At 37.9% G+C, this 72089-nt stretch overlaps 1 long non-coding RNA gene across 1 annotated transcript; it reads left to right on the top strand.

Moving 5' to 3' along the window:
• The first annotated feature begins 33849 nt into the window (after positions 1–33849).
• LOC123652302 lies at positions 33850–55498 on the top strand. Its single transcript, XR_006741567.1, has 3 exons — positions 33850–33958; positions 34728–34813; positions 54962–55498. It is a non-coding gene; the product is annotated as an uncharacterized LOC123652302 (long non-coding RNA).
• Positions 55499–72089: the final 16591 nt, after the last annotated feature.

Here is a 72089-nt window from a genome sequence, read left to right as displayed (position 1 = left end):
TCTGGGAAATATTATAGAACCTCTAAACTAATTTGAGTACAATTTAAAACCCACTCATTTCATTTTATATGTTTTAAAAAAGGAAAATGAAAGAAAATAATGAAATGTTTGAAGGTCATGCAGACAAATAAGTGGTATTTTATTTCTTTTGTCTTCATCTTATATACTTTTTCTAGCTCTGTCAGTTATTATGGAAGAAAAAATGTAGAGATAATATGCTGGTTTTTCACTCTTGACCAATATACCCGCAGGAGAGCAATTTGTCAGAATCTTATGAGCAAAGGCTTCCAACAGCAAAATCAATTCATGGTTCTCCATGTGTTCCCAAGAACTGCACAAAATCCAATGCTGGCTCTGATTTTTCTTTCTTCATTTACAATGTTTTAGTGATATTTCTCAAAATGATAAAAGATTGATTTGGCCTAAGCCATGCCTATTTTCTTTTCTTTTTTTAATCATTTATTTATTTATTTATTTTTACATATTTTATTGATTTTTTTTGGCCCCCTCCCTCCCACACATCCCCTCCCTCCCCAGAGTTTTATGTCCATTGGTTGTACTTATATGCATGTATACAAGTCCTTCTATCTCCCCCAGATCCTCCACCCCTCCCCGCTGTAATTTGACAATCTGCTTGTTGCTTTACTGTCTCTATATCTATCTTTTGGTTCATCAGTTTATGATGATCTTTATTATCCACAAATGAGTGGGGTCATGTGATGTTTCTCTTTCATTGATTGGCTTATTTCACTCAGCATGATGTTCTCCAATTCCATCCAGGTTGCTGCAAATGATGAGAATTCCTTCTTTTTTATGGCAGCATTGTGTAGATGTACCATAGTTTTTGGATCCAATCATCTGCTGACGGGCACCTAGGCTGTTTCCAAAATCTGGCTATTGTAGATTGTGCTGCTATGAACATAGGGGTGCATATATCCTTTCTGATTGGTGTTTCTAGTTTCTTGGGATATATTCCTAGGAGTGGGATTACTGGGTCAAATGGGAGTTCCATTTTCAGTTTTTTGAGGAAACTCCACACTGTTCTCCACAGTGGTTGCACCAGTCTGCATTCCCACCAGCAGTGCATAAGGGTTCCTTTTTCTCCGCAACCTCTCCAACACTTGTCATTTGTTGATTTGTTGATGTTGGCCATTCTGACAGGTGTGAGATGGTACCGCATTGTTGTTTTGATTTGCATCTCTCATATAATTAGTGACTTTGAGCATGTTTTCATGTGCCTTTTGGCCTTCCTTCTGTCTTCTTTTGAAAATATTCTATATAGGTCCATTGCCCATTTCTTAATTGGATCATTCATCTTCCTTTTATTTAGTTGTATAAGCTGTCTGTAGATGTTGGAGATTAAACCTTTATCAGTGGTGTTATTTGCAAATATGTTCTCCCACATTGTGGGTTTTCTTGTTGTTTTGTTGATGGTTTCTTTTGCTGTAAAAAAGCTTTTTATTTTGATGTAGTCCCATTTGTTTATTTTCTCTTTAGCTTCCATCATGCTTCCTATTTTCAAGAATAAGTTGTAGCTTTGGTTTTAAGTCCCTCCTTTATTTCTCCAGAATTATCCCAAATGTTATCCATAGAGTCATCATTGTATAGGATCGCTGGCAATGGCTAGATTTGAGAACATGTGTAAGTCTCCTGCTTCCCATATCATCTTAAATTTACACTTGTAGTCACTTTAAAATGACAAAACTTCTCTAAAAAGATAATCCCCTAACTCACTGGATTAACTCAACAGGCTAGAAATAGAGTGGAGTAGGGCAGTGTGCTGGAGAAGAAGGTAATATGAGAAAAGGAAGACTTACACTATTATGTTTCAGTTCAGTGATCCAGCTCCTGAAACCAGTGTTCAATAAGTGGCAGATCCCCCATTACTAACTACTCAGTGTGGATGAGTGGCAAATATATAAAGGGGTGTGGTACAGAAAGTAAATGGAGCATTAATTCTCTAATAGATCCCTATCTATAGAAAGGTAAAAACCATGTGAATAAGTGTATCACATGCACACACACACCTACAACAAGAGAAAGGATAAGTAGGAAGAGTGGGATTAGGCTATGAGGATTTCAAAACCCACACAGAATTAGATATTTATATTGTTCAATAAAATAGAGACCTATTTATTTATTCATTTATTTATCTATCTATTTATTTATTACTGACAAGAGAATGCTTTTTATGAAGATCAATATAACGAATGAATTGGAATTAGAGCAGGTAGAAGAGTATAGGAATTATTAACACAAGCAGGCAGAAGAGTTTGAAGAGTGTTATTGTTACGTGGTTTGCCATTTATTCCTGCCAGATCATTCTAGCTTCTAAATTGATTTTTTTTAATTAAGAAAAAAAAAAGATGGCAGTGTCCTTAACTATTCTCTTTGAAAGTTTCTTTCATTGGACTAGGATGACACCAAAGGTCAAATATATAATCATGTCATGTTACTTGGCTTGAAGATCTTGCCAATAAAATGAAAGAGTTGCCTTTCTCTTTGGCCTCCATTCTTAAATTCAAGAACTCACAACAGCTTTCTGTACCATATGTCCTGACCACCTCTGAGTTTCTCATTACTCCTCTGGATCTAGTTCAGGACAATATGATTTGGAGATTTTTTTTAAAGAAGAAAGTGGAGACACCTAAACAAAATGCAATATCCAATCATCATCAATTTTATGCTCGAGATTAATTATGGTATCAGGGCTATCATTGATATAATTTCTTTGGTGGGAATATTTTCTATACTAACTAGGTAATGAACCCAATGATATAATCATGTTTGTACATGTAAAATTATTAGGATAATTATGAGAAGCCAAGAAAACAGAACTTTGCTTGGAATGTTATAATTTGGGGTATTTACTTTTATGAGATTTGATGTTGCTGACCTTATTTTGAAAGTGAAGACTAATAAATAACACTTGGAAATGTAATAAAAAGACCTTCAGCCGAAGCCCAATGTTGGAAGCCGCCCATTGTTCTCACTAGCAGAGGTGTGGACAAGGAACCCAGAAGGCTGGTCAACCTTGAAGCTCTGAAAGGTCAGTACTCACCACTCACTGTCTAGTTGAGACAGCGGTAACTAAAGCAACTCCCACATTTTAATCTTATGTAAATCCTTGCTGATTGGCTATTACTGGCTATGGGTGGATCCCAAACCTTAATAAAAGGGATCACAGGGCTAGAGTGGGGTGTATTCCTCCCCCTAGAGTTGGGCTTCCACCTGGCATTCAATATTGCCAAATTAAACTTTTCTAGTCTCTTTCATTTATGTGCAGCCTCCTCCAGAACCCAAACTCTGAACCTGAGCCCTGAACCATGCAGGTTGTGGGGGGATACTTGCAACTGGAGCCCAAATGTGGGTTTCTACAGTCCAATTCATGGTGAAATAAAGACACAAGTAAGGACTGTATAACAGAAGGATTTAGCCATAGACTCTCCTCTACCACTTCTTATCTGGGACAAGTTAGAGATCTACCTACCTGGATATCAGATGGCTCACTTTCTAAGAGAACAATAGTCATCACATCATACCAGTCTAAAACTAGAGGGCTGAACTAGATGTTCTCTGAGGTCCCTTCAATTCAAAAATCTAAGTCTAAATTCTGGTGAAAAGTTAAAAGATGCAGAAGACCCCCCTTCCCCCCCCCAAAAAAATGCAGGTGACTAATAACCCGAGCCTTCAAGACAAGCAGAAGGTAGAAATCTGAAGGCTTTCTCATGCTTCCTCCACACTCCCACTAGGTTGGGTAATTAGATGTAGTAATTATCAATCATCATGTATTGTATTATCCTTGGCTGAATGTTCCAGTTTGGCTGCTCCCAGTAGAATGTTTATATTCTCTCTACCTAATTAAACCCAGAAGTGTCCATGTGATGTACATAAATGTAGGTGGAAGTGGCTATTATTCCTCCATGAAAGTAATGCTCTCCAAAAAGTGATTAATGTAGGACTAACCTGTAAGATGACCAACCATCCATGTTTACCCAGGTTGGAGTGGTTTCTTGGGATGTGGGACTGACTCTTGAGACTAAAACCCAGAAAGTCCCAGGCAAACCAGGATGAGGTGGTCACTTTCTTTTTATTGATAAAGCTCACCTAAGTACAAGGTTTTCCCCTGGTTGCACAGTATCTCCAGTATAATTCCTTTTCTTTATCTGCTCCCATGCAAATGAACATTCCTGAGTCTCACTTCCTCCTGTAAAAGCTTACTAAAAAACAAAGCTAATAAATAATAATCCAGACAATATATTCCTTCTCTGGCCTGATTTTCTATTTAAAAGGAGGCTTCAAGGTCTTATCTCAAAGACATATGTAAGTGAAAAAGATGAAAGTGAAAGATTTTGAAGAATGTAAGAAGATGCTCAGCCAATCTCAGTCCATACCATATACACTGATGTATTATAGTTGACACAGTTCTAGATTTACACAGAGCTGATATAGCTTCAAGTCCTCACTCTTCTACATAGTAGTTCTGTAACCTTGGGGCTGCCACCTAACCCTTTTGACTTTGGGTCCTCATATTTTAGGAATGGAGCAAGACAATATGAAAAACATTCTGCAAACTCTACAAAACTATAAAATAGTATTATTGTTACTATAATATATTCTCATTCATAAATACTGACTACATTGTTAAGTCATATTTTATCCATTTACCAAAGTAATTTTTTACTTAATGATAATTTCCCTTGACCTCAGCTCACACCTATGTAAAGCAAATGAAGGGTGGGCAGGTGGTATCTACCCTAGACCCACAAATATAGATATGATGTCAACTTATACCAGAGAGAAATTTCAACTTGGCCAACTAAGCCTGGTTAGTAATTATTGGAAATGCACACTTGGCAGTCAGTGTAGGTGGTGCATACAGTATTGATGATGGAGAAGAGTTAGTTGGGACAGTAGAAAAAGAAACAACGTGCCATTATCTGAATCTCTGTACTAAAAGGCAGAAAAAAGAAAACACACTAGAACTCCTATTAAGTGCATTGCCACTTTAGAAGGGAGCTGTTAACTCCTGTGTCTTAGTCCATTTGCACTGCTATTACAAAATACCATAGAACGAACAGCTTATAAACAACGAATATTTATTTCTCACAGTTCTGGAGGCTAGGAAGTCCAAGATCAAAATCAAGGTTCTGCTGGGACCGGTTTGGCTCAGTGGATAGAGCGTTGGCCTGTGGACTGAAAGGTCCCGGGTTCGATTCCAGTTGAGGACATGTACCTTGGTTGCAGGCACATCCCCAGTAAGGGGTGTGCAAGAAGCAACTGATCGATGATTCTTTCTCATCGATGTTTCTAACTATCTATCCCTCTCTCTTCCTCTCTGTGAAAAATCAATAAAATATATATTTTTTAAAAAGATCAAGGTTCTATCAGATTCAGTGTTGGTGAGAATCCACATCCTAGTTGATAGTTATTTTTTCATTGTAATGCAACACGATAGAACAGGCAAGGGGAGATCCCAGGGGTCTCTTTTTTAAGGGCACTATGTTCCACCCTCAAGAACTAAACACCTCCCAAAGTCCCCACCTCTGAACACCATCACATTGGTTTCAACATCATTTGGGGAGACACATATATTCAGTCTCTAGCGTATCCTCAAGCCACTCCATTTTCACTCCACTCCATATTTATTTGTAGTAGGATCAATATATTTACCCTTCCAAATTTATATCCCATTTTCTCCTTCTTATTCTGTGCTCTTGCACAAACTATTAGTACATCAATGGGTGTCTTTGACATCTGGCTCCTGATGGAAACAGTGGAAGAGAATGGAGGAATAAAGTGAGCTCAAGGTATTTCCCCCACTGAATGAACCATTTTCTTGAATGGTTGCTAAGGGGTTGACTGTATTTGTCAAGTCAAAGTCACAGCCCCAGTCAGGGTTATCTCACCATATGACTCATTCCAGATTCCCATTACCCACTAGTTTAAGGTGATAACAGCACTTTGATGTCATTTTCCTGGAGACATTATACTATCAACTTGGCTTTCTTGTACTCTGCTCAACCTTTTTCAAATACTCCATTTTGAGGACATAATTTGTGTCCCACCAGCCTCTGACGGATTCAAGTACCTACTCTGTAGCAGGCCAGTCTTAACTGCACTTGTAGATATGTATGTTTTGTTTATTTTTTAATACGTAAAGATCACTTTTCAGTTATTTATAATAACACTTTGTATCAATAATTATTTCACTGAAAGAGAATAGCTTTTTTAACTCTGCCCTTTTTTTATTCCTGATAAGAAATGAATTAAATTTACAAGATCCAGTCACTCTACAGAACAGACCCTGGACTGGCCTTTCTGGACGTTGGTTTTAATGAAGGCTACTGAATTTCAGGCTCAGAAACAGAGTCTCCCGCCCTGCCTGTGCTTTTCTGCAAGATAAGTGAAGCTGAGCCCTGGATAGCTTCCAAAGTGCTGTTTTTAAAGGCCTGGCTTCTCTCTCCTCTTAGACCATTTTCAGCTAACACATGTGAACAATCTGAGTCTTGCCAGTGTATTTCCTGGCAGACACAGCATGTGTCAGTTTTATTGCTCATTCAGACTTGGGAATTGAACTGAAGGCAACAAATGCTTATTGAGGCACAATTTTGTGCAAAAGCACCTTGTTAGGTGCCATTGAGACTACAGAGCTAAATTATTGTTATCAGCAATAAAAAAATCTTGGAGTTTAGGAAACATTTTAAAATTGAAACAGTAATTACTCATTGTTCCATAACTATTATGTTCCAAAATTATACTAGTTGCATTCATTGTTTTGTTCCATTTGAATTTCAGCGGGGAAAATTTTGTAAGGGAACAATTATCTCTATTTTTATGAATGAAAAACAGAGAGGCTTATGGATGTTAAGTATGTCACCCAGGATCACACAGCTAATAAGTAGAAAAAGTATGATTTGGGGTGCCTGGTGCCAAAGTCCATGGTCATTGCCATAAAGGCTCTAACCTTATTCTGGATTTAGAACAGCTCAAGGAAATGATTTTCCAAAATGTCAGCTGCCCACTTTACCTTAATGCAGTGGTTCTCAACCTTCCTAATGCCTCGACCCTTTAATACAGTTCCTCATGTTGTGGTAACCCCCAACAATAAAATTATTTTCATTGCTACTTCATAACTTAATTTTGCTACTGTTATAAATCGTAATGTAAATATCCGTGTTTTCCGATGGTCTTAGGTGACCCTGCTAGGGGTTCTCAACCTGTGGGTTGTGACAAAATTACAGTTATGAAGTAGCAATGAAAATAATTTTGTGATTGGGGGTCACCACAACATGAGGAACTGTATTAAAGGGTCGCAGTATTAGAAAGGTTAAGAACCACTGTCTTTTTTTAAAAATATATTTTATTGATTTTTTACAGAGAGGAAGGGAGAGGGATAGAGAGCTAGAAACATCGATGAGAGGGAAACATCGACCAGCTGCCTCCTGCACACCTCCTATTGAGGATGTGCCTCAACCAATGCACTTGACCAGAATCATACCTGGGACCCTTTAGTCCACAGACCGACACTATCCATTGAGCCAAATTGGTTTTGGTGAGAACCACTGTCTTAATGCCTTCTCTCTTTGAGCTGCTGTCAGAACACAGACAAAATGATACAATGAAATGTGTATTGACTCCAGTAAGGGGAGTGAGGATGAAGAGGAGGGTACAGCAGGTAGGGTAGCCAGTCTCTTCCTTGGTTGAGTCTACACAACAGTCAGAGGATTTTTACTGCCTGGCCTTTCAGACATGGTGAAGCAAAGGGGCCTGGAGAAAATATAGTATGCTTTTATCCAAAAGGAAAAGCATAGCTATCACCCCATTTTTCAGATGCATGCCTTATTAAGTGCATGACTGTCTGTAGAGACTCAGAATATTAGAGTCTCTTTTTAATGCACTAGGAGAGCTTATGAATTAAGGGGAAATGCAGTGATTTCTTCAGTTTGACAAAGAATCCTTTAATATGACTCATCATCTGCTTTGTTATTTGTATTTCAAGTTGTTACAAAGAAATGTTTGTTTTCTATTATCACACATTACTAGGGTGTCTTTTCCTGGTTACATACCATATTGGGATGCATTTATGACCCAGAAATTTCCTAATTAAGAAAAAGGAGTCTAAAATAGAAGAATTAAATAATTGACGGCGTGACAAAGCTCACTCCCTTTCTCTACTCCAAGACAAAAGACTGCTCCTAGGGGAAAAAAAAATAATTGCTAGTCCCTTCCTGTTGCAGGAGTCTGGTTGTGTCTGCACCATAATTCCAGTGATAAGTGATCTAAATTCTTCAGAGAGAAGAAAGTCTCAAAGGACCTTCTCTTCTGCTCTGCTTTTTAAAACAGGAAACAGTTGGCTTTTTAGTCTAAATGACCACATCATTTGCATCTTGGGAAGCAAATGAAGTTTTCCCCCAAAGCTGAATATGACTTCAGAAAGGAGTGCTCCATCATTCACAAGCAGAGCCAGATGTCTTTTCTATAGGCCAATTTTTCCCCCCAAGATGAAATTTGGCTTGGAATGGCAGCAGGTGAATGGATGGTGGAGATGGTCAAACGTGCACGTGGTTCAGGAACAGAAGAGAAGTATACCTTTCACTTCTGTGCTTTTGTTTTCATTCTCTTCTTTTGGAGCCTGGAAGTTGTCCCAGTTTCTTAACAGTCCCAGGCATGGACCAAACACATTGGTTGTAGAAGTACAATGGAGTGTAGAATCCAGTGAGCAGGTAAAGGCTGATGATGATGGTTCCATACCAATCTTACCATCATACACTTTCTAACTTTCCTTCCTAAGTTCTGTCAGCCCTCTTCTTGCTTGATATGGTGTGAAATGGAAGGTTGATTCATGACATGAGACATCTGTGTGACTTTGGGTAAGTCACTTGCCGAGGGCATTTCCCCAAGTCTCTGTTTGAGCTGAGCTTAGAGAAACCTCATTTTTCTCAAGCTCTAATACTCCATACACCAAAGAGGACCAGTTTTTACAGAATTCTTCCTCATGGTAAAGGCATGTCTTCAGAGGATGTTCCTGGGGTTTCAACGTAAACATTGGACTTCCTTAGAATGGGGTACAGTTCCTACCATTATGATAATGTCTGGATTGCTGTTGTTCTGGTGCCTGACCTTGTATTTTGTTCCATGAGCAGCAATGGCCGAAGTTCACTCTTTGGAAGAGCTGAGATATTGACGACCACCCATGGTGAAGTTTGGCCATTGTGTTTGAAACAAAATAAGATGGACCATTGTACTCGGAATAATTTGTCAAAAGGCAGATAACATTGTTTGAAAGGGACTGTAACAGAGTTTGGCTAAGTATAAACAGTCTCCAATATTAGGACTGGCCTGAGAGATATATTCTCCAGACTTCAGATACTACAGTTGTGATGTGTCACTGTTTGACAAGTCGTTAAGTCACAGCCTCATGTTTCCTAAAAACCAGTCATTCCTATGCCACCCACAGTAATTTGCTGAAGCCACGTTTTTATTTAAGTAGATTCACCACTTTAATGCCATTAATTTACTTTAAAAAATGTTTTCACTATCATAGAGAAAACCATACCTAGAAATAAACCCTTCAATAAAAAATAAATAAAATTGCTACTAAAACTTTACATTTTTAAATTACAGTTTACTTTCAATATTATTTAGTATTGTTTTAAGGTGCACAGCATAGCGATTAGACAATCACATACTTTACACCAAGTGCTCCTCCGGATATTTTCATAGCCACCTGACACCACAGTTATCTCCTATTTCCTATGCTGTACTTTACACCTCCATGACTATTTTGTAACTACCAACTTGTACTTCTTAATCTTTTCTTCTCTTTCACCCAACCTCTTAGCCCCCTTCCCTCTGCAACCACCAGTCTGTTCTCTGTATCTATAAATGTTTTGATATTGTTTATTTTTGTTTACTTTGTTTCCACATATAAGTGAAATCATATGGTATTTATCTTTTTCTGACTGACTTATTTCACTTGGTACAATTCATGCTGTCACAAATGGTAAGAATTTTTTGTGGCCAAGTAATATTCCATATATATATATATATATATATATATATATTATATATATATATATATATATATGGCCTTTTTATCCACTCACCCCTTGATAGCCACTTAGCTATGGTAAATAATGCTGCAATGAACATAGGAGTGCACATATCCTTTCAAATTAGTATTTTGGGTTCTTTCAGATAAATACTCAGGAGTGGAATCACTGGGTCATTAGACAGTTTCTTTTTTAATTTCTAAGGCACATCTACACTGTTTTTCATAGATTAATTTTAAAGTGAGCACTAAAGATTTACAGCCTATAAAACCCATGTGGGCACACTCCACTACTCCACCCCACCAGCTTTCCCAACACACTCTTGCTTGTTCCATTCCAGCCACAAGGAACACTTTTTAGTTTTCCGTTATCCTGGCTCTTCTTCATGGGGCATTCATAGGCTGTTCTTCCCACAAGGAAGCTCTTCCAAATCCCTTTCCCACATTTCTGTTCAACACTCAAATTTCACACCTCAGCTCAAGGTCACTTCCTCAGGAAAGTGTAACCCACTACACAAAATCTGATGCCTCCGTCCTTTAACTCTGGGTTTATTTCTTAGGAAGAAACAGTCCATAGACTTGGGGGGAAAGATACAATACATTAATTAAGTTCACAATTCCTGAAATCAGAGAGCAAGTACGTATTTGATTTTCAAATAGGACACACACAAGCTACTTATAATTGGGTTATTATTGTCTCCTCAAAGCTCAGTATCTCATAATTAATAATCACTTCCCTAGCTCTGTGACTAAGACAATGTCTCCTGTACCTGAAATCACTGTATACCATTCCTTTAGAGGCCTCACTCTGTGGTAATTTTGCACTTCTTTGTGGAATGCGTGTCTAGATGAGAAAACCCATAAAAGCATGCCAGGTTGTGTTCATCGCAGCATCTCGTTTAATGGTATAAATTGGATTTCTAATCACAGATCAAGCAACAATAAGTGGGTCATGAGGAAAAGTCTTATATTTTTCTAGAAAGAGAACGGCAGTTTTTCCCCTGCAAGAATATATTTCTTCAGGTAAGGGACACAAAAAAAGAGGGGTGGGGAGGTTGAATTTCAGGGTTCTCCACGTTCCCAAACCTCAATGACCTAGCCATTTCAATTGTTGGGATTTCTTTCTTTCTCAATTCTTATTTTTATTTATAAATACACTGGTAACTATTTGAATTTAACATATTCAAATAAATATGAATCTATTGAGTAAACGTTCATTCATGAATTACCTGAGATGATCTTGTGTACCACCAAAATTTATACCACACTTTGGGAAACTATGCTAGAGTAACATGGGGTTAATATTCCCAAAGCCCAGATTCTATCACTTCACCTTTCTAAACAGAGTAATTTAAACATTCCTCCATCCAAGAACTAGAGAACATTATGCTGAGTGAAATAAGCCAGTCAATAAAAGAGAAATACCACATGGCCTCACTCATTTATGGACATTAAAAAACATTATAAACTGACAAACCAAAAGATAGATATAAAGACAGTAAAGCAACAAGCAGACTGTAAAATTACACCAGGGAGAGTAGGGAGATCTGGGGGAGATAAGAGATCAACCGAAGGACTGATGCATATAAGTACAAGTACAACTAATGGACACAAAACTCTGGGGAGGGAGGGTATGGGGGGGGGGGGCAATGTTAAAATATGTACACAGATAATAATTTAATAAATAAAAAAATTAAAATAAATAAATAAACATTCCTCCATCCAACAAAATAAAATAAAAACTTGACATACTATAAGCCCCAACCCATTTTTTCCAATCTTATTTCACAACTAGAGGCCTGGTGCATGAAATCCAAGCATTTGGGGTGGGAGATGGGGGTCCACACAGACTGGCTGTGCCCTCTGTCAATCCAGGAGCCCTTGGGAGATGTTCCACTGCTGCGGAGGAGGGAGAGGCTCCTGCCACCACCGCTGCGTTGGTCAGCAGTGAGCTGGCTCAGGGCTTCTGGCTGTGCAGTGCTCCCCCTGTGGGAGCTCACTGACACGAGGGTGCAGCTCCTGTGTTGAGCATTTGCCCCCTAGTGGTCAGTGAACATCAGTGAACATCATAGTGACTATTCCACTGTTTGGTCAATTTGCATATTAGTTTTTTATTATATAGGATATCATTCATCACTTAGCCTATGTCCTTACATACTGACTTCATACTTATGCTACTCCTTCTATGGAAAATGCTGTCTCCCTCACCTACTCATAATGTTTAAATCCTACTTATCTTACAAAGCCTACTTTAAATATACTTACATAAAACTTAGCCCAATTCTAAATAGATTTAATCTGTCCTTCCATTTAAAGGCACAGGACCATAATGTTATCTAGTTTCCATTTTAAAATGTATCATTTCTTACATTGCATTGTTCTGCTTTAGTCTCATATCATAACAATATCAATAAACAATCAAATAATTAAACCATACACTTCTTGTCTGTTGAGGCATGGATTTTATAGTATTCATATTTTCATAGTACCTGGTATATTATAGACACTCAGAGAAATATATAATTGTATAAATAAATCTGACATGTTCCATGTTAAAGAAATGCTTAGCTCTGGACGAATGGCTCAGTTGGTTGGAGTGTCATCCTGTGAACCAAAAGGTTGTGTGTTCAATTCCCCATCAGGGCACATACCAAGGTTCAATCCCTAGTTGGGGCATGTACAGGAGAAAATGCATCAATATTTCTCTCTCACATTGATGTTTTTGTCCTTTATCTCTCTCTTTATTCCTTCTCCTCTCTAAAAAACAATAAATAATAATAATAATAATAATTAAAAAAAAAACATATCCTTGGTTGAAGATTTAAAAAAAAAAGTTTAAATTTTCTGTATCTGGCCTTAAAATCTCATCCCATTTCCTGAGGATGGGATATTTTGGTGTGGGCATATTTTTTGTTCTTTCTTGCATCTCAGATTTTCATAGAGTTCTAAGTAGAGAAAATAGTAGGGTTAACAATACTAAGATATGGTAGAGTCTAGCTGTGAAGGTACACACGCACAGGGAAGATGAGGAGACAAGGAGAGCATCACAAGACCTTTGTAGATCAAGTTAACCCATATTCTTTGATAAGCCATTGTTTGATTAAGCTTAGGAAGGATTCCCTCCAAATGGGAGGACCCTAATCTAAGTTTTTTGGGTTTTTTTTTCCTTGAAGGGGAGGAGGTGTGGTTGCCAATGTATTACAAAAAGTATAATTAAAGAATCAATAATAGTGATAGGTAGCACTTATTTGTTATTTATGTTTAATCCCAGTCAGCTACCCTAATGAATGTAATTGCCACCAATTTGGCCATCTTGCTTGTCCTTCCTCTCACCCACAAGCCATGTATGGATGATTGCCAAATGACTCATTCTCTAGCACAGAACCCTCCACACCAATCTTCTCCAGAAAAGCCTTCAATCGTTGCCTCTCTTTGCCTTTAAGAACAGTCTTTAGCTTAGCATTCATTGCCTTCTACTTTCTAGACCTAAAGATTTTTTTTCATTTCTCATATTCAAGTTCAGAAAAGCAAAATGACAGTCTCTAGATTGGGTTGTTTCTAAAATATTGTTATTTTGTTAGTACAGTTGAAAATGTTGTATGAGTTGCCAACATTAAAACATCATATCACATGAAAATCTGGATTTCTTTTCTTCTTAAAAAAAATCAGAATCTCTGGCAACAATGGGTCTAATTTTTGTGGGATAATACTCGTAAGTATCACTAAGTATCAGCTGTCCCCTTTGGATAGTCCAGTTCTCAGTAGACGCCATCATTCCTTAGGACTCATACATGCTCTGGCCTTCTTCCATTTTCAGATTTCCTCAGACATCTGCATTTGAGGCCCTCACTCTAGCCATGCTGGGTGATTTTCTGTTACTCTAATTCTCTTGGCCTCACTTAATTGTTTGAATTATACCTTCTAAATTCCCTACCATGTCCTATCTTCCCTCAACAGTGAAGGCCTTTATTTTTACTTTCTTATGCAGTCTACCAGACATGCCCTATCCCTTTTTTCCACCTTCATAATATCTTATAATATAGTTTATGAAATTCTCTTTGTATATCTTTACATATGGTTAATTACACAATTAAAAAAAAAATCCTTCTTGAGTTAGACATCATTGGACCAATGACTAGAAGCTAAGACTTTGGTATCAACCCAACTAGGATTCAGTTCTCTACTGAGCCACTCACTGGCTCTACCAAGTAAGTCCTTTCATGTTTTAAAATGCCTTTAACTGCAATGTGAGACTAAGCCTTTTAACTTATTTCATGGGGTTTTTTGAGGATTACAGGGGACAATGCATGAAGAGGGCTTAGTACAGCTCCTGGTATCTAATAAGCACTTTCTAAATATTAACTATGCTAACACATTATTAATATGACAGCATTCCTGTCAGTTATTTTCACTATGCTTTAAAAAAAAAAAAGCAAAGAAAGTTTGCAGCTGAATAATCAAAAGGACAATGACCCAATCTTATATGCAGCCTATGAAACATATAGCAACAAAAATCTTATTTCATCTCTTTTACTAGATAGTAAAACATTAATATTTGACATTTACATAGCACCTGCAGAACATAAAACAGCTGGGGTTGGTGTTTCATAAAGGAGCCCTCAAAGGGTTCTACCTTCAGGACAGATCTCATTAAAATCAAAGCAACATGACATTATCACCCTCCTTAAAGCCATGACAGAATTATACATTTTAACAGAGAAACTGACCATAATAGAGCATAAGAAATTATCTACTCTTTATAGAAAATTCTGCCACTCTATTTGTCCTTCCTGGAATACCACATGTAGGCCAGATCAACTTCCCTAAGAAAAAAATAACCAGAAATTAAGTGAACAAAAGCATAAAGAGCCCATTGTATGAGGTCAACATAAATAATGAGGTCCTTGCCATTTGGGATGATGATTGGAGAAGGAGGAAGAGAAGGAGGAGGAGGAGATGCACTTACTGCATGATCTAACATAATCCTAATAACTCAAACACAGGCACCAATACTCTTTCCAGCTTAAGGACCCAAAAACTAAACCTTGGAAAGGCTACAGAAATAGCTCATTGTTATATAGACAGTGAGTGGTAGATGTGGGATGCCAACTCAATTCTCTTTGTTCCAAGAGCTCCATTCTATATATACTAATACTGAAGGGGCTCCGTGGAAGTGTCTAAATAAATAAAATGAACTCATTCAATAAGCATTTTTGATCTCCAAAACTTTTGTTAAATCCCATATAACTAGAATGAAAACATACTTTTAGACACCAAGAAAGGTAAATTAAAGGCATACAAATGGAATTTCTGCTGAAAACTCCAGTTAATGATCATTTCCTATAATAAGAGACAATTATTCTAAACTTTATTAAGGTCAAAAATAGCAACCCATCCTTAAAGAGTTTTTTTTAATAGTGTGAGAATATTCTTAAATATCATTAATATTGTCATCTTGAAGCCTATATCAAATATTCAGAAGTCTTATTTGAATGAAGTTTAGTTCTGATCCTCTAGCAGTGTTTCCCAAACTTTTGACATATGTGTAGCTCTTCTATAATTTTCGTAACGCTGAGTACCCCTAGTACTCATGAGAACATAGAATTAGGCACAGCTAAGCATGATGCAGTGCATATCGCCACCAAACTCCAGTGCAATGCATACCTCCACCAAACTCTTCCCGTACCCCGGGGGGTACGCGTACCACACTTTGGGAAACACTGCTCTAAAGTGTTTTTCTTCTTAACATGTCCTTAATAGAATGAACAATCAGTTTGTCAATTAGTCACTATCCTACAAAGTCTAACTATAATTTAAATGTGAGACACATTCACATATTATCCCATTAACATGTAGATTTAAGGGGCAGAAAGTAAAACCAATTCTCTGCTTTCAGGGGGAAAGAAAGACTAACATGAGTATCTACTATGTGCCAGTTACATATACATATTGTTTAATTACCAAAGCAAAACACTGAAGTCAGAATTATTATCCCCAGAAGTGAAAACTGAAGCAGGGGAAAAGGAAAGGATTTGCCCCAAAATGCATGACTCATAACTGAGTCAATAATTCAAATTCTGCCTGGCTTCTTAAAACTCTAGTTTATGATCATCTTTCAAGGCCACAAAGATGTGAATAGTTTCTTCTCTATGCTTTTTGGAAGGATGATTTTTAATAATAAATGACTTCTTTTTTCCTCTTATATTTTTTCAATTTCTATGGAGCTAAAAGATCAAAGAGGTTTTTGTTTTTGTTTTTTTGTTTTTGTTTTTTTTAACTGCCACTGTTTCTATGATCAAGAGTAGTGACAGCATTAACTGCAGGTAGTAAACTTGTGGGAAAATGCATCAGTGAGCCTTTGGGTTAAGGAAACCTGATATGGAGTTGGGAGGCATGACTACCTTAACTACCTGATGAAGCCAATAGGAATTTTTCTCAACTACTTTCGATGATGGTGATGATATAGTCATCTCCACACTAGCCCTTGTCAGAGGCCATCACATTGTTAAAGTAGCATATCAAAGAAGATTTTTCCACAATGTACACCAATGCCTGAGATTGAATGGTTAGTGATAAGTAGCAATCAGGTGAGAGTGAAGAAGCTGGTTATATAATAGCATGAATCTGACTCAGAAACTCTCTTCTACAAATAGTTTATAGGAAGCAGGGGATGCTATTTAGAATAGTAGAGGCCCAGTGCATGTTAATTCACAGGTAGGGTCCCTAGGCTTGGCCAGCAATCAGAGCCGATTGGGGCCTTCCAACTGCCAGCTAGGGCCTCCCTTTCCTGGCTGCGCTCCATGTCATTCCATGGTAGTCAGTGCAGGTTATAATGAGTTATCAAACTCCAGGTCTCCCAGTCGAACTCCTGAGGGGACACTTCATATATTAGGCATATATATATGGAATAAATCAAGCCTCCTATGCCATGTTACAGAAGGATGGTTAAAGTATTTTATAATTTCTGGGGGTTTTGTTTGTTTATTTGTTTGTTTGTTTGTTTTCAGTCAGCTTGGCTGACCTTGCCCAAAGAACTTCAGACCACCTCCAGATGGTTGGAGTCCATAGCAGTGCTTGATGCCCACAGATGACATCTCTACACCTTCCAGCAGATAGGAATTGGGGAAGTGGGAAGAAGAATCCTATTCCTAAAGATAACTCTGTAAAAAATAGAATGCCTGCCAACTTTGGCTCTACATCTGCCAACCTCTCATTCAACTAATCTCTTTTAATTTTTTTCTACTTCAGCCTTTTGCCCTCATTCATATTCTATCTGTATAGATAGTAGCTTGAATCCCACCTGTTGTCCAGGAGTTCTGCAATCCAAGTGTTGTACAATAATATGTTAGAAAAACATAAAATGTTTACCTTGCTACTTTGTGATTTTATATATATATATATATCACATATATATCATATATATATATATCACATATATATCATATATATATATATATATATATATATATATATATAGAGAGAGAGAGAGAGAGAGAGAGAGTATAATATGCTAATTAGACTGGACAGCCGAACGACCTTCCAAATGTCCTTCCAGGTGAAGCCAGGGCTGTGAGAGTTGAAGCAAGCCACTGCAGCTGCAAGGGCCAAGGCCCTTGCATGAATTTTGTGTTTCAAGCCTCTAGTGTGTGTGTGTGTGTGTGTGTGTGTGTGTGTGTGTGTATATATATATATATATATATATATATATAGAGAGAGAGAGAGAGAGAGAGAGAGAGAGAGAGAGAGAGATAAAAAATATAAAGATATATAGATATCTAGATATATATAAAATATTTTGGATAGCTTCAAAGCCATAGGTATAATAATATAATTTCCACTCTCTATTTTATTAGTTTTTAAATGGCTGTAAATCTTTGAAATTCTCCTATTGCAAAGTAAAGTCTAAAAAAAAAAAAAGAGAGAAGCAAAGACTATTGTCTCTGCTTGGCTTTATTTGAATATCATTGAGAATGGTAACCAGTGCCCAACTTCACAACCTCCAAGCTAGCAATATCAGCAAAAGGAAAGTTATCCACACAAGTCATTTAATAATTCTACCAAAGAATCCTGACTTGACTTGCTTAGAATGCAAATCTACCCCTTGAACCAATTATTGTGTCAGGATGGGGTATTATATTTGGTCCCTCCTGAAAGACATGACATCCTTGTGCTGGGACATAGAGGAAATGATTGCGAGCCCCGCTAAGCTACATGTAATGTGGAAAAAGATTCCTAAAGAGGGTACTTTGACTAAAAGAAAATAGAAAAGTTTGATGGAAAGACAAAAACATTATAGTAACCCCAGCCTGCCATGCCTTTTCTTCCATAAGTAAATAAAATATTTGGTCTCAGCATGTAATACTTGCTTCAGGCAGTACACAGTGTCAAGATTCCATAAAATGTAACATTTAGGAAAACTCTATCATGCTTAACTCATATATGCCTTAAACTTTGTACTATATTTCAGTAATAATTTTAAAAACCTGTAAAATCAAGGTATTTATTTGGAAAAAGAAAATGCAATAGAGTTATTAGAAAAATTACAGACCAATTTAAATTTATTAAATTGCTTATTTTTACTTTTCCCTCTTAAATTGTACCCCAAATTAATTGGATTTTTATGCAATTTTACTAATATAATTAACAAGCATTCCTTTATGTATTATTCATAGAAGAATCACTTAATAGGTATGAATATATTTTTGTGTAGACATATTTGTTCACTTGCATTGGAAGTGGGGAGTACAAAGAGCATCTCTAGCTTATAAACATTCATTTTACATTATAGAAAATATCTATATGGTAGAAAAGATTTCATAATATAACTAAAAAAGAACTTGGCACTACAATGAGAAAAGGCCTCAATTCATCACTTACTACAGCTGTGACCTTGATCCAAGAACTTCACCTTTTGGAGACAGTTTTATCATTTGTTTAATGGGAAATCATGCCACATTTAAGCAAATGACTTAATTATAACAATTCAGTTGATTGCTTATGTCAAAATTTGCTTAGGACAAGGGGCAAGTAGGAAACCAGATTTCCTCAGCTCCCCCTGTCTATTACTGGCTTTTGTAAATAAATTTTTATTGGAGTAAAGCTACTCTTGTTCATTTATTTGTTGTCTATGGATGCTTAGTGCTCTGAGAGCAGAGCTAAATAGTTGAAACCAAACTATATGACTCACAGAGCCTAAAATATTTATTACCTGGTCTCTTCAGAAATTTACAATCCTTGTGCTACAATAGTTTAAACTCTTTCAGGAAGAGAATTCTCATAAATTCTATGTCATTCTACCCTTCTTTCATAAACTCTATTGAGCTAGAACAGAATTGGGGGCACTATCTTTTCTGTACAAATTCCTGACAAGAAGTTCAGTAGACAACATTAAAGGTTGCTACTTCACCAAGGGTTAGACAGGTGTACTTTTGTTATTGCTTCTATCCCCGCTACCCTACTGTATGAACTGGATGATGTTCACAAGCTGTTTCACCTTCCTCTCTTCTTCAAATATAGAGATAATGGAAGGATACTGCTATGTCTGAAAGCCTGTGCTTCCCAAAATGTATATGCTGAAACCTAACCCCCAAGCTGACATTATTGGAATATGGGATCTTTAGGCAGTGAGTAGATCATAAGGGTGGGACTGTGCCCTTATAAAAGACACCAGGGAGATTCCTAACCCCTTCCACCATCTGAGGACAAAAAATAAAAAATAAAAAAAGACAGCCATCCATAAGGCAGCATACTCTTATGAGTCAGTGATTCTGCTGGTGCTCTGATCTTGAACCTCTCAGCCTCCAGAACTGTATGAAATGACTTTCCTATTGCTTCTAAGCCACTTGGTGTATGGTATTTAGCAAAACACCCTGAAAGGAGTAAGACAAGTACACAAGTTGGAGTCACAGAATCCTTCATTCAGGAAAAAAGCTGTCAGTGATGATGATCTTAGGAAATGAGCACTGAATTTGGAAAATTAGGAAATATTTCTTTGAGGAAGCAAGGAATCTGCTTCTGTAAGTGGCTGAATAATCTCAAAGAAATGGAGGTGCTGATGTGGAGGGCAGCTGCCCAAGAGAAAGAGTCCTCTCCTTCTCTCTGCAACTGAAAGCAAAGACATTTCCTGAACATGCAAATCACTGACCATTAAAGACAGAGTTCCTAATTTATTTCTGTAAAATAAATGCACAAGGCATGCAGAGAGCTAAAGACAACAGAGGGCACCATGAAGACTTTGCAGAAGGCTCTAGAATGACATGGGCCAAGAGATCAAAGTGACCATGGGGAGGGAAGTGACCCACAGAGAGTTAAATGAAGCAACCTGACTTGAGGAAAGGGTGGCCAGCAGGAGGCTTACAAAGGAGTTTCTATAGATGGCTCTAAAGGTTTGGGCTTAGAGCAGTGTGGTCGGCTCCTGTGTGATTCCAACCTGAACATGAGAGTAAGAATGTTGACTCATTAATGAATACAAAGCCAACCTGAAAGGAATATGACCATGGGAACCTTGGTGTAGGGGATGGGTCCTGGGGGCAGGGCTGGACTAAATGAAGTACTTCCTCAGAGTGGCCTGGAATAAATATAAGCAGTTTGAGTTGAACAAGATAAGGCACACATGAAAGCCAGATAAATTTCCAGGATTATGTCCAAAGAGTTAAGTGAGGATTTAAACAAGAAACAGGTGTTGAGAGGTCAGAAACATATTAAAAATCAGAGTCCATTGGAAGGAGCCAAGCCATTAGGATAGAGACAATGGGGAAAAGAGCACATGTCCAGGACCCCACTCTTAAACTGCATGTGGCATTTAAGGAATGGGATCAGGTCAACTGACCTAAAAGCCTAGAACTTACTAGCAATGTACTAGCAATGTACATTTAGAGCATTCGATTTGCCTATTTCCTCAATTACTGATAATGTATTTTTTTTTTCATGAAAATTTATTTTTGCATGCTGTGGAAGTGAAGTTGCTGAAGAGAGATTATTTCAAGTATTCAAGAGGCAGCTCAATTTTGTGGACACATCTGTAAGGTAAATAAGAAACCCTAGTTTATGACATGAGCCTCTCAACCTAAGGTTTACACCTGATTCACCCACAGCTCGATTTATGAGCTGGTTAACTTGTTCCTGCAGCAAGATTCTTCTCACATAGGGCTGCTTAATCTGTTATATTAACAGCATCTAGTTAGTCACAGCTGTTCCCAATACTTATCCACTTTATACCTCTTGTGCCTGGAATAGGTAGCAACTTTGGAAACACTGCCTTACAAAATGCAGAATGGGCTATTGGGAACATTCTGGGTAGGCTGAACCACATATCCTTTTCCACGTGTCTAACACCATCTGGAAGCATTTTGTTTTGCATGAAAAACATAGGTCACCTGATTATTCTATGGTTCATTGCTCTAGAAAATGTTTCCTAAATCAAAATAACTAACAAACAAACAAAAAAAAACCCCAAAACACAAGAACAGAACATTTCAGTACAATCCTTTATTAGCATGATTTCAGTTGCTAAGAATTTAGAAATCAGCTCTCAAATAAACCAACACAGAAATGATGAATTTGGGCTGCGGAAGGGGGGCTGGATTTAAATGCTAATTGACTATATGCGAAGGATTAAGAAGTGTGAGCTTCTTTAAAATATCACTAAAATGGATTTAATCCCTTAAAGCTACTACCATACTCATTTCTGATCATGTAAATTTCATGTTTAAAAATACTTTTAAAATGCAGTAGTCATTTTCTGTCTCTTTTGTACCTATAAACTTTCAGGAAATAATGTTAAAATGATTTTTTTTTAACTCATGGATTTTGGTTTATTCCACTAAAGACAGTAAAAACTACTCATTTTTTAGTGCTTGGAAAGGGTGAACATAGAGGTAGAAAGAATTTTAAAAATTGATAACTGTGTCTGCTAAAACATGGAATTAGTTATGAGAGGGAGGAGACAAAGTATGGACTTCTCAAAAACCTTGAAAAGTTAGTCTTAAGTGTGTGGCATAACAAGATAATAAGCAATGTGGAGAGGTAAAGGGAGTGGGAAACTGGGGAGTATATTCTCCATTTAATGAAATTCAAAATCTCACCTTTTAAAATACCATGTTGGAATAAGGTCAAGTTCTACTGTATCATCAAGATCAGCCATATTTGACATACATCAAGGATTTGCCATGTCTCATTGTGCTACTGTTTATAATCATCATCAGGCACTGCGCAACATTCTCACATGGTTTACTTCACTTAATCTTTAACTCTCTGCAGTAGGCATAATTATCCCCATTTCACAGAAAACTGAGTTAGTCCAGGGCACAGAGTTCATGGTACAGAGAAGGCACCCAATGAACATTAGTTGAAAGTCTTAATGACAAAACCTTTCCCTTCTGATTTTATATTGTGATGTGGAGCTGTCACTTTGTTTGTTGGGTTCCTGTTAGTTTTGCCACTAGAGGGGCAGGGGATTGGGAGGTGGAAATTGAGCAGAGGCACTTCCTTGAACATGCCCTTCCATTCATCATCGCACCAGCAACAACCCTTTTCCCAACAGTCGCCAGCTCCCTTGCTACTCCCAGAACCAGTGTCACAGCATCCCCTCAGAGCTACCACCACCAGCCAGTTTCTCCTCCAAGCTTCTAAAAGATTGTCATCAGCTGGGTGTCTCTTCTTGCTCAGAAGCCTCAGTTTTAGCTCCACAGGGACCCCTGCAAGCTCCTGAGTACCAGAAGTACCAATCACTCAACTCCTCCTCTTCTAGGCCCTGGCTCTGCATTCCCATTTCTAAATTCTGAAAACCACACTCTGGTCCCTTTGTTCCCCAGGCTAGGGATGGAACTTACTTCTGGTGCTGCCTCCAAGTTTTCTTTTTTGCTATTTCAGACTTCAAATCCCACATTAACCAGTTCTCAATATTCTTATGTCAAAATACCTGGTGTGATTCTGGTTTCCTGACAGGTACAGAACTGACACAGGATACCTAATACCTTGTAGGGCAGTTCTGGTTGTTAATTTATGCCTGGCTCATGGTACATCCTCATTCACTATTATTTGGAGCAAACTACAGTATTATCTCTCTTTCTACATATTTGGTAAGCATACCTTCTATGGAGTACTATGAAACAAAACTAATGGCAATACTATTGAACAAAACACAATTAAGGGCAAAGCCCTGTTCCATAGCATGAGGACCCATATTCAAAACTGGCTTCGTTCTTTCTATTTTTAAAAAAATGTGTTAGGGTGGCATTGGTTAATAGGATCATATGGTTTCAAGTGTACTTTTCTATGATACATGATTTGTAAATTGATAATCAACATTCTGTAGGTATTTATTATCCCTCCACAATTTTCATTATTGAATTAGAATAAACATATTTTCATTTTGAGAAAAATAAAACATTAGTGCTTTAGACAAGTTTTGACTGTAACACAATGAACTGAAAAGAGCAGCAGGAAATTTAATGTTAGCTCTTTCACTAAGATGGTGTGACTGTGAGCAAGTCACCAAACTGCTCTGTGTTCCAATATATTTAAGACTAAATTGAGACAGTGCCCTTGGCAGTCCTGGATCTGTCTTTTGCTTTAACAGTGTTTGGGTGGAACACTCCCAGGAACAACTCTTCTTTCAGCCCCCGGCCACCCTTCTGTGTCTTATCCAGTCACCACCTTCAGAACCACCTCTGAACCAGGCAACACACCGGACTTTTTTTCTTCTATCTTAACTCCTGATAGTGAAAGACCACGAGCTCCCATATTAGTCAGCATTATTCCACCGAGGCAGAGGCTGTGGTCAACCACCCGGCCAGCCTGCATCTGCGGCTCCCACACGTACCTCTCTCTGGGCTTCTGTTTCCACCATGATGATGTGGCTCTGGAGGACTGAGAGTTGGCAGAGAAGTATGAGGGCGCTGAGTATCTCTTAAAGCTGCATAACAAGTGCAGTGGCCGCATTCTCTTCCAGGACCTGCAGGAGCCTTCCCAGGATGAGTGGGCAAAACTCAGGCCACCATAGAAGTGGCCCTGGCCTTGGAGAGGAACCTGAACCAGGCCCTTGGGGAGCTGCGTGCTCTGTGTTCTGCCTGCACAGACCCTCATCCTGTGACTTCCTGGAGAATGACTTTCAGGGTGAGCAGGTGAAACTCATCAAGAAGATGAGCGGCATCTGACTCACCTCAGCAGGCTGGCTGTGCCCCCAGGTTGGGCTGGGCGAGTATCTCTTTAAAAGGCTCACCCTCAAGCAGGACTAAGAGCCTCTGGAGCCCAGAGGCCTGTAAGGGGCCTCTCTTATTCCCCTGGTGTCCAATTTGTACCTGAGCCTAACCCTGAAACTACTAGCCATTCTGTTAACCATCTTGAAACCCTCTCCCATACATTAACCCAGGGGTCTTCAAACTTCTCTCATTATGAGAATCACCTGGTGGAGGTGTTAAAACACAGATTCCTGATAGCACTTCTTATAGTTGGGATCCGGGAATCTGTGTTTTAACAACTCCACCAGGTGATTCTCATAATGAGAGAAGTTTGAAGACCCCTGCATTAACCAAATGAAACAATAAAGCTTTTTGCAGAAAGAAAAAAAAAAAGAGAGTAAAATGAGGAGCTTGAACTAGGCAACGTCCAAGATTTCTTCAAGCTTTCTTACTCTAAATGTAAGAAATAGTGTTACCATACATATTTCATATCACTGAGATATTGCTGACAATAAAATTATTTTAAACCAACTGTAGTTCAACAGCAAGAAGCTAAAATTGGGGGATGAATGGATCCTTCTTCAAGCAGATGTGAAGTTAATTATATCAAACATGGATAAAATCCAAGTGAAATAAATTTCTCAAAAATGTCAGTACTTCTATGGTCAATTCACTCTGAGCCTAAGAAAAAGGGAAGCTAGTCTAGCCAAAATTATAATTGTGAGGAAGTAACTCTTGCCTCTTTACCATGATAAAGCTCCTCTACAATAAGGCAGAGCTGGTGGTATGATGTGATCATAACACTATCCAATTATGTGGGAGAAGAATATATGTTAAACTTGCCAACTAGAACATCAAGTTCAGCTAACAATCCTTTGTGGCCCCCAAATTGCCACTTTGGCATCCATCTGTGTCTTCACATGGACTTCAAACAGTGTAGCTGACACCACAGGCACAGCTAACTTCAGTTCCTCTCCTGTGTGTTTAGAAAGAAAAAGCCACAATCACTGAGGCCAAATAATTTTTGCAGCTTTTCTACAGTCCAGCTAAATGTTCTCATTCCAAAGCAGCAAAGTGACAAGAGCCTGAAATATGTGCAGAAGGAAAAGCCCAGCTCAGGAAAGACAGATTTCATTTGTATGGCTATCTCTATAATAAAGTACATTTTATGACCATTTCTTTACTCTTTCCTCTTTCCCTTCCTTCTTCCCTCTCTCCCTTCCTTCATTTTTTTCTTTTGCTCCTTCCTTTATTCTTTCCTACTTTCCTGCGCGCATATACACACACACACACACACACACACACACACACACACACGCACATACACACACACACATATATATATCTTCTATATTTATTAGGCTATTACAGTACTAAGCACCACTTGTACAGAAATGAAAACTGTAGCTTTAAATTCTGGCACCTTGCAGTCTATAATAATAAAGATAAAATAATATATAATATTAGAATTGAGTAATATGTGCTAGATTAAAGACACACACACATATATATGATTTTAAAAAAATATATTTTATTTAATTTTTACAGAGAGGAAGGGAGAGAGATAGAGAGCTAGAAACGTCGATGAGAGAGAAACATCGACCAGCTGCCTCTTGCCCACCCCCTACCGGGGATGTGCCTGCAACCAACATACATGCCCTTGACCAGAATCAAACCCGGCACCTTTCAGTCCGCAGTCCGACGCTCTACCACTGAGCCGAACCGGTTTTGGCTATATATATGATTTGATAAGATTAAAAAGCAACTGAGAATAGGAAATTGGTGCCATTAAGGGAAGATGTTTAATATGCATCATGAAAAATACAGTAGTGATGTGACAGGAGAGAGAGGGAAAAGAGTCCGTCTAAGCCCATGGCCGGCAAACTATGGCTCACGAGCCACATGCAGCACTTTGGCCCCTTGAGTGTGGCTCTTCCACAAAATACCACAGCCTGGGTGAGTCTATTTTGAAGTAATGATGTTAGAAAAAGTTTGTTTAAAAAATTTGTCTCTCCAAAGAATTTTCAATCATTGTACTGTTGATATTTGGCTCAGTTGACTAATGAGTTTGCCGACCACTGGTCTAGGTAAAATGAGTAGATTGTGAACAGTCAACCACCTGAGAAGAAGCACGGCAGCTCCTGGGATCTATGAAGCAGAGCGCTGTTGCTGAAGTGAAAGGGATGTGAAGAAGGAGCACTGCCAGACAAGAAAACAGCAGTCACGATCATGGAGCAAATTTGACACTAATGTGTGAATCTACATTGTACACAATGAGAATCCTTTGAAAGGAGCTTGACTCAAATTTACACTTTTGAAAAATTATTTTGGGATCAGTGAAAAAAATAGATTAGAGCTGAGAACACTGAAAAAGGGGGGCAAAATATATTAGAGATGATGGCAGTGTTTCAGTAAAGCTCTAGAAGCATCTGGGTTAAGACTGCAACAACTGGAGTGGACAGGAGAGGATGGGTATGAGATACCATAAAAACAAGTTGAATGACTGTATTTTGGATAAAATGAATAAAAGAGAAAGAAGGGTCTATGATTAATCCTAAGACTTATATTTTGCTATTTTTATCTTGGCCAGCTCTCAATTATAAAGTTCAGAGGCAGAACTGGGTCCTATGTTTTGTGGGAAAAGAATTCTGACTGTAGTTTTCTCTTCCATCTGTAATTATGGTACTTAAAATTTTTTTCATCATGCTGATTTACTCCTGTTGTTTCCAAAGTGTGTTGTTCCACGAAAATCCCAAGTTATCATTCATATTACTCCAGGTAGGAATAATACCCTAAGCTCATAATTCTTAATTCTTCAGAGAAGTACTCTACAGAAAAAAAAAGAAAAAAGACAACAACAACAACAACAACAAAAAAACACGTATTTTTCAAACTCAAGGTATTATCGGGCATAATATTTGTCTCTTATTTTAGTTTTGACAAAGAAATAAAATTTTAATGACTTATCTTTCACCAGCACCTGAGAATAATTTATGCTCTACACAAATATGTGCCAAGGTTTTGCCACGACTTTTTAAAAACTATTTTTAATGACTTCAGAGAGAGGGAGGGAGAGAGAGAGGGATAGAAACATCAATGATGAGAAAAAATCATTGATGGGCCACCTCCTGCACATCCTCTACTGGGGATTGAGTCTGCAACCCTGGCATGTGCCCTGACTGGGAATTGAACCATAACCTTCTGGTTAATGGGTCAATGCTCAACCACTGAGCTACACCAACAGAGCTGCTAAGACTTGTTGCAACCTCAATACTCTCACACACTCACAAGGATAATGATTTCCCATTTTGTGTGCATAGCCTCCAGTGCTGCTCAGGAAGCAGTCTCAATATTAAGGAGGATGATCTTAGCTAGATAAGCTGAACACAAATTGACTAGAGAGAGGAAGACTAGCTATTAATGGTCTAGCACCAGAACACAGAGATAAAAGGGAAGGAGAAATAAAAGGATAGTTAATGCAAACCTCTCCTTAGAGATCTTTATGTATTTTTAGCACATACATTAAAAGGCAGGAAAGAAGTTAAAGCTGGAGATGCATATCTGGTAGTCATTAGAAATTGCATGAAGAGAGAAAAAAAGAAATAGGGCAAGAATGAAATTTTGAGAAATTTTATCACTTAAGAGGAAAAAGTAAGAAGCTTATAAGAGAAGCCAGAAGTGTCAGAGTTGAGACTCTTAAAAAATATGGTCAGATTAGGCCACACTGAGGAGATGACTTTTGAACAAAGACTTGAAGAATATGGAGAAATAGCCTTGTGGGTATCTGACGAAGATTTTTCCAGGTATAAAAAATAGCCAGGGCACAGCCCCTAAAATCTGTCCCGAATGTTTGAGGAACAACAAAAAGGCCAGTGCAGCAGGAATGGAGTGGACAAATGAGGGGACTGAAAGAGAAGAGCTCAAAGATGAGAAGAGGGAGAGTAATGTAGGTATTTACAAGCCATTGTCTTGTCTCTCACTTTCTTTTTGAGTGAACTGGGTGCCATCACAGGGTTTTAAGCAGAGAAATAAAACTCACTGGCCACCTTATTAGAATAGGCTATCGCAGTGGTCGGCAAACTCATTAGTCATCAGAGCCAAATATCAACAGTACAATGATTGAAATTTCTTTTTGAGAGTCAAATTTTTTAAACTTAAACTTCTTCTAAGGCCACTTCTTCAAAATAGACTTGGCATTTTGTGGAAGAGCCACACTCAAGGGGCCAAAGAGCCGCATGTGGCTCATGAGCCTCGGTCTGCCAACCACTGGGCTATAGGACAGGCAAAAACAGGTACAGACTTACCAGAGAGAACACTATTAAGGCAAGAGATAATGATGGCTCAGACTAGGGTAGTAAAAGTAAGAAAAATAAGAATTGGTTAAATCTTGGATATTTTTTAAAGGTAGAACCAATATGTCCTCCTCATAAATTATATGTAGATATAACAAAAGGAAGCTAGTCAAGGATTCTAATTTTCTTTTTAAAAAGCATCATTCTGGTGGGGGATAGTGAGAGATGCTAACTATCTGGTGGAGTGGGCAGGAGTTAAATGGGAAGTCTCGGGGACTTTCTCTCAATTTTGCTATGAACCTAAAACCGCTCTAAAAAATATAGTCTTTATAAAAACTAACCCATGATAGAAACTGTACATAAATTAAATTTAAAAATAGAAATTGTTCCTCTCTTTAGTGTCTTGATTATATTTCAAATTTCCCAATTTTCTAGTTAGTGCTTGAATGTTCTCACTCTCATAAAATGTGTTTGGATACATATTAGTAATTCTCTTCATAACTGAAAAAACCATCAATTATGCTGCACAGATTCATAAAAACCACCAGAAAACCCACAGTTATTCACAGGAAAAACTTCACATCAACAAAAGTAGCAGTAAACAACACAAGCTAATTTTCCCCATTCTTTTCCAATGTGTGTGACCTGTTGACATGTTACAAGCTTATGTTATTTCAGTTGTTCTAGAAATTCCTTGTATTTGTTTAAGAATTGCCTAATGTTTAGTTCTAAGTATAGGTTACTGTGTTGAGTGAGTATGCTTTTTTTAATGCTGATGTAATAAAATGGAACAAGTAAGTAAAAGATAATGGTTTGAAGCAAAGGTCCTTTAAACATAGGCTATTATTTTTCAGTGGTAATTGCATTTTATGGGAGAACTGATTCAACTACTAGCTCATTTATTTCATAAAAATATTCAGTTAGAAATGTCCACTGTGTTCTGAGGTTTGCAAGTGACCAGTTAGTTCAATGAAGACAACAGGCTAAGAATGTACTTCCTAGAATCAGAGGGTTCTGGGTGAATTTGAGCTTTATTGCTTGCTAGCTGCCTCACCTTAGGTGATTACTCTATTTGAGCCTCAGTTCCCTTTTGCTGTAAAATGCAGCTCATCTCATCTCACCAGAAAACTACTACAAAATATGGATAACACATACACATACTCACAAAAAAATAAAAATAAAAACCATAGATATCAGAGAAAAACCAAGATAGGACAAAACAAGGCTTATAAAAAAAATAAAGATAAAAAAAGAAAAAAAATTCTCAGAAAACTCTCTTATGTAAGTGTACCAAAGACTATAAGAACATAGGATGTTGAACATCTTTCATATGCTGATTTGCCATCTGTATATCTTTGGTGAGGTGTTATGGTTTAATAATGACTATTTGTTAAAGGGCCCTTATACACCTGATAGTATCTTTAATACCTTCAGCAATCTTCTAGTTAGATATTGTGATAACATAATATTGAGGCAGTTATAGTTCATAGATATGAGTTTGATGCCACCAACTACCTTATGACTCTGGATATGTTACTTAACCTCTCTAATGCTTCAGTTTCCTCATCATTAAGCTGGAGTAAATGATAATACCTGCCTCAAAGGATGCCTTTTATGATTAAACTAGTGTCCCGATGCACAGATTCATGCACATTGAAAGGAAATTAATTAGAAGATGGCTGGCAGGGCAGGACTAGACAAGATAGGCCAGGCTCGTTCTGGAGCCAATCTCCCATGGCCCCTCCTGGCCAGCCACACCACAAAGTTCTTCTGCAGAGTGAGCAGGGTCCCTCGGCCTAGCCTGCAGGGATCAGCTAAAACCGGCTCTTTGACATACCCCGAGAGGTCCTGGATGGTGAGAGGGTGGTTCTCAGGTAACACACCCCAGAAATGGGCTCCCTCCTCTCTGGTTCAGGGTGCATGACCCAAGAACCGTGGCTGCCAAGTCACTGCAGCTCAGCAGCTCCTTTGTTGAGCACCTGCCCCCTGGTGATCATTGTGTGTCATAGCTGGTCAGATGGTCGCTTAGCCTTTTATATATATAGATATAATATATGTAATACATGCATAGGTATTATTGCATAATAAACATCCAATAAGTGTTATTATGGTAATTATTATAAATTAGGTACTATTATTGAGAAAATAATAATAACCAAATAATATATATATATAATTTTATTGTCATATTTGAAAATCAAATGCTCGCTCTCTGATTCCAGGATTTGTGAACTTAATTACCATACTGTAGCTTCTTCCAAGTCTGTGGGCTGTATCTTCCCAAGAAAAAATCCAGAGTTATAAGACAGAGCCCATAAGCACATCAAAGTTTATGTAGTGGGTTAAATGGTAGCATTGAAAATATATTTTCATTCCATAATTTCCAGAAGCTATGAATGTTAACATATTTGGAAAAGAGTATTTGTAGATATAATAAAAGATCTCAAGATGTGGAGATCATCCTTGATGACTAGAGTGATCCCAAAATTTAATGACAACTGCCATTATAAGAGTCAGGCAGAGGGAGATCTGACACAATGATAAAAGCCTCATGATGACAGAGGCAGAGATAGAAGTGATGTGGCCACAGGCCAATAAATGTGGACAACCACCTGAATTTGGAAGATGGAAGGGACAGAATCTTCCCTAGAGCCTTTGAGGAGAGCATGGCCCTAATATTAGCTTGATTTCAGATTCCCGGATTCCAGAACTGTGAGAAAGTCAATTTCTAATCATTTTTCTCCCTTTTCAGTATAATCAGTAGTTTTTCACTCTCCTTGATTTTTAGTTACATACATCACATAATTTGGTATTTGACCTTATTTTTTCATTTCTTCATGGCTAACTGTGTCTCCCCAATTAGGATGCAGGTTCCCTATTAACTATCTCATAATTTGTTTACAGTACATTCACTTCATATAATGACAATGGGTCTTACTTGCCTTCAATAAACACCTATGGATTGACTGATTATGATTGATTAAATCAATGAGAGACTAAATACATCCATAAATATAAAAACACTGAAACATGCAGGAAGGATTAGACTTTTATAGTCAAACAGATCTGAACTTCAATCTTATTTCTGCCATTCATTAACTTAGTGACCATGTATGAATTACCAGTACTTAGACACTGAATTTAAATTTCCTCATCTGTAAACAATGATAATACCCATTCTCCATCTTGTTGAAGGGAATCTTGACAATTTCATTTACAGATATTGGTTGTTTTGTTCTTCCCAAAATATAGTCACATATTCTTATGGTAATAGTGCCTAAGTTTTCCCAATTAGGTAAGGTCTCTGTACAATGATAGTCAAGGGACTATCTGCTCTGGCCAATGATAATGTGATGCTAGGCTGTCAGATTCTTTTCTTGGAATTTGAATCTTAAAACCACTGAGAATTAAGACCAATAATAAGATTCAAGATAATTCCTAATGTATGAGCCCTGAGATGATTGATCATTTCTTGTGACCTAAAAGACTACTTCTTAAAGGACAGGAGCTTCATTGATTATCATTTCTGATTCCTGTTTCTGTTTTTTAGCATTTTCTTCCATTCTATGATTCATTTCATAGGGCTGAACTTCCCTATAAGTTTTTTTTTTTTTTTGGGGGGGGTGGTGGTGGTGGTGGTGGGAGGGGTTTACTTTTCCCAGAGAATTCAGTTTTTGTACTTTGAACAAAATGTTCTTGAACAATACATGACTGGCTAGTAACTGGGACATTGTAGGAACCCAATCTCCCAATCCGTAGCAGCAGTGATTATCAGTGGTGTACTCCTTTTAGAACATAGAGTCAAACACAAATTAGAGGGGCTGGTATACTTTACAATGAGTATTTTCTTTCTTCATATCTCCTGGGGGGTGATTTTCTGTTCCAAGGAACATTTGGCAATATATTAAGACATTCTTGGTTGTCACAGCTGGGGAGCAACTACGTAGGCATCTAGGGGTTTAGCCAGGGATGTTGCTAAACATTCTGCAATGCAAAGGACAGCCTTTAGAGCAACAAAAATTTGGTTTAAAATGTCAATAGGGCCAAGATTGAGAAACCCTGCTGTAGAGGAAACTGGACAGCACACTGTAGTTTCCCAGGAGTAAGTGGCGTTACTTAGAGTCATTAATACTTGTGTTTAGAATCAGTTACATTTACTCCTGGGAGGTGGATTGGGGGAGAAATGAATCAAGATAGTGATTGCTACAAAAGTTTTTAAGATTTTAAATTCTCAGCAATGTGCCTACCAGTATCTAATCAATGTGCTTAAGTCACTTGTTGTACTGAATCTTTGATGATTTCTTTATATGTGTCAGCAGTGTCCTGCCTCATCTTCGTAGCAGTATATTCTCAATTTTTTTGAAGAAACCTCTCATTCTTGAATATACAATACTACATCTCTAATGAGTCTTTGGCATCAATTGTGTTCCCTGTAGGAAATGATCTAATCAATAAAATCAGTATATATAAAACCAACAAGCTGAAACCGGTTTGGCTCAGTGGATAGAGCGTCAGCCTGAGGACTGAAGGGTCCTAGGTTCCATTCCAGTCAAGGGCACGTACCTTGGCTGCAGGCACATCCCCAGTAGGGGGCATGCAAGAGATAGCTGATCGACTCTCATCAATGTTTCTAACTATCTTCCTTCCTCTCTGTAAAAAATCAATAAAATTTATTTAAAAAAAAAAACAACAAGAAGGTAAGGGTGGGAGGTGGAAGAGGAGGAAGACTTAAAGGAAAACCTTTTAGTGTCTTAGCCTACCAAATGTTCTTTCCCATTCCTAGTAGCTGTATTGCCCATCAGTAATACATGGTTTGGATAATGAGATGAACTTCAAGATGAGTTACAAAGTGAAGAATTAATCAGAGAAAAATACAAGGCCTTCACTTTGGAAGGGATTAATTTGACTGGTACGATAAAGAAGCTTAATTCATTTGACTGTTGCCTGGTAACTAAGGATCTTTATTAAAGATAAGCTTCAGGCACAAATTCCAGTTCCTGCTATGGAGGGGGAAAGGTTTTTATATTTTGGGTTCTCTTGCCTAAGGCAGTTTTTAAAATATATAATTACTATGTTATCTGCCTATAGTGATCTACAATTTGCATAATAAAGAGGTCCTTAAGGGCTGTTCCTGCTGGATTTCACAAAGCTCTGACATTTTTAAATGACCTTCTCAATAGAGAAACATTAAATGAAATGGCAGGATAAAAATAGCTTTAAATAATCTCCAAGTGCCAGGGACATTTGCCACTGAATATTTTTAATACTAGCATGTTTATTACCTTGACTCTCTTTAAAATGTAATTGTAAACTCATTTTAATTCCCTCAAACAAAAAGTCCAGGTTTGCAAAATATCTAGCTATTTTCTGAGCTAACTATATCCAAATGAATATTTTAACTAAAGTGATGTGCTACCTACAAACTCAAGAATGTAAGAAAGTGATCCCATATCTCCTGTCACTATTAATAATGATAGACAATGACAAAAGAATATTTCCTGGAGATGGAGCTCATTAGAGCTACTTAAACTGTAATAGTGTGAGGAGTATCAATACAATTCTCCATCCTTCTGAAGAAAGAACAACTAGATTATTTGTATTAGTGGTCTTCTCAGAAAAATATACTGGAAAGAGGAGGGTGAAACTAACTCACCTCTAACTCACACTCACTAGTGTTTTGATCTTGGGAAGTTACTAAAGCTCTCTGAACCTCATCTATAAAATGGGAACAAAAATGTACAAATAATAATGCCTATCCTATTTTTAGTCTATGATTACTGCTAAATTCAAAAAGAAATATGATGTTTATAAGAACACATCTTTAAAAGTTGTACCAAGGTAAATTGTTGTTAATATTCACAGGTTAAAAAAAAGAATGCAAACATAGATGCATGCTTAATTAACCTGTTTTCACTAAGTAACTATATTTCAGTTATTGTAATCCTAAACTATATTACCATTGGCATGCTGTAATTTTTAGTGGTTGCCTTCCACTATATCATGAGTTTTGGAACCAAAAATCTTAGGGTTAAGTCACAAATCTGTCACCTATTTATAATATGTTCAGGATGTTGCAGAGAGCTCAAATGATATAAAGAATGTAAAGTGCTAACAATAGTGACCACTGAATTCATGTTGGGGTTTTGCAATGATTCTGCCTACTCAGAAGTATCTCTAATTCTACTTTCTTTCACTTACCAGTGCCATAATGCCATTAATGGACAATACTCAAACAACAAATAATATTGATCATAATCATGTTGCTACTAAAAAGAAAATACCAACATGTAAACTTGTTTACTAAACTCTAATATTTGTCTTGGTTGATTGCTTTTCTTTTAAAGTTCCTGTCTGGCCAACATTCTGACTCTATTACCAGAATCTACAATTAATTTAGCTTGTAATAATAGTAAGCAAGTACCCCAAAATTATTTCTTTAGCAAGAAAAAAAATGCCACAAATGCTCACCATAGTTGAACATATCCAAGCATTATTCCTTGAAATCTTGCAGGATCAGTCTAAACATAACAGCTGAGGCCCAAAAAACCCACTTTCTCCATGGAAAGTTCTATTTTGGTTGGGGTTTGGGTTTCTACTGTACAATATTTGGTTTTGTTTTACTAACCACATGCTATCTGTTACCATCCTCTCTCTTGAATCCACCCATAGACATTTGAATGCTTCCATTAATAGTAAACCACCAGTTTCAACGCAAGCACAGCAATAATTAGACAGCCAGTTCTGCATTTTAGAACTCTATAAAGAAGAAATTAAAGGGTCTTCAAAATATAATTTTTCACACATAAGGTTTTTAATTTTTTTTTTATTGATTGATTTTAGAGAGAGAAGTAGGGGAAGAAGGAGAGGGAGAGAGTAGCATAATGTGTTATTCCACTTATTTATGCATCCATTGATTGATTCTTGTTTGTGCTCTGAGTGGGAATCAAACCTGCAACCTTGGTGTGTTGGGATGATGCTCTAACCAACTGAGCTACCCGGCCAGGACTTCACATATTGGGTTTTAATCAACAATGTTATGTTTACATAAGCCATTAAAGCAAGCACATTGATCAAGCCTTTTTGTATGTGCCTCTACATGATTGTGACTAAATTACTGTCAAAGGCCTCTCTGATCTATGTCAATTACAAATTAGAGACTGCATGAATATATAATAGGACCACCACTGAAGGAGGCGAGTTCAGAGAGACTTTATGCTAATTAAGACTATCATTAGCTGAACATTTACTATTAGTTAGCACTATGCTAATCCCTTCTGATGTGTAATTCCGATGTGAAATTATTCAGCACTTAAAACAATCTAACCAAGTGGTTATGTTATCCAATTTTTAACGTGGAGAAACAAGTTAATGGAGATTAAAAGTGATTTACCTTAGTCAATTTTGAAATAAAGATTTGAATCCAGATAGCCCAATTGAAAAAGAATGCCCTTAGTCTTTGAGATAAATTGTTTCTCAAAGGCATAAAGGATACACAAAAATGATCAGATCCAATATTTATATGTATATCTTAATATTTCTGGATTTATGTGGCTTTTCCCTAATTTCTCTGTCAGATCAGCAGTTTTTGGTAATTGTGTAAGATGCAGATTTAAAATTAAAGGCATCCTGCCTGGCAGCTGTGGTACAGTGGTTGAGCATTGACCTATGAAGCAGGAGATTAAATTTCTGGTCAGAGCACATGCCCGGATTTCAGGCTTGATTCCCAGTGTGGGGCATGCAGGAAACAGCAGATCAATAATTCTCTCTGTTCCTCTCCCTTCCTCTCTGAAATCAATTAAAAAAATTTTTTTTAAAGAAAGGCATCCCATACCAGAGCTAGCTGTAAACAGAATGCTGTTCGTGGCTAAGTAGTAAACGTCATGTCAACAAAAAAACTCAGAAGGGCAACTTCCCAGGGCTGTGGCAAGAGAAGAGGTCTTGCCTTCCCTTCAGAAGAGAAACAAATAAACTCAGTGTCTCCTTCCACCTCTAAGATTTCAATGACAGTATGAACACAATTTTTAAAAGCCATCCCGGAAGTTTTCAGTGTTCTGGCTTAAAGCTGAATTCCTTTTTTATTCTATTAAGAAAGATTTTCTTTTATGGGGCTCCCAAACTCTTGGATAACCTGTTAGCTGCTATGGTAAAATAAACTGCATACCAACAGTGAGCACAATACAGCATGCCACATCCTAACTTTTCTAGTGGTGATAATGCCCAAGGAAAGCAGTGAACATTTCCAGTAGACCCATAGGACCTTTCTAATACTGTCTCCACCAAGTTGTTCCATTTAAATTCACCTCCTACCACCTCCCCTTGGAGAGCCCATGCTATTTTTTTTTCAACATAATCCTAGAGCCTGCCATTTCCCCTGCCTCCTCTTTATGCTTATCCTCCCTGTAAAATTTAATTACATTTTAATTAATTTAACATTTAAAATTTAGGTAGTGATTCTTTTATAAAAAGTCATGATGTGTGATCTAGCCAGAAGGACTAGAAAGGGACATGATGTATTTCCAACCTATTATACAATTTTTGAAAGGCCAAGGCAAACTTGGGAGCTGGCAGAAAGCCAATGTTGGGGGGGGGGGGGAAAGAATCTCTAAGGTGACTTTGATAGTACACAGATGATCTCCCATCGCTAAATCCATGTAGGTTTGAGGTTAGTCCTGGAGAAGATCAAAAGCAAAGTCTCAGGACAGGAATAGCTAAAACCACCATGCTTGCAAGATTCAGAGTCACCCCTGCACAGATTGTAAATATAGCACTGACAACAATGAAATTCCACAAATCCAGTGAAATCAGCCAAACACTTATTTAGTTGAAATGATTACTCATCTGAAATGGTTTCAAGCTCCATAGTGAATGATTAATAGAGTTACTTTTGGATTCACACCTCCCTGCCCTCAAGTCTCAGCTTAGCTGCTAGGCAAGTCATCTAACCTTCTGGGCCTTTCTCCTCCTATATACCACTAGGATTATAATTGTACTTGTTTCATAAGACTATTGTAAAAATCAAATGGGAAAATTCACGTCAAGTGTTTAACACAATGTTTATTGTTTTTCAATACATCAACTAGAGGCCTGGTGCACAACATTTGTGCACTGGGGGGAGGAGGGAAGGGTCCCTCAGCCAGATCTGCACCCTCTCACAGTGGGACATCCCCCAAGGGGTCCTTAGCACTATTGCGGAGGCAGGAAAGGCTCCCGCCATTGCTGATGCACTCGCCAGCCATGAGTCCAGCTCATGGGAGCGCACTGCATTGAGCATCTGCCCCTGGTGGTCAGTGTGTGTCATAGCTACTGGTCATTCTTCAGTCCAGTCGATTTGCATATTAGGGTTTTATTAAATAGAATAAGTTTGAGAAGTAACTCTACTTAATGTCTGGGTCTCCAGGTCTATTTGGGTAGAAGGGGCATCATAATAAGGCCTGCCACACAAGGCTGTTGTGAGGATTTTATGACACCAGTAATAGCTATGATTGCACTGCTGCTGCTGTTGTTATTGTTAACATTACTCTTTCAAGTAAATTGAGCCCTCCATTGTATGCTGGTCTAGGGCCCTTTCCAGACTAGGTGCATATCAGGTCCCCAAAGCTGCTGTCTGATAGACATGTTGTATGAGTCCATCTTTGAAAGATTCTCTAGATAAGAAATAATTTGGAGCCAATCCAGACACATAATCTTGAACTTGAACAGTATCTAATGCATTTTCATTTCAGTACTGGCCTTCACTGAGAAATAGACTCTGCGCTCACCTATCATCGGCAGTGTGGCTAGGACTGGAGGGGAGAGGGAACTGCTTTTGTCTAAGATTACTGGCTGCATTTCAGGGAGTATGGTGGGAAGACAGGTTAAGAATCAACTCACTTCTGTACACATGCAATTTTTTATGCATTAATTTATATTTATTCTCATTTAATCTTAAAACAACAACTCTGGAAGATAGATTTGTGAAAGATATTTCCTGTAGAATTGAAATTAATAATGTGGAAGGGGTAAGTAAGGTATCACCCAAGTAGTCACAGGCTGTAAATGGTCAACAAGGTACTAGAATTAGATTTTTCTATATCCAAGACCAGTTGTCTTTCAACTATACCATCATCTATACTACATTTGAATTTTGACCTCTCAGAACTATTCTCACAATGAATATCTGATGTATTTTTGAGCACCAAGCTCAGGACCTGAAAAAGCTCCTAGATTATGAGCTAAATCTAAATTTAAGTGGCTAAAGGAAAAGTAGGCTAGAGTAATGTTTAAACAAATTACTCTCAAATGAAGAGTTCCATTTACCTACATTTTCCAATTAACTAAAGATTAACCAGAAATTTTTTATTTATTTACTTTTGAAACAAATATTTTTATTTTCAACTTATTTTTATTTGTCTTAATAATAAGTCATCTGCCTTCCTACCTTAAAAAGTCAACTCCAGTGCATTTTTTTTCTTCTTTAAAATTTGAAGATTTAGCTCTGGCCTGTATAGTTCAGTTAGTTGGGCATCATCTCATAAACCTACAGGTTGCTAGTTCTATTCCTGGTCAGGGCACATGCCCAGTTTGTGGGCTCCATCTTTGGTAGGGGTGTGCAAGAGGCAAGTGATTGATGTTCCCCTCTAACATCAGTATTTTTCTCTCTCTCCCTAAAAATCAATTTTTAAAAAATGATAACAAAAGCTTGAAGTTTTAGTTTGTTGTTTCTGATAATTAATATTTCTGAATTTCTTTGCCCAAAATTATATATGTAGAAAGTGTAAAAGGTGAGCTTAGTGTAAACAGGCCCCAAGGTATATATATATTTTAAAAAAATCTCTGAGCCGAAACCGGTTTGGCTCAATGAATAGAGCGTCGGCTTGGGGACTGAAGGGTCCCGGGTTCGATTCCGGTCAAGGGCATGTACCTTGGTTGCGGGCATATCCCCAGTAGGGGTGTGCAAGAGGCAGCTGATCGATGACTCTCTCTCATCGATGTTTCTAACTCTCTATCTCTCTCCCTTCCTCTCTGTACAAAATCAATAAAATACTTTAAAAAAAAATCTCTGAAATACAGTAAGTCCTCACTCAACATCATTGATAGGCTCTGTGATTTTAAGTGAAATAACATTTAACAAAACAAATGTTTCCATAGGGTAACTGATATAAATAAAAGTTAAAGAGAGGTTAATTGAGGAAGCAAGAAAAAGAGGAACATGCCTGCCTCTGAAACACCAAAGAGGAAAGAAAGAAAGGATGGGTGTGAACCTACCCAAAAGTCCAGGAGAGTTGGGAAGGAAGTTGAGAGAGTTTGTGTCTAAAAGCCACAATTAATTTTATCAGCAGTGTAAACATTCTGAACACTCTTGGCACCAACACACACTGGAAGCTGGGGAGTTGACGGAAATTATTTTTTAAGACTTTAGACAAAAAGGGGGGGGGAGCTAATTGCCTGGCTTGCTTATTTAATAAGGCCATGAGATCTGACAAATATCAAAATGACTAAGAAAGGCTGGAGAGAGAGGAGAGAGATAAAGAGAGATGGCTAAGGCAGGGGTAAGAGGAGGAGGCAGAAGAGAGAAAAAAGAGATGAGACAAGAGAGAAAGGAAGGAAGAGAAAGAAGAGAGGAAGATGACTAGGGAAAGAGGAGTAAAGGGTGGAGAAAAGAGAAGCTGCAGAAAGAAAGAAACAAGATACCATCTCACACCATTGAAATGCCTCTTCTGTGCTGAAATTCCTAGAAAGGGGAAACCATACAGAGATTTAAACTCTTTCAGGTTCTGGTTGACCAGCTGGCTTTCAACCAATGATAACTCTAGGCCAGAGACTTGGTGAAAGCTAATGCAAACCAGGGAGAGAGTTTAGATCACAGAAGTAAATATATTCCCAGGCTGGAAAGTTGTAGAGTATTTCACAGGGGAAATCCTGAAAAATGTTGCTTGTAGTTGCATCGCACATTATTTATAAAGACCAGAGGAGGGAAAAGCATGATAAGGCATAATTTTCCTGTCTTCTCAGAACAAATTAACCCATACACAGCGAATGCATCATTCTGAGTAGATACAAGACAGTTTCTGTGCTGCAATGTTTTTGTATGTTTATTTGTTTTGTTTTTCTTTTTGTGTGTGCTCTAGCCTAAAGCAGATCCCAAGGTGGTCCAAGTCCATTTGACAACTGCCTTTCATTTCACACCCTGTCCCAGGAAAAGACTGTTCTTGCAGAAGTTCCTCAATGCTCCTTTGGGGAACTGCTTCTCTTCGGGTCTCTAAGACCCCCAGCAAGAGCTCCCCTGGACAGTAATCTCAGGTCCAGAGAATGCCAGGAAAGGGTCTCTCCCATCTTCCTGAGACTTGGGCTTTTGCTCCATAATGTGTAAAAGTACTGTGAGCTGTTACAAGTGTTGGTTGTATTTTCAAGGGAGCCCAGTTCCATGGTTTTAAATACAAGGTTACCATGATAAGCAGTTTCCTAACCAGCAAACATCTTCTGAACATATTATTGTGGCAGGGTTTGGAATCAACATGGTATAGTCAAAGGATTAAACTAGATGAGTTGTGGAGTCAAATATGTTTAGGTTTGAATTCACTTTCTGGCTACATGGCCTTACGCAAGTTACCGAAATTCTCAGAGCCTCAGTTTCTGTGTCTGTAAAATGCTGCCAATAATACTATTTCAGAGAGTTGTTGTGAGTATATAAATCAAATAAAGGCATTGAGTATTGTAGTGACTTGAATAGTGACACTGCCCCCCACCCAAAAAAAATCATGACCACCTTAGAACCCCAGATTATGACCTTAGTTGGAAAGTTATAATTATATCTTAGTTTGAAGATATAATTGAATTAAGATGAGACCATACTAGATTAGGGTAGGCCCTAAATTCAGTGACAAGCATCCTTATAAGAAGAGGAGAGGAGGCACAGAAATGAACAGAAGAATGCCATGTGAAGATGGAGGGGGAAAGTAGATTTATGCTGCTATAGGTCAAACAGTGCCTGGCCACCAGAAGCTGGACAAAGAAAGACAGGATTCTTCCCCTGGGCATTTAGAGTAAGCCCTTGATTTCAGATGTTCAGCCTCTAGAACTGTGAAAGAATATATTTTTATTGTTTAAGCAATCATGTTTGAGGTACAATTTTTATCCTTGCCCAAGGATATGTTTTATTAATTTTAGAAAGGAAGAGAGAGAAAGAGAGAGAGAGTGAGAGAGAGAGAGAGAGAGAGAGAGAGAGAGAGAGAGAGAGAGAGAGATTGATGTGAGAGAAAAACATCAACTAGTTGCCTCCTGTGCATGCTTAGACTACGGATGGAACCTATAACCTAGATGTGTCCCATGACTGAGAATTGAGCTCATAATATTTGGGTGAACAGACAATGCTGTAGTAATTTTTTTATGGCAGTCCTGGAAAACTAATACATGTGTATAAGAAGTGCCCAATGAAAGACAGCTCAGCATTAGATGGTGACTATCTTGAAGCCCTTGGATTGGTAACATAACCTTGTCCTATTTGACCACCTTTGATGCCTCCAGGTCTCATTTCACGTATTTACCTTGCTTATTCTCCAGACCTGGGCTAAAGTGTGTTCTGCATGTTCTCCTATAAGCTCTGCCATAGGCTGTATGTGTGAGTTCCCACATTTTGACCCAGTCAATCCAATGTATTCATTCATTCCATACACATTAACTAAACATTTACTATGAACCAGTTAGGGAAATGTAAAACAGTGAATAAAAGAAAACCCCTCTTATAAAAATAAACTTTTTGGTGAGAGGAGAAAAAAAAAAGATAAACAAGTTAGGCAAGTGAATATATAATATGTCAGGTGGTATTAATTGAGTGCTATGAACAACAGCCAGGATGGGGATATGGAGAACTGGGGTGGGATATACATCAGTGGGTCAGAAAGGTCTTTCTGACAAGATGGTATTTCAATATTGTCCTAAACGAGGCAAGAGAGGAATGAAGTCCTTCCAACACACCGGAGGTAAGGTGAAAGAGGAAATGGGGGCTCAGTTACCTACAGCCTTGTGCGCTGTGAGTTGAACATGGGCGTCTGCACTGAATGACGTAAGAAACCACTGGAAGACTTGGAATAGAAGAAGCCATGATCTGTCTTATATTTTAAAAGCATCCCTCTGGCTACTGTTTGAAGAATAGGTTTCAAAAGGGTAATTGGAAACAAGATCAGTTAGGATGTAAATTCAAACTAAATGTGAGTTTTCCCTTTTCCCTCTTTCTCCAAAGCTGTGATACAAGCAGGTGGAAGTGATAAGACATTACTGGAATCTGTTGATATTTTGCAGATAAAGCCAATTTCATGAATTGGTGTGGTTTCTAAGAGGAAGAGAAATCAAGGAACACGCCAAGTGTTTTACGGAGCTAGGGAAGATGGAGAGGTTGGGAGGGGAGAAAGGAGGTGGATTAAATGTGTGGAATCCGGCAAGCTGTGAATATGGAATTGATGAATTTCCTTCTTTTCCAATGACTTAGCTCTCAGCTGGTGGACTCAAAAGATGTTCCAAGCAATGCAAAGGGAACTCAACAAGTTTATAAAACTGGAAGCCACGCTGTGTTTTCCTTGAAACACTGTCTTAAATCTATTTTTAACTTTTTAAAATTACACTATAATGTGGCAATTTACAACAGCAAATACACGATGTTCCAAACAAACAAAAAGTCAGCAGGAATCAAGATTGCCTGGCTTTTCCTGGCTGGTTGACCCCCGCCTCACATGAAAGAGCTGTCAGATCACTCTGGCAGACCATTTCAAATGTGGGTGGACCTCCCGAAATCCACTGAGCCAACCCAGGCCTGTGAGGACAGCACATATGGAAGCTGCAGGGTCAAGGTGCTGAGTACTAATCAAGGCATCTTGGGTTGCTACTGAATTCTTTAAATCTGCTACTTTCAAACAAGGCTAAGAAGCTACCTCTTGTCCAAATGTGCCAACCCCTTTTTCCTGACAAAGCAATCACTATGAAGAGCATAAGCAATTAAGAAGTAAGACATTACTACCCTCACCAGTTTGGCTAAGTGGATAGAGCTTTGGCCTGAGGACCAAAGGGTCTCAGGTTCATTTCCGATCAAGGGCATGTATCTTGGTTGCAGGATCGTCCAGGTCCTGGGTCCTGATCAGGGCCTGTGCAGGAGGCAACCAATCGATGTGTTTCTATCTTTCCCTCTCTCTTCCATCCTCCCTAAAAATCAATGGAAAAATAAGGATTAACAAAAACAAAAAACATTACCAACTTGTGGGAAAGCTGAAGGGGGGAGGGATTTCAGAGCATGATTCTTCACACCAACTCTGTCTTTAGTGGATGGTTGTTTCAACCATGAGCAATTCTTTGGGGAAGCAGGGCTAGCAGGATAAGGTCCAAGGTAGTAACCTTTTATGAATCCCCCTGCCAAAAAAAAAAAAAAAAAAAGAGAGAGAGAGAACTAGGGACTGCTTAGAAACATATGTTCTTCAGGGAGTCTTGCAAGACTTGCTCTAAACTCTGAGCCAACACAGCTGTAAGGGAGCAGAGGTCAAGACTTCACAGAAAGCCAGATGCTGCAGTGAGCACATATTGTTTTACAGACACATGTGTGTATGGATATGTGTGGTGTATAAATATATACATCGACATGTGTGTGTATACACATGTGTGTGTATACACTGGCAAACCCCCCTCCCTGCTTCCCATCCTTTTAGGTAAACTGAAGGAGGAAGGGAGGATTTCCTGTGAAAACAATGTGTAACCCTGCCCATCTGATTAATGTGTTTGGCTGGATTCAGTGTAACCAAATGAAAAGGAGGAGTAGGAAGAAAATGTAGTGAGTGATAAGACAACTTCCCAGAGGGTATTCACTCAGCCTCAATTCAATCCCTAAATACTGTTGTTATTTGCACTGTTTAATCTCAATCAGTTCATTCTTAAGTACTATGTATTATCCTGTTAGATACAATGTGGGGGGGTAGAAATCTTGATAAGAGCAGTTAGTCATATCTATTTACAAGCAGTGTAACCTTGGGAAAGGTACTTAACTTCTCTGGTGCGATAACTGAGTGGGAGTATCCCTCTATTCTTCCCTCTGATACACAAGATTCTAACCACAGAGTTACCCATGCCATGGTGGAAAGAGCAATGGGCTGGGATTCCAGCCCCAACTCTGCCACTCGTTTACTGTGTTACTGTGGGCAGTTCATCTTACCCTGCATTTCCTCGCCCAAAATGATCCCCCCAAAAAAAGAGATGACTATGAAATGATATGACCGGATTAAAGAAGTTTCACAGATTAACTGCCTATAAAAGAACTGAGTGGGTTCCAAGTATTCTAACAGGGAGGCAACTGCACTCCACTTTTGTCCCACTGTTGCCGTGTGACAATGTCACTGACTTGAATAACATGGCTCCATGGTCTCCATGTATGTCTTTACCATGTCAAAATAGAGGGCTTTTACTATTCTTTATTCATCTACCTTTGCATAGCCCAATGTAGCAGTAAGAAAATAATCAACCTCTTTTGACATCTGTCCCCGTAATTCATTAAACCATATCATAGGTTGGAAACATTTAACTGTATGGTGCACTTAGCTGTGAGCCTTGCACATGGTAGATGGGCAGTAAATGTTCTCTTTGACTATCTTATCCTTCTCTTTAAATTCTTTACAATGAGAATTTACAGCAGCTTCTCTGTAGGACTTTATTAATTGCTGTAAGAAATCTTTACCCGAATTTAGTGGGATAACACAAACACAATGGAAGCTTATTTCTTAATCATGCAACACTATGTAATTTTTCCTGGTGGGCAAGTGGGCTTCCACAAGATCCAAAAACCTACAATTGATTCATTTTGAGGCTAATGAGTCAGATAGGGGCTCAGAACCTTTTGCATTCACTGGGAAGGTGGGAAGAGCAGGTGAAGGGGTATCTACTTCTCAATTGCCCTGGCCTGTGCTATGGTACATCCCATTCCATTGGAAAGGGTTAGTCACTTGTCATCATCCACATGCAAGGGAGACTGGAAAATCTACTTCCCGGTTGTGCATCCAATTTCTAGTAATAATTCTAAAAATTAAAGTGGAAGCACAGATTTTTGACAATCAGTTAGTCTCAACCACAAAATTCAACTTACATTTGATATAAGCAACTCCGTGTGCATGCATATGAATACAAATCTCATATACGATCTTTTATATATTTTTTTCAACCACATATCACAATGGCAAAAAAGCAATGTGTTTTATTTCACAGGCAACCTATAAAACCTTGAAGATCATCCAAATCTATAATTATCTGATAAACCCTTTTCCTCAATTCAAGATTCAACAATATGTTCACATCTGTTGTAGATTCCGTTATTGGCCTTGCTTCATCATGCCTTTGTCCTATCTCTTTCTGTTCCTCTACTGGAGGACTATACCCTCTTGCCCCCTCATTTTGAGCTCAGCCATGTAACTTTTTTGGCTAATAGCATGTTAGAAAACATGACACAAGCAAGGGCTTAAAATGTAATTGTGCATTTGAATGTTGCCTCTGCCATCACCATCTGAAGAACAAGCCACAGTCTGGTGGTCCAGGAAGGATGCAGAGCAAAACAGAGCTGCTGCACTTACCCAGAGATCTGCAGGGAGAAGTAGAATGGTCCAGCTGAACTCAGCCTAGATCAGCTATACTCTAGTGAGCTCATAAATCAGTGAGAATGTTTATTGTTAAATGCTACTGAAAAACATGATTATTCGTTACCCAACATTATTGTGGCAATAGTTAACGATGCAATGTATTTCTGTTTTTAAAGTTTTGCTCAAGAGCCAACATTTTCATATTACAAAATTATTTTTTTTCCCCTTCTGGAGTCATTCTGCACTAGAAATTTTCCAAGAATATCTGAATTTATGTTGCTTAAATGGTGGTTGATTAGTTGTCCTTCCAAATGCAAGTAATGAGAGAATCAGAGAGTGAGAGCAGCCTATTATTGCTACTGTTGCTTACTGTCATTAGATGTAGCTGTTGAACATAGTCCAATGCAATATAAATATTTTTAATAACATTGTTGGTGTAAATTCCTATACTGACCATATGATTCATGAGGTATGGGTCTTTAAGAGTGGAAGTCTTTATTCATACTTACCACCTTAGCTGTTGTTCCCAAATATACCTTCATATCAACATGGCTATAATCTCAGTACATCTCTCTCTATATAAAAGGCTAACATGCTAAGTGTTCTACCGTCCGACCAGTCACTATGATGTGCACTGACCACCAGGAGGCAGATGCTCAATGAAGAAACTATCATGACATGCACTGACACTGTGGACATAGTGCCCACAAAACAATACTTGGGTTCTCCCAACTGGGACACAGGCCTGGATTGATAGCCCACCACCGCCCTGGATTGATAGCCCACCAAATTGCAGCTGATGCTGCTGGGACCCCAAGGCTCAAAATGTGGCTCACAGCTCAGCCCAGCCCAGCCTAGAAATGGTGGTTGTGGGTGCCAGGTAATGATGTCACATAGCAACTCCTGGCTTCCTCTCCCTAGTTACTAGCCTCCATGGAGTTGGGTCAGCCCAGGAACATGACTTGCTTTATAGCCAGGTGGAAACATTTTACACTTTAACCAAATGTCTATGACGCATTTTCCCATGCCTCATCTCATTTGATCCTCAGAGAAGTCCTGGAGTAGGTAGATAGGAGACTGTGAAATCCTATTTTCATTAATGGGAAAACGGAGATTTACAAAGCTTAGAAACTTGACCCAATTGAAAAGAATGAAATGGTAGACCTTGAAAATGACTTCAGGTTTTCTCATTGCACAGAAGATAGTCAAACACTGCTGCAGTTACATATTCACCCTTTGTTTTCCCTCCATGATCGATAATAATAATCTGCTTTGTGATGATATTTACTGCTATGATGCTGACAATTACCTAAAAGAGAAGTTGGAGTGTTTCACTGGGCTGAAAAAGTTTAGCTAAATCAGAAAGAAGGTCTAATTAATCAAGTTTATTCTATATCTATAAAAGGCTAAGTTGACTCGTACATGTGCAATACATATAAAGCTCTCACTGGTGCCAATAGCATGCTTGTGTTTAATCTATTTTGTCTATCATGAATTTGGTTGACACTTCTATTATAGAGAAAGGGTGAATAGTGATATTAAAATATTTCTTTTAATTAATTCCTTTCAATGCGCACAAATTTGTACACCAGTCCACTAGTTGTGTTATAACTGACTGGTATGTTCCCAAAATACTTGGTCTACAACAAAGGTTCTTTATGGGCCTTTTCTGCCAGCAAGTCCATTCCAAAACCACCAGAGAGCTGCTAATAAAAGGGAAGATTAAAGTAAAGGAGATACTGATATTCATTTTCCCGAAGCAATTGTCTCCTCTTCATCCAGCCTTTTCCAAATGCCAGGTCTGCATGGCAAAACGTATTTTTAAGAATCTGTATTATTTTTTAAGCCCCAAAGTTTTGGTATACCTTTTCTGCAATACATTCATATATCTGCTCCCATTCAAGTTATGGCTGCTTAATAATAAATATCACTTGTGTGATATTTCTATCTATAAGCAAAGGGCTGGGTAGTGTGATTAATAAAATTATATCCTGTATTTTATCACATTTTCTGTAATATGCTGTTATAAATATTATTTAAGGGGAAATTATTCAGAGGCAAGAGCTGTAACACAGAGGGGCTTGGAGTTAGAGAATGTCAGGGCTTAAGGTATCATACAAATAACAACCTGCCAGCCCAACTCAGTCTTTAGCCAAGGAGCTTACAAATAGATTTAACTGAGCCAACAAACACCCTTAGGTAGGGCAGGCCTTCTCAGTTTTAAATCCCTGTCATGCCCAGTTACCTTATGGCTGACAGCTTCTCTAGTTAGTGGTTTCTCCTTTCTTTGATCTGTAGGTACCTAATGACCTTTGAATTCAGGATTTCTGTTACAGATAAATGCCCTCATTTCACAAATGGGGGAAGTAAGGTCCAACTTGATGGTGTGGCTTATTTGATGACTGGTAGAGTCAAAGGTGGAACCCCAGGCTCCGAGTTCTGAGCTTTGAACAATATACTGAGATTCAGAACTCATGCACATTAAAAAATGAATTGACAGGGGTTGAGCTCAGAAGCTATGATTCTCATTCAAAAAAAAACAACCCCAAAACAAAAACAACTCAACTCTGGGGAGAGAGGGCATGTATGGGGGGGGGGGGGCGTGCAAAGGTATATGTACAAAGATAATAATTTAATTTTAAAAAAGTAAAAAATAAAAAAAACTCAGTGTATCCAGGTGTCAGGCAGGCTGGATATAAGGATGATGGAATAACTATGGCCAGAATAATGGAGAGCAGGCCAATGGGAAGAGGAACAAGACTGTCCACTTCCTCCTCCAGGACTGAACAGCTGCTGTGGGATGGTAAATGTTTCCTTTCTGGAGCTAACTCTGAATTAACGAAAAGTGCCAAAAATATAGATGAAAGGGGGAAAAATGTAGACATTAAAACTGGCTTTTTTTTTTTTACCCAAGTAAAACAGATGGCTGGAAAAAAGTCAAAGGAGCTGGGTTGAAGACTAAATGTGTGGTCCCAAGGGAGGCTGAGATGCTGTTTTATAGACTAGTTCAAGCTTTGGAAAACAAGCCACAATTAAACCAAATTAACTCAGATTGTCCTTCTAGGGACTGATATCAGACTGGCTGGATGAGGACCTAGGGAAAGAGATTGTTAATAGAGCCAGCAAATTGAAAGAAAGGAGAATAAAGAATGCATCGATAGAATGGAGAAAAGAAACCTAAAATATCTTGCATTAGTGATTCCTGTTTGATAAGAGCAAGAGGGGGAAAAAATTCCTATCAGTAGCCATGTACCAAGTAGGAAAGGGGGAGAAAAGAAGAAATAGGATTTACTCAAATTTCACAGTGTGCAGGTTAATATCATACATTTTGGGATCTTGATGGGTGGTAGATTGGGAGGGATAAATAATCTTGGAATGAAGAGAAATGTAGGTCAAATTGGCTTTCCTCTCCTACAAGAAAGAAGTGGTGATCACCAGTTATATAAGTTTGGTCACTGATCCAAAAGGTCAGAGCTGGTAGATGAGGCAAGACTATAGATGCTCCAAGGAGAATTAAGTCTGAAGGTTGAGAGGCAGGGTGGCTAAATATAAGAAGAGCTATAGTTCATATTTAGGAAGAGAAAAAAGGTGAAGAGAATAGGTCTAGCCTATAGGAGAAAATGCTGGAAAGGGATGCTTGGGTAGTTGAGATATTAGGGACACAGACTAGTGAGCTGAAGTGAGGCTGCTATCAGGGCTCCAAATCTAAATGAGAACTGATTTATCTCAAGGGGTTGGGATAGAAGCCTTAATACTTATACTACCTCCAAACCATTACAAATCAGTGGCTTCTTATAAAACTTGGCTTATAAATATTTCATTTGAAATCTAAGGGTTTTTTTTTAATATATGAGTTTTTGCTAACATTTCAGAATCAAATTTTTTCATTAAAAATCTAAAGGTTTTATTTGAAAATCTTTTTGTATTAAATGTCCTGGTTTTTCTTTAAAAGTTAGAAAATCAAGAAATATTGGTAACAGGTGATTTGTGGGAGTCCAATAAATCACACCCCTATTTTTCCCCCCAGTTGATTTATTGAATAAACTGAAAAATGGGGGGGAGGGAGATTAAAGCAGGTGAAGATCAAAATATCTCATTTACTGCTGACAAAGTCTGTGATGAAAGTTGTGGCTTAGGTAAGCAGAAACAGTGAGCTTCTTGGTATCAGGCCTCAGAAAAGGCTTTTTCACCAGTCACACAAGCACTGGTCCACTGCAGGCCTTCCCTTGAGGGGGTCTGGCTCTGTAACACCATGTGGAGAACAGATTAAAGCACATAACTTCTCAAACCGGCAAATGCCAGGGGGAAATACTAAGAAAGACTCTGGGGTATAAAGTCCAGGTCCTCCTCCAAATTTAACAAACTTTGTCAGTCACTTAACTCTGGGTAGAGTGGATGAGAGCATGGAGAGAAGCCAGGAGGCCTCTCCATGTAGAGAAAGGGGATAAAAGATTTTCTCTGCACCCTTGGGCCTACATTCCATTCAACAACAACAGCTCCCGATTCTGTGGTCGTGGAGCATAGGTTCTGCCCTCACTACAGCCCCTACTACTCATTCATAGCACAGCCAGCTAGCTTTGCTATGTACTTACCTGCCTTCCCTCTCTAGTACTTGTTTGCCACCATAAGTATTGTCAGATGTTATCATTGTGGTTATCACACCACACTGATGGTTATGGAAGTCAAATGGTTCCAGTTCCGACCTCTGGTTAGTAAGACCCAAGAGTTAGAGAACAAAGTCTATAGTTCATGATCTTTGGTATAGGCAGGTGAAATGGACCAAGCCAAGCCAGGATGTATAGTGTAGTCACAGTTAAAACTCAAAATCTATCCACATAAGACTTTGCTATACATGGGAGCTACAAGTTTATTGGAGAAATATAAAATGTTAAGCAGATGAGAAGGAGAGAAGAAATAAAATAGAAGACTCAAATACCCATGGCCCTCTTTACTTGTCTTCTCATGGCTTTACCTTACTATATTCTTATAGCTTTATTTATGATTGGATATTTTATGGCCACCATACAGAGAGCACTCAAAGTTTTATTAAATACATGAACAAAAATATCAAGAATGATGTCTAAAGAAAGAGGCTGTTTAGGATAAGTGATGAGGAAGTGTTCTATCAATTAGAAAGGTACTGTTGGTTTGTATAGAGAGGATAGAGGCAAAGCTGGATAGATGATAGCATCTTAAACAAGTTTAGATTCCTTTGAAAAACCTTCCCTTATCTTTCCACCATCTGCACCTAAAGCAAAATGATCAAACTCTCATCTGAGACACCACTGTTGTTTACATTATATAAATATTTATCATACTATATAGTTTATCTACAGAATAAACTAAATGGTAATTTACATACTTAAAACAGACCTAGTCATTTTGCCTTAAAATTTTTTACTCTAGAGGAGGGAGAGAGACATTACCCAAATAAACAGAGGAACATATTACGCATAGAAAGTTGTTATAAATGCCTTGAGGAAGAATAAAGGAAGATTTTTAAATAAAAAATAATATCATATGACCACTCTGAATGTCCCACTGAAAAGAGGTCCTAAGGAGAAAAGGTTGAAAGCTGATAGAACACTATTTTAAGAGAGAACAATAACAGAAGTAGATGTAAATTAGGAGTGACTGGATTTTATATTGTATATTGATGGAAGGACAATGGAATTTGCCACTGGTTTGAATGTAACTTATAAGAAAAAGAGAGTGGCACAAGTTGAGTATCAACCTATGAATCAGGAGGTCACAGTTCAATTCCAGGTCAAGGCACATGCCTGGGTTGAAAATATTTTTTAAAGAAAGAGAGTGGTCAAGAATCCTAAGATATTTAGTCTGAACAAGTGATTGACTGGAGTGCCCAATTATAGAACAGGAGAAGATGAATATGGATGGAACAGGCTGGGGTGACAGGAAGCACCATTTAGTAATTAACCAGTTGTGTTTTTTGTTTGTTTGTTTTTGTCTGTTTCCCTACACTCTATTGTGGACTCCTCTATGACAACAGTTTTGTCTTCTTTCTCTTCATATCCACAATACCTAGCAGTGTTTTATACAAAGGAGGTGTTCATTCATTTCCTTAATGTTTAATGAATGAATGAATGAATGAATGAATGACTTGGAGACATAGAGTGGTTTTTTTTCCCCCCCTTGAACTCCTATCAGTGCCACTGGAAGCATAGATTTTATTGAATCACCACTGACTTTCCAGCACCTAAAACAAAGATAGTACAAAATGTTATTGAATAAATATATTCTTGTCCTATTCTTCCTATTAATATTTCTGGTCTCTGTCTTTGGTTCTGGTTAGCCTGAAGGAAATGAAAAAGCAAAATGATATGTGTTTAAACCATTTTTTAATCACTTGATGAAAAGTTGGAAAACAAAATTTGTACTTCTTATTACCAATTGGTAGCTATTAATACTGTCAAATCTAACAATTTTAAATATCCAAACCTCTCCCTGAACTTTGGGTCATTACATGTTTTTCCCCAATTTTACAGGAATTTCATTTAGAATGCCACTAGCATGTCAGGGAATACTTCCAAGCACTCAAACGTGTTCTCGTGGTTTAAAAGAACAGATAATCTGGCTTTGCGTTTAAATCTTATTAAGATACTAAACAAATTATTTATTGAACTGATTCTAATTTTCTCTAGTTTGAAAATCACTTTTAAACATCCATCCATTTGTCCTGGGCAGTTGCCAAAGGTAACAAATGCCTCTCAGCTGGGGAACAAGCTGCCACCTTTTTCCTCCAGATCCTTTCAACCCTGGAGATTAGCTCCCACTTGACTAAGAGCTAAAAGTCAGACCTGTCCTTGAATCTTCCTTTCATTGTAGAGCAGCATTTCTAAATTGCTCTTTCCTTCTTTCTTTCTTTTTTTTCTTTTCTTTTTTTAGAACATCACAGTCTGGGAAAATACGTTTTGAAAACTGTAGTCTGTTCTCTTTGAGAGATGAATAATGCATTTAAATGCCCTGTGGTTAAAAGAATTCAACTTTAAAACCAGGGCTTCTCAAACCCACATGACTGCAAAATGCTTTTGTAATAGAGTATCATTAGTAAGTCAGAAGAAACAGTGAGGTCTTGTGGATGCTCTTCTAAAGAGTTAGTTAGGCTTGGGCATATACTGATAGGAGACATTCCTCTCACATCACCTCAAGTGTGCTAGATTCTTCCCTTTAAATAACTTCCTTCTGGAGAAATCGAGAACCCTAGGCTCGTCACTGGAATTTCCACCACCCACAGAAAGGGATAATAGGAAAATAGCCATGGCTTGAATGACATGTTTCAAGATTTTGTCTTAGCTCTGTCACTTGTTACCTGTGTGATTCCTTTGATAGGTCCTTTACATGATCTGAGTGTTGGCTTTCACATTCTACAAACTAAAAGTAATAAGCTATACCCTACTCATCACACATGATTGCTGTAAGAGTTAAGTACATGTAAAGCAAAATTATAATATTTCCAGAAAGTTTTCTCTTTATCAGTGCTATTCAATAAAGAGATGTGAGCCACATATGTAACTTTAAATTTTCAAATAGCTACATTTAAAAAGGAAAAATAAGTGAAATTCATTCTAATTCTAACACATTTTATTTAACCCAAATACATACAACATCCTAAATAATAAATCCCTAATATGCAAATCAACTGAATGGTGGAATGACTGGTCACTATGATACACACTGACCACCAAGGGGCAGATGTTCAATGCAGAAGCTGCCCCCTGGTGGTCAGTGAGCTCCCACAAGGAGAGTGCCACTCAGCCAGAAGCCAGGCTCATGGCTGGCCAGTGCAGCGGTGGTGGGAGGGAGCCTCTCCTGCCTCCGCAGCAGCACTAAGGAACTCTCGGGGGATGTCTAATTCTAAACCAGCAGTTGGACTTCTCCCAAGGGGTCCCAGACTGCGAGAGGGCACAGGCTGAGCTGAGGGATCCCCCCCCCACCTCCCCTGCATCACCCAGTGCATGAATGTCGTGTACCAGGCCTCTAGTATTAATATAAATTAGGCAATACAATCTATATAAAACTAATGAGATATTTTACATTCTTATTTTTTTGTACAAAGTTTTTGAAAGCCAGTGTATACCTTATACTTACATGGCATCTCATTTCAAACTAGATGCATTTCAAGTGTTCAATAGTATATTTTGCTAGTGTGGCTATTAGCAAAACTTTCCTAGAGAATGCCAGTGTATTTATTTTAGTAAATTCCAGAGTAATAGTTTTTAAACATTACTGTATTCCTTTTTTGGGGGGTTTAATCAAATAGCCTTTTCCCCCCTTTACAACTTCTAGAAGGTACTTGCAGTCTTTGACCAATATCTATCTTCAAAGCCAGCAATGCTCTATTGAGTTTTTCACACATCACACCAACACTCACTCTTCTGCCTCCTTGTTTACACTTAAGGCCCCTTATGATTACCCTGGGCCTACCTATATAATCTGGGATAATTTGTTTTAAGGTCATCTGAATTAGCAACTTTAGTTGTATCTACTACCCTAAATCCCCTTTGTCATATAGTCATAGGTCCCAGGGAATAGAACAGGGACTTCTTTGGGATGCCATTGTTCTCTCTACCATTATCAAAGGATGCTATGAAAATTGTTTTCCTCTGCCCCTGGTGGAAATCTCTAGATCACATAGAGTTATCAGTTCTTTAGTAATTTAAGCAACTCCAAAACATATCCTCCTGAATATTTTCAGCATTCCTAACTGACTGATATTCAATTTAACTTCTTCTATCTCCCCAATTAGGCCTGCCACAGGCCTGGAAATCTGGAGTGGGTTGGGAGGTAGGTGTATGATGAACTTCAACTTGCTTCTTTACCATTTCTTTCCCATAGCAATAGCTGCTATATTCTATGGAGCCAATCTCATGGAGGAGAGATACTGCTTATAAGCTTGAACCTCTGGCATTGGTTCCCATTAAAGCCAAACACAATTGCTAGCACTTTGTTTCACTGGGTGCTTATATGGGCTTCTTAAAGATTCTCCAGCAGGAACTTCCATCTGAACTTCCTCTCACTTAGCTTCCTGAACTCTCCTCACAGTCCTGGGGTTCTATCATTCCTCCCCTCTGTTGGGGTCCCAAGGATCTTCCAGTCAGTCAAATTGGACAGCTGACCTCAGACTAGCTCCCTTCCATGGTGGAAATGCAGTTTGCTCCCATGTTGCCCTTAGTGCAATCTCGTCTTAGCTTATAGCTTTTAGACTTTCCGAGCCTGATTAATAAAACTTAAGTTTACCAAACTCCAAGGCGTTGTGTACAACACACCAAATGTCTTCTTAAAATTCTCTTCATTGGCTTAAGGTGAGATAGAAGAACACCCTACCCCACTGGATGAGATGAATAACAAATAAAACATAGGAGCAACACTTTTCAAAACAGTCCCTTTTACTTGCTTCTTCATATGCAGTCTACAGTGGGATGATGGGATGCTTGAGCAGAACTACATTTGCAATCTCTTCTTATGTTGTGAACATGCTGTCAAGGACTCAGCTTTATGTGATGCCCTTGGCACCTAGTGAACTGCTCTTAGCCTTTGGTGTCTCAGTGGAAAGTGAGACATATCTATATATTATATATTACACTAAAATACTTTATATTTATGCAAGTATATCAGGCATTTAAACAAATTGCTGGAACATAAACATTTGTAGTGAAGAAATCCCCACCCTAAGGAACTTTCTGGAATTCACTGAAATACCTAAACCTTTTATTTTATAACTCAGGAAAGAGGAAGCATTTGAGTGTGAGGCCAGGGTACACTGAAAGAAGAATAGAGAGATAAGATAATAAAGCAGAGAAGTGTGGAATAGTTTCTGTCCCATTTCTATCCCCTTGTATTGTGATCCTTCTCTAGTATTTGGAAGGATGTTGGCCAATAAATGGAAGACATACTTTGTTGGAGACCTTGGTCACAAGCCATGTCCATCTGGGCCAAGTTGACAAATGTTGGTAGAGAGTGGGGGTGGGGGGTGGGAAAAGGCATTTTTCTCTCCTCTGCATAGAGCCTAGTTCTATTTTAGCATTTCAAGAATAAGTGGCCTCATGATTGAGAGACAGCACCCAAGACATGGGCATCCTTATTGCCATGTGGGTACCAAAAACAGTGGCAATGGGACAGGTTGTCCACATCAAGTCAAAATAAAAGAAGAGTAAGTAGATCCCGTCTTCTGACTACATGCTAACGTAGGAAGCTTAGAAGTACAGACAAAGCTAAGAAACTGTTATTGACATCAATGTAGTGTATTCAAAACCCAGAATATTCAGGATAGGATTTTGTAGTTTACAATAGACATTGCAATATTTCAAGTAACTAAAGAACAGGAAGATTGTTAAGCAAATAATAGAAGAAAAAATATGAAACTATAACCCCTAGACATAAAATTGTACCAACCTTAAATACACTGAACTGACTATACAAGATATTTTTCTTTTGCTAATTTGGTATCTCTTCTTGGGATCATATTTACAGGCCCCAACTTTCAAATAGGAAAAAAAAGTATTGAGTAATATTTTTTTTAATTTAAAAATATTTTAAAATAAGAATCACATAACACCAAAAAAAAGTTTTCTAGACACAGGAGTGAATTTTTCAGTTTTTGTGCAGCTATTCAACACAATACAACACAGATCTGTTCTGAATCATTGTGGGCAGGGATCACTAAGCTCAGATACACTTACATCACCCACATCTTATTTTAGCCTTCCCTTTGATAATATTTAGATCATCTGCCCACCATCCAGGAACTGAAGAACTTGGAAGAGAACTGAGGAAACAAAGGGAGCTTATAAAGTCTACGTATTGTTTGAAAAACAGGGAGAAGGGATATGAGAGAGAAAAAAATGAAAGTGGAGAGATTGGCACATTTTCAGCATTAAATAAACATTTTGAATAGGCTAACCTTTTTCTTAATGATGATTACACATTCCTAAAACTGCCATGGTTAACCTCTTGCTTCTTTTGAAATACGTATCTCTCTGGATATCTATCCATGCAGATACTTTCTCCTTCCCACTTCCTATTCTCTAATGGCCTTCTCAGGGCTATTACTTGGCACCTCTTGTTTTCTGACCTCTATTTTTTTTTATTGAATTTATTTTGGGTGAGAATGGTTCATAAAACCATACAGGTTTTAAGTATATAACTCAATAAAACATCATCAGCACATTGCATCATGCATTCATCACACAAAGCAAAGTCTCTTTCCATCCCCATTTATCCCTCCTTTGCCCACCTGCACCTACCCTCGAACCCCTTTCCCTCTATCACCTCACTATTGTCTCTGTCTATGTGATATATGTGTTTGTTTGTTTGTTTTTTGCTAATCCCTTCACCTTCTTTTATCCAGAACGTCCTCCCCTCTGACAGCTGTCAGTCTGTTCCATGTATCCATGCTTCTGTTTCTATTTTATCCATATCACCTCTTCTTAAATGTAGGCAGTCTCTAAAGTTCCATTCTCTACCCTTTTTCCTTCCTTCCTAAGCAATATATGTAGACAGTGTTTCATACCAATGATTTCAACCACTAAATGAGCCATAAAGATAAACTCAACATGACCCAGCATGTGCTCACATTCTCCATCTTGGGTTCATCATCTCACCATTTTCACAAATTAGGAACCTCCAAGTAGCTTAAGCTATTTGCTTTTTTTTTTTTTTTATGCTCCCAGCCAATTAATCAACAAATCCAATTGATTTTACCCTTGTGCTGTTTCCTGTAACTCTTTGATACCAAGGCTGTCTCTGCTTTACGGAACTCTACCTTTAAAAAAAAAAAACTTCCCAGCCAAAACCGGTTTGGCTCAGTGGATAGAGGGTCAGCCTGCGGACTGAAGAGTCCCGGGTTCGATTCCAGTCAAGGGCATGTGCCTTGGTTGCGGGCACATCACCAGTGGGGGAGGGGCAGGGGAGTGTGTGCAGGAGGCAGCTGATGTTTCTCTTTCATTGATGTTTCTAGCTCTCTATCCCTCTCTCTTCCTCTCTGTAAAAAATCAATAAAATAGATATTTAAAAAAAAATTCCCAAATGGCTCCTTGAGTCTCATCATCTTCCCTCTATTTATCATACAAACACCATCTAGTCATCTCTCAAAAATACAGGCATGATCATAGGACCTGTTGGTTTAAGCTTCTGCTGTCTTTCATCTTCTCTAATAAAAAAGACCAAATATTTGACATTGTCTTCAAGTACCTTCACAATTGAAACCTAAATGGTTTTTTTAGTACTTCTCATTAGTACTTTTGCTGGTAGTCTTTATTAGCTCTGTGCTATTAGCTCCCACCCCAAGTTTATCCCTCTATTTATTCACCATCTCATGAACAAAAACAAAATAAAACAAAACAAAACTGCATAAAACCTTAAATCCTTCTGAACTCACATTGTTCTCTTCATATGGACGATCATTTTCACACACAGATACTGGGTAACAACAGCGACAACTACATTTATTGAGCACTTACTGTTAGCAGGTACTATTCGAACAGCTTGTCATTTATTAAGTCATTTAATCCTCACTCAACCCTCTGAGGTAAGTAGGATGAGTTCCATGTCGGGCATGAGGAAACTGAGGCACAGAATGGTTAAGTAATTTATCCAGAGTCATACAGGGCTGACAAACATTTAATGAAATTCTAATATAAGCAAGGCGTTTCATTTTATTTCATTTGACTATTAAAACCATGTTATGAGGGAGGTATTATTACATAAATTGCACAGGAAATTGGGGTTTACAGAAGTCTGCCTCCAAAATCTTTGCTATTTTCATAATAAAATGCTTCCTCTCATTTAAGGGGAAATCACAAGCTTTATTGTTAGAGTGAAATTTGGGGATTTCCCATTTAATGTAGTATTATTTTCTCCGTGATGCTTTTAGTGGGCTGGCCAATTGATGATGCTAAGCAGGCCTGGGTTAAACATTCTGTGATGTGCCAGCTGGAGCAGTCAGCCAAGGAAAATGGGTTTGTAAGAACATCTAAATTACGAATCTGTTTGAGACATCCAGCCAGCATAGATCTGATAGCATCATTGGCTGAGAACAATGTTTTATAATAACCAATCTATGGACTACACAGGCAGTGTGTAATCTTTAGCTTGTGTTTCCAGATATACTTTGGAAAATCAATACCTGAGACCTTGTTTAAAGCAACTGATTTTGGATTTCAGGTTTTCCTATTTTTAAATTATTCTCCTGAACCAGTATGTTTGGTTATAAGTAAAGACATTTTGGCCATCACATTAATGAAGGGCATTTTCTCCGACCGTCATGTGGTAGGTTTCTCTTGTCTCTTCTAATCGGGCTGCAGAAGAAACCAAATCACTCAGACATTGAACAAAACACATTCCCATCCCCCCTCCCCGCCAAGCTGGCTGATATTTCTGGGTAACTCAAGATGACATTTTGTAGCTCAGTGTCAAAGACTGAAATAAAAAAAAAGTGAAATCACTGCTCACATGTTGCTATATGTAAAATTAAAAATCTACAAATTTACCAACAATGTCTCACCTTTTGGTCAGTGGCCAAAGATGAAATAACATACTTAGCCAAATGGGAAAGAAAAAAAAAAGATGATTATGAAAGTAGTCTGGGAGATTATGGATCACTGGAATGTTTTAGAAAAGGCCTCTTTCCAGCATTATTGTTTGAGAATGAGGCTAGTGAGAGCCAACAGGCTGTGTGCACTTCAGTAATACCCACAATAATTGCTGGCAGATGTATCATGTGGTTTCTCATTAAAATTTTAAAGCAGAAGCATTTAGTTTGGTCCTGTAGATAATGATGAATTTGTGCAGTAACTTCTAGATACTGGTTGGTATGGTGAAAGGTGAAAAGTCCCATCGAACGACAACGTACTGCTACTACAACTATACAAAACTTTTATCTTTAAGAAGTCTTATTTCTGGTCAGTGGCACTTCTGTTATTCTCCTGCCAATTATGCTCAAATTTTCAGCCTCTTTTGAACATTTCTCCTGTCTCTCAACACACATTTCCCATGTAAATCTTATTCAGTCTCCTTTGTCAGTCTTGTTCCCACTCTCAGCTTCAGAACTAGACATTATATTATATTTTTCAACTACTTCATTTTATTTTATTTTTTGTAATTTTTTTTGTAAGTAGCTTTAATTAGAGATCTTTCTCCAGGGTGGCAGAGAACAACTTTTTTAAAGTTATGTGTCTTCTATCCAGAGAGTCCATTTCCCAGTCCTTCCAGCTATCTTGGCCATGTGACTAAATTCTCACCAATGAAATGTGATCATAAATGATGGAGCAACTTGTGCATCCCTTCCTGAAAAGGAAATCACTTGTCCTCTGACTTCCTCTCCTTCCGTTTCACTAGCCTAGTCCATACTCATGGCAATGAGCCAGTTTCCATCCTGCAGACAAGGACAACATCACAGAAAAAGGTATAACAGCATGAGTGAAGCAATCTGGACTCCTGGATGATCTTATGGAACAGAGATGCTTACTTGACCCAGATACCTGCTTACATTAAGACAATCATATTTTGACCAGGAAAGGAGGATCTTCTCTGAGGCCTGGAAAACCCACAGCAGAAGAGACAATCCAGCAACTGTGACGCCCCAATCGGCACAAACACGTGGATTCAAGGGAGTTCTTCGATCACCCACAGAAAGAAGGAACACCACATAACCAGACATCTGGAAATGAGAGAACATGCGGAGACAAAGAAATAGCCCGCATATGAAAGAAAAGCAGGCATCACCAGAAAAGGTAGTAAACGAGTTAGAGGCAAGCAACCTACCAGAGCAAGAATTCAGAGTAATGATCATAGGATGGCTAAAAAGAATAAAAGAGAAATTTGACAATAACTAAGAAGAAATGAGGAAGAACCTTGAGGAATTGAAGAAGAACCAAGAGAAACTGAAGAAGAACCAAGAAGAAATGAAAAATGACATCGCTACCATGAAGAACTCAATAGAAAGCATCAAGAGTAGACTAGATGAAGCAGAGGACTGCATCAGTGAGCTAGAAGACAAGATGGAAAAAAATACCCAATTAGAGCAGCTTCTAGAAAAAAAATTAAAAAGCAGGAGGAGAGCCTACGGGAGCTTTGGGACAATACAAAACAAAACAATATTAGAATAATAGGGGTTCCAGAAGGAAAGGAAACTGTGGTAGACATGGAAAAAGAATTTCAAGAAATAATGACAGAAAACTTTCCTGAGATAGAGAAGAAAAAACCCACACAAATCCAAAATGCTCGCAGAGTCCCAAGCAAAATAAATCCTGAAGACAGATGCCAAGGCACATTATAATTAAACTGGCAAACACCAATGACAAAGTAAGAATCTTAAAAGCAGCCAGAGAGAGAGAGAAAGTTACATACAAAGGAACCCCCATCAGACTAGCAACTGATTTCTCAACAGAAACTCATCAGGCCAGAAGGGAATGGGATGAAATATACAAAGTCATGCAAAGGAAGGGCCTGAATCCAAGAATACTGAACCCAGCAAGGCTATCAATCAAAATTGAAGGGGAAATCAGGAGCTTCACAGACAAAAAAAAAGACTAAAGGAATTTATTTCCACCAAACCAGCAATGCAAGAAATGCTAAAGAGTCTACTGTAAAAATAAAGAAATAGGAAACGAAGAAGGAACATGTATAGAATAAAAATGGCGTCAAATGAGTACCTATCAATAATAACCTTAAATGTAAATGGATTAAATGCTCCAATCAAAAGACATAGGGTAACAGATTGGATAAGAAAATAAGACCCATACATCTGTTATCTACAAGAAACCTACCTAAAAAAAAAAATAGACTCACACAGACTGAGGGTGAAGGGATGGAAAAAGGTTTTCCAGGTGAATGGAAATGAAAAAAAAAAAAAGCTGGGGTAGCAACACTTATATCTGACAAATTAGATCTCAGAGTGAAGGACATAACAAGAGATAATGAAGGCCACTTCATAATACTAAAGGGAACAATCCAACAAGAAAAAATAACCCTGGTAAATATGTATGCATCCAATACGGGAGCACCCAAATACATAAAAACAACAACAACAACAACAACAACAACAAAAAACACACACACACAAAAACTGCTAATAGCAATACAATCATAGTAGGAGATTTTAATACCCCAATGTCACCCTTGGACAAATCATCAAAACAAAAAATCAGCAAAGAAATATCAATCCTAAATGACTCACTAGACCAGATGGAATTAATCAACATCTTCAGAACATTCCACCCCAAAGCCATAGAATATACATTCTTCTCAAGTGCACATGGGACATTCTCAAAGATAGACCACATTTTGGGACATAGGCAAAGTCTCTTCAAGTTCAAGAAGATAGAAATCATATCAAGCATCTTCTCAGATCATAGTGGCATAAAACTGGAAATTAACTACAATAAAAATAACCCGAAGAAATCAAACACATGGAGACTTAACAGCATGTTATTAAACAAGGACTGGGTTACCAGAGAAATCAAGAAAGAAATTAAAAACATCCTGGAAGCAAATGACAATGAAAACACAACTATCCAAAATCTATGGGACACAGCAAAAGCAGTTTTGAGAGGGAAGTTCATATCCCTACAAGCCTATTGCAAAAAAAGAAAAAAGAAAAAATGGTAACAAATTATCTAACTCTAAAACTCAAAGAGTTAGAAAAAGAGCAACAAGAAAAGCCCAGTGTAAACAGAAGGAAGGAAATAACAAAAATCAGAGCGGAGATAAACAACATAGAGACCAAAGAAACAATACAGAAGATCAACAAAACCAAGAGCTGGTTCTTTGAAAGGATAAACAAGATAGATGAACCTCTAGTCAGGCCAACCAAGAAACAAAGAGAGAGGACTCAAATAAACAAAATCAGAAATGAAAGAGGTGAAATAACAACAGACCCCACCAAATTTTGTAACAACGGATTGTTACAAAATACTATGAACAACTCAATTCCAACTAACTGAACAACCTGGAGGAAATGGACATATTCCTAGAAAAATATAAACTTCCAAAACTCAATCAGGAAAAATCTAAAAATCTCAATAGAGTAGTGACTTGGGAAGAAATTGAAACAGTCACCAAAAAGCTTACAGAAAACAAAAGCCCAGGGCCAGAAAGCTTCACAGGAGAGTTTTTCCAAACATTCAAGGAAGAACTAAAACCTATACTTCTCAGACTATTCCAAAAAATTCAAGAAGAAGAAACACTTCCAAACTCCTTCTATGAAGCCAGCATCATCCTAAAACCAAAACCAGATAAAGACAACTCAATGAAAGAGAATTACAGGTCAATATCCCTTATGAATATAGATGCCAAAATCCTCAACAAAATTCTAACAAATCGACTCCAGAAGAACATCACAAAGATCATACACATGACCAAGTAGGATTTATTCCAGGAATGCAAGGATGGTACAATATCCACAAATCAATAAACGTGATACATCACATAAACAAATTGAAAGATAAAATCATATAGTCATATCAATTGATGCAGAAAAAGCATTTGATAAAATCCAACATCCTTTCCTGATAAAAACTCTTAACAAGGTGGGAGTACAAGGATCATACCTCAACATAATAAAAGCTATATATGATAAGCCCACAGCCAACATCATACTCAATAGGCAAAAACTAAAACCATTTCCTCTAAGAACAGGAACAAGACAGGGATGCCCACTTCACCACTCATGTTTGACATAGTACTGGAAGTACTAGCCATTGCAATTAGACAAGAAGAGGAAATAAAAGGCATCCAAATTGGAAAAGAAGAAGTAAAGTTATCCTTATTTGCAGATGACATGATATTGTACATAAAAACCCCAAAAGACTCCATTAAAAAACTAATTGACTTAATAAAGGAATTTGGCAATGTAGCAGGATACAAAATTAATGCCAAGAAATCCATGGCATTTCTATACACCAACAGTGAAATTACAGAAACAGAGACTAAAAAAGCAATTCCATTTACCATTGCACCAAAAAAATTAAGATACCTAGGAATAAATTTAACTGAGGAAGTAAAGGACCTATATGCAGAAAACTACACGACACTGAAAAAAGAGATAGAAGAAGATGTAAACAGATGGAAGAACATACCATGTTCATGGATTGGTAGAATCAACATCATCAAAATGTCCATACTTCCTAAAGCAATCTATAGGTTCAATGCATTCCCCATTAAAATACCAACGACATATTTCACTGACCTAGAAAGAACTCTCCAAAAGTTCAGTTGGAACAATAAAAGACCCCGAATAGCCACAGCAATCCTGAGAAAGAAGAGTAAAGTAGGAGGGATCTCAATACCAGACTTCAAACTGTATTACAAAGCCACTATTCTCAAAACAGCCTGGTACTGGCACAAGAACAGACATATAGATCAATGGAATCGAATTGAGAACCCAGATATCAACCCAAATCACTATGCTCAATTAATATTTGACAAAGGAGGCACAAATATACAATGGAGTCAAGACAGTCTCTTCAATAAATGGTGTTGGGAAAATTGGACAGATACATGCAAAAGAATGAAACTAGATCACCAACTTACACCATACACAAAAATAAACTCAAAATGGATACAGGACATAAGCATCAGACGGGAAACCATAAAAAGTACTAGAAGCATCCACAGGCAGCAAAATCTCAGACATATGACAAAAGAACTTCACTGATACTGCCCCTAGGGCAATGGAAGCTAAATAGAAAATAAACAAATGGGACTACATCAAAATAAAAAGCTTTTTTATAGCAAAAGAAACCATCAAACAAAACAAGAAAGCCCACTGTGTGGGAGAACATATTTGCAAATGTTACCACTGATAAAGGTTTAACCTCCAACATCTACAGACAGCTTATACAACTAAATAAAAGGAAGATGAATGATCCAATTAAAAAATGGGCAATGGACCTATATAGAATATTTTCAAAAGAAGACAGAAGGAAGGCCAAAAGGCACATGAAAACATGGTCTATGTCACTAATTATCCGAGAGATGCAAATCAAAACAACAATGCGGAACCATCTCACACCTGTCAGAATGGCCAACATCAACAAACGACAAGTGTTGATGAGGTTGTGGAGAAAAATGAACCCTCGTGCACTTCTGGTGGGAATGCAGACTGGTGCAACCACTGTGGAGAACAGTGTGGAGTTTCCTCAAAAAACTGAAAATGGAACTCCCATTTGATCCAGTAATCCCACTTCTAGGAATATATCCCAAGAAACTAGAAATACCAATCAGAAAGGATATATGCACCCCTATGTCCATAGCAGCACAATCTACAATAGCTAGAATCTGGAAACAGCCTAGGTGCCCATAGCAGATGATTGGATCAGAAAACTATTGTACATACACAATGGAATACTATGCTGCCATAAAAAAAGAAGGAATTCTCATCATTTGCAGCAACCTGGATGGAACTGGAGAACATCATGATGAGTGAAATAAGCCAATCAAGGAAAGAGAAACACCACATGACCTCACTCATTTATGGATAATAAAGAACTTTATAAACTGATGAACCAAAAGATAGATATAGAGACAGTAAAGCAACAAGCAGACTGTTAAATTACAGCAGGTAGGGTAGGGAGATCTGGGGGAGATAATAGATCAACCGAAGGACTTGTATACATGCATATAAGTACAACCAATGGACATAAAACTCTGGGGAAGGAGGGTATGTATGGGAGGGGGGGGCAATGTTAAAATATGTACACAGATAATAATTTAATTTAAAAAAAAGAATCATATTTTGGGGTCTCTGTCAGAAAAGTTCATACAGGTACAAACTAATATTAATATACCTATGTTTTCTACCCTCCCCTAACTTATTTTTAAACCTCCCCCACTTTTCTGGCATCTGGCCTCCTTTTCTTTTAGATATGCACATATGCATACACACACACAAGAACTATAACTCAGTGACCCAAGTTATGCCCCATCTATCTTTCCGATGCTGCCATACCCAGTTGTTAGTTCCAAGATGATTTACAATTTACAATTTATCAGAGTTTATAATCCAAAGAATTATATGATCCTATCTAGTTTAATAGAATATCTATTTTCAATGATTTTCAAGGTATTTATCTATACACTATCTCTCAACAAAGTTTAATATTTGTCAGGATTTTCCTAGAAACAACTAAATGTCACTGAAAAATCCTGTTTGATTAATCTATATTTTAACTGTGTAATAGAAATAGGGGAAAAAGCTATTTCTATTACACAGTTAAAATATAGATTAATCAAACAGGATTTTCCCCTATCACACATTTTTCTACTGAACTCTTTCTTGCCCATCATTGTAAATTGATTTTTCCGAACTAAATCTCCGTGTCAAAATCTTTTAAAAATGACACCTTTATAAACAATTTTAAATTACAGATGACCTACAGTATTGTGTTAGTTTCAGGTATACAACATAGTGATTAGATATTTATATACTTTATGAAGTGACCACCTCAATAAGTTCAGTATCAAACACTTTCACTAACACCTATTTTACCTGAACTTTAAGTTCATCCATTAGTAACAGCCTATGCCAGTGGCCAGCAAACTCATTAGTCAACAGAGCCAAATATCAACAGAACAATGATTAAAATTTATTTTGAGAGCCAAATTTTTTAAACTTAAAAATTTTTAAGTTCAAGGTTAGGGTTAGGGAAGAGCCACACTCAAGGGGCCAAAGAACTGCATGTGGCTTGCGAGCCGCAGTTTGCTGACCATGGATTTAGAATATGATGGTTGAAAACATTTAATTAAAGAAGTGTAATATAAAATCAATGAAATGTCCAAAAATGTGGAGCAAAAAATAGACAGAGAGTATATGAGAAAGTGTTAGAATGAGAAGGAATAATCAATCCTATTAGTCATTAGGATTAACTAGTAAATTCTATAAACACAAAGTGCAGAAAGATTGGAGAACATGGAAGTGAAAGACATAATAAAGAAATTAAGGAAGCCAAAACCAGTTTGGCTCAGTGGATAGAGTGATGGCCTGTGGACTGAAAGTTCCTGGGTTCAATTCTGGTCAAGGGCATGTGCTATAAAGCCTTTTTTTTCTCTTCTTTTAGCTCTGCAGGTACAAAGTGGTATTACCCTGATCATGTACTAGGTGAGTAGGGTAAACATAGGTGAAGGGATATACCTGAGGCCACCCTCTGATACAGGACGAGCAGCAGATTTACCCACAGGTTGGTCTCATTGCTGAGCTAATTGATGGATTTGGGATACTAGAAAAAAGAATTTCTCTCTGATTCATTATGAAGGGATCTACTAGTAAATCTTAAAAAAAAAAAAAAAAAAAGTGAAAAAAATCAAATGCCTTATTACCTTACATCCATGGTCGGCAAACTGTGGCTCATGAGCCACATGTGGCTCTTTGGCCCCTTGAGTGTGTCTCTTCCACAAAATACCACAGCCTGGGAGAGTCTATTTTGAAGAAGTGGCATTAGAAGAAGTTTAAGTTTAAAAAAATTGGCTCTCAAAAGAAATTTCAATCATTGTACTGTTGATATTTGGCTCTGTTGACTAATGAGTTTGCCGACCACTGGTCTAAACCATTAAGATTGTTTCTTATTCCAGTGTTTCCTTTATACCAGCATGTTAATTTGTATTAATGCATTATATTTTTAAATATATCTGATTGTTATTTCCACCCCAAGTATAGCTCAAAGCCTTCTCATGTCTAAAATTTATCAAACTTATGCTCAGTTCATATGAGTTGGTCTTCCTTTAGTGTTTTCTATCTTAGTGAATGGCTGGCAGATTTGGTTTCAATCTACAATAGTTATCTGTGACTCATCTCTTAGTCTGCCACTCTTTTAGAGAAAACTTTTCTAATCCCTGTGTCATTGCCTGCTTCTCCATCTTTGTACTTCTTACAACATCAGTTTCTCATGTATATGTGTCATGATTTGATTGGTAGTCAATCTCATTATTAGACTGAAAGCAGAAACTGTGCCTATTTTTCTTTAGCAGGTATAGTGCATGCAGCATTATAGGCATTCATTAGACACCTGAAAAGAATGAAAAAAGGCATGCCTGAATGCCTGAATATGACACCTCAGGCCTGTAAAATCTAAAGAGCGAAGGGTATTAGAATGCTGGGTTGCAAACCAGAGTATTCATTATTTCCTTAGAATTTAAGTTTAAATTTTCATTTCTAGGAATCTGTATTGGAGTGCTAAATGATTTAGAAGTAGTTAGTTATAATTTTGTTGTTGTTGTTAACCCTCAAATGCTAGACCTATATAATTATTTCTTACCTGTGTTTAAGAGGCAAAATATATGTTATTAAAAGGAAGAGACAATCATAGCTAACAGGAATATATATATCCTAATGCTGAAAAGTGCCACAGAGAAAAATAAAACAGTACAAGGAAAGCAAGGAGTACTACATTGTTGTGGTTGAGCTGTTAATTACTTAGTTTGCTTTTATATCATGTGGTCAGGGATGGTCTTGCTGCAAAAGTACCATTTGTGCAGAAATAGAAGGAGGTAATGAGCAAGCAATCCAGACATCTGTTTTTTAAGTACTTCTGCAAGGTTTTTAAGCAAGGTTGGCATGGTTGCAAAATACCAAGGAAACCAGCATGGCTGAAGCCAAGTGATAAAGGAGAAAAAATAGTAGATGAGTTCAGAGCAGTATTAAGAATTCATATCATGTGCGCCTTTGGTAAGACTTGGGTTTTTACTCTGAATTAAATGGAAACCATTGAACACCATGCCACATGTTAAGCAATGTTTAGCCATGAAGATGTAACATTACATTCTTAGTAAACTGATAATCAATATTGGAGATAGGCATGTAGTCAAAATATGATTGTACATGATGAAGTACTATGCTAAGGCTATTTCTACAGAGCAATTAAGACCATCTGCCCCATAAGAGGAAGTCTTATCTAAATTGAGTTGAAAGCAGAGATGCAGAATCAATCTCACCTCTCTTTATTCCTCACAGAACTAATTGTTAATGGGCCCCAACAATTGTCCTAGGACCTAATTCCTGGATCAATCTTGGAAGTATATCCAATGCTTATTTCCTAGAGACAGGAAAACAGAATATATTGCTGCTACAGTATAGGTACCAGGTTCTTCCTGTGTTATTCAAGTTCCTATTTTCCGATCTTCTGTCATCTTAAACTTCTGTCTGATTAGATTACACTTTCTTTGATTAGCACTTCACTTCCCTACTAACTCTCGTCACTCCCTTTATCCAAGAGCAGTCTTTCATTGGGGCTGTCTATAATCAATGTTCAGTGAGGGAAATAGAAACTGCTTAGGTATTTTAGGCAAAGAGGAATTTAATATAGGGATTCAATGATAAAATATTAGAAAGACTAAGAAATAAAAGAGGAATTTAATATAGGGATTCACTTATAAAATATTAGAAAGACTAAGAAATGAAAGAGGGGAGTCAATATTACCCATGTTTCTAACTACAGAGAGCCTCTGCTTTCACTATTCATGTTCCTGCTTCTAATCAGGAGACCATGAGTCCAGGTATGTGTCAACTCAATGCTGCTACTCATAGAAGAAATGCATCTACCTTCCTCAAATCTCCTAATGCTGCCTGAGCACTTATCACTAACCTAACAGAAATAGAGCTGCCAAATAAAGTGACCAACTCATCCCCATTTGCCAAGAACTTTTCAGGTTTTCCCAGTCCCTGAAAAACTGGGCCTATTAATGCCCAATTAGCAAGAGAACCAAGGAAATGTAGTTTTCAGGCTTCCAGCCCCCAGCACAACAAAAGAGGGAAAAGTTGCTCTGAGACTGAATACCAACAGACAATTGTCTGAAGAATTCCTTTCAAGAAAATACTCATGACTCAGAACCAATATGCCACACCTACTTAAATGTGCATATAACCCATTATTTGGAGGTGCCGTTGCTATGCTACTATTTGACATGCTCATAGAAAAGATTTACTGATTCATACTGAGCTACTATGATGATTGATGTAACTCTGACCATGAATAGGTCAGATTCTAGGAATAGGATTTTTGTGAGGTTAAGTGAGATTATTATTATTATGTAAGATTAATAGCATATTGTGACCACAGAATAACTATCCTAAAAAGAGAATTATTACTACTATTATTTTTTAAAATAAATCTTATTGATTTTTTTTTACAGAGAGGAAGGGAGATAGAGAGTTAGAAACATTGATGAGAGAGAAATATCGATCAGCTGCCTCCTGTACACCCACTTCTGGGGATGTGCCTGGAAACAAGGTACATGCCCTTGACCAGAATCGAACTCAGGACCCCTCAGTCCACAGGCTGATGCTCTATCCACTGAGTCAAACCGGTTTCACCACTACTATTATTGAGAGCAACAATAGTAATTGAACCAGTTGCTTTTACTATTATAATAATCAGAAATATTCTCTAAAAATACTAAAATTAAGGCCAATTGGAAAAATAAAAACAAATTCACTAGCTGACTTATTTAATTTCAAAGGGTAAACAGCATATTTTGTCACTAGTCCCATTCATTCTTTCAGAATGTAGTTCTAGGCACTTCTAAACCCTCTCAGAGAAGAAAGTAAATCCATCTACCTAATATAATACAATCATGACTATGGCCTTGGCTTGTTCTGAGAGCCAAGAACTGCCTCCCTCTTATTCCTCTGTGCAAGAATAGTAAGGGAAGTCCCACTGTCAAAACACTCCATAAAACAAAAGGTATCACTTTAAACATTAAATAATTCCCCAGCCAGTGTGGCTCAGTTAGTTGAGTGCTGTCCCCTGCACCAGTTGGTCACTGGTTCAATTCTAGTCAGGGCACATGCCTGGATTGTGGGCTTGATCCCTAGTGGTGAGTGTGTATGAGGCAGCCAAAAAATATTTCTATCTCACTCTCCCTTCCTTTCTCTGAAATCAATAAAAACATATTTTTTAAAATTAAAGAATTTCCTAACAGTCCTTGGTACAGGGAGAAAGTCTTTGTATGGCCACTCGGAGCATAACCCTTGCTAGGTTATGTATTTTGCTTTCACAGCTTTTAAAGTGACACATAATACCGTGTTTCCCCCAAAATAAGACATCCTCCGAAAATAAGGCCCCCCTAGGCTAAACATGAGAGATTTGGTCCACTGATTCTGAAAGAAATGGAGTCACAAGAAATTCACCAGGAAATTCAGGAATTGGATTGTTATGATGATGTTCCAGAAGATGATGACATGATTGTCATTGAATAAATGAGTAAATTCTTGATACTGTAGGATTCACAGTTTGTCTTTGTGTTGACAACTACCGTACTACCGTACCGTAATAAATTTCCTTTATTTTTATTTAACAATAAATGTGTACCGTATTCTTCTTCATGGAAAAATAAGACATCCCCTGAAAATAAGACCTAGCGCATCTTTGGGAGCAAAAATTAATATATAACACTCTTATTTTCGGGGAAACAGGATATGTATTTAGCTTCCATGCTTTTATTTTGCTATCAAGTAAGCACAGGATAATTAGATGAACTGGCAATAAAGCACTCTTCAGCCAAGATGGTGAAATCTAGAAAAGGCTACCCCTCACTGGGAAGCAGACCACTGTGGGCCTCTCTGTTCTGCCCATGAAGCTGTGCAGAGAAAGGCTTTCAGAGCCCAGTGGCACTGGCTCTCAAGAGGGAGCCTAGGGCTCATCCCTTAACCAGAGCTTTCATCACGTGTTCTTGGTTTATTCTGGCTGCCAGACAGGCTACTCACAGCTTTTTAACCTGAACAGAGGACGCATGTTTATCCATCCTGGGGCTCTGACATCTGATGCCCAGCTGTGATTACGCCAGAAGAATAGACTCCCCAGTCATGGCTCCAGTGATTTCTCCTAGGGAACAATCCCCAGGGAGGGCCACAAATCCCTCAAAGATCACAGAGGAGGGAGGCTCCTGGGAAAGGCGGCTGGAGCTACAAGGCAGCTCAGTAGGACTGCTGCTGGGTGTGCACATATGCTTTAGGGTTGTAGAAAACTTGAGTGTT

The sequence above is a fragment of the Pipistrellus kuhlii genome, unplaced genomic scaffold, assembly GCF_014108245.1.
Source record: "Pipistrellus kuhlii isolate mPipKuh1 unplaced genomic scaffold, mPipKuh1.p scaffold_m20_p_14, whole genome shotgun sequence".
NCBI lineage: Eukaryota > Metazoa > Chordata > Mammalia > Chiroptera > Vespertilionidae > Pipistrellus > Pipistrellus kuhlii.
The sequence above is the reverse complement of the archived record's forward strand: the minus strand, read 5'-3'. Positions and strand labels throughout refer to the sequence as shown.